We start from the raw sequence: 72,089 nt of genomic DNA on the forward strand, positions 1-72,089 counted from the left end.
AATAAAGAGAAGATGTATTTTGCACACGCTGCGCCTTGGTCCACTCTCTCTAAAGAAGACGATCGTGACAATCAGGCATTTGATAAAATGCAGGTTTCTCTGGTTTCCAGAGATAGGCACCTGTTTTGGCCATATGAGTGTGTCCAGGGCAGGCTTATATAATAGGGTAGACCTACAGAGACACAGTGTTAAAATATAGGGAGTTGTGGGGATGTTTTACAGCCTATACATTTACGTGCTGCAGACAGGACCTCTGTATTGTGATGAACTGCTTCATTCGGTATGTTTGCTGCTGCAGCTCGATCAGTGTGTCCCTCACAGGAGGGGTTCAGGTTCAAAAATAGCTTCCTGTTGTCATAATGATACCTTGATAACAACAGCTTCCTACTGAACAGTATGGCATTCTCACCAATCCAAATATGTCCAGGCATATTTGTATTCTCTCCCTCCCTCTCTCTCTCTCTCTCTCTCTCTCTCTCTCTCTCTCTCTCTCTCTTTATATCTATATATATATCTGTTTTACCGTTTAGAAATAAAAACACAATGTGTCAAGTCCCCCATTTGAAAAAGTCATAAGTATTTGTACACATTCACTTATAGTGTATGCCAAACATTTAGTATTTAGTCCTATATTCCTGGCACATTTCTACAAACTTGTTGGATGCATTTGTGGTATGTTTTGGTTGTGTTTTGGATTATGTTCTGTCCAATAGAAACTGAATGGTGAATAATTTCTTGTGCCATTTTGGAGTTACTTTTATTGTAAGAATATATGTTTCTGAACACTTCAACATTCATACGGATGCTACCATGATTATGGATAATCATTGATGAACCGTGAATAATGCCTGTTCTCAAACTAGACACTCTAATGTACTTATCCTCTTGCTCTGTTGTGCACCGGGGCCTCCCACTCCTCTTTCTATTCTGGTTAAAGCCAGTTTGCGCTGTTCTGTGAAGGGAGTAGTACACAGTGTTGTACGAGATTTTCAGTTTCTTGGCAATTTCTCGCATGGAATAGCCTTCATTTTTCAGAACAAGAATAGACTGATGAGTTTCAGAAGAAAGTTCTTTGTTTCTGGCCATTTTGAGCTTGTAATCGAACCCACAAATGCTGATGCTCCAGATACTCAACTAGTCTGAAGAAGGACAGTTTTATTGCTTCTTTAATAAGAACAACAGTTTTCAGCTGTGCTAACATAATTGCAAAAGGGTTTTCAAATGATAAATTAGCCTTTTAAAATGATCAACTTGGATTAGCTAACACAACGTGCCATTGGAACACAGGAGTGATGGTTGCTGATAATGGGCCTCTCTACGCCTATGTAGATATTCCATAAAAAATCTGCCGTTTCCAGCTACAATAGTCATTTGTAGCTGGCAGACCTCTGGCAGTCTCTATGGGGGTGCCACAGGGTTCAATTCTCGGGCCGACTCTTTTCTCTGTATACATCAATTATGTCGCTCTTGCGGCTGGTGATTCTCTGATCCACATCTACGCAGACAGCACCATTCTGTATACTTCTGGCCCTTCTTTGGACACTGTGTTAACTAACAAGCTTCAATGCCATACAACTCTCCTTCCTTGGCCTCCAACTGCTCTTAAATGCAAGTAAAACTAAATGCATGCTCTTCAACCGATCGCTCGCACCTGCCCGCCCATGTAGCATCACTACTCTGGACGGTTCTGACTTGGAATATGTGGACAACTACAAATACCTAGGTGTCTGGTTAGACTGTAAACTCTCCTTCCAGACTCACATTAAGCATCTCCAATCCAAAGTTAAATCTAGAACGGGCTTCCTATTTCGCAACAAAGCATCCTTCACTCATGCTGCCAAACATACTCTCGTAAAACTGACTATCCTACCGATCCTTGACTTCGGCGATGTCATTTACAAAATAGCCTCCAACACTCTACTCAGCAAATTGGATGCAGTTTATCACAGTGCCATCCGTTTCGTCACCAAAGCCCCATATACTACCCACCACTGCGACCTGTATGCTCTCGTTGGCTGGCCCTCGCTTCATATTCGTTACCAACCCCACTGGCTCCAGGTCATCTATAAGGTAAAGCACCGCCTTATCTCAGCTCAATGGTCATCATAGCAGCACCCACCCATAGCACTCGCTCCAGCAGGTATATTTCACTGGTCACCCCCAAAGCCAATTCCTCATTTGGCTGCCTTTCCTTCCAGTTCTCTGCTGCCAATGATTGGAACGAATTGCAAAAATCACTGAAGCTGGAGACTCATATCTCCCTCACTAACTTTAAGCATCCGCTATCAGAGCTGCTTACAGATCATTGCACCTGTACATAGCCCATCTGTAAATAGTCCATCCAACTACCTCCTCCCCATATTGTTATTTATTTAAAAAATGGGTAATTTGCACCCCAGTATCTCTACTTGCACATTCATCTTCTGCACATCTATCACTCCAGTGTTTATTTGCTGAATTAAAATTATTTTGCCACTTCCAGAAGGATAACCATCTCTGCAGCACTTCACCAATCAGGCCTTTATGGTAGAGTTGCCAGACGGAAGCCACTCCTCAGTAAAAGGGACATGGCAGCTCGATTGGAGTTTGCCAAAAGGCACATAAAGGACTCTCAGACCATGAGAGTGAAACCAAGGTCTGATGAAACCAAGATTGAACTATTTGGCCTGAATGCCAAGCTTCACATCTGGAGGAAATCAGGCACCATCCCTACAGCGAAGCATGGTGGTAGCATCATGCTGTGGGGATGTTTTTCAGCAGCAGGGACTGGGAGACTAGTCAGGATCGAGGGAATGATGAACGTAGCAAAGTATAGAGAGATCCTTGATGAAAACCTGATCCAGTGCGCTCGGGACCTCAGACTGTGGCGAAGGTTCACCTTCTAACAGGACAACGACCCCAAGCACACAGCCAAGACAACGCAGGAGTGGTGTCGGCACAAGTCTCTGAATGTCTTTGAGTGGCCCAGCCAGAGCCTGGACTTGAACCCGATCTAACATCTCTGGAGAGACCTGAAAATAGCTGTGCAGCGACGCTCCCCATCCAACCTGACAGAGCTTGAGAGAATCTGCAGAGAAGAATGGGAGAAACTCCCAAATACAGGTGTGCCAAGCTTGTAGAGTCATACCTAAGAAGACTCAAGGCTGTAATCGCTGCCAAAGGTGCTTCAACAAAGTACTGAGTAAAGGGTCTGAATACTTATGTAGATGTGATATTTCAACTTTTTATTTTTAATACATTTGCAACAAAAAAAATGTAAATCTGTTTTACTTTGTCATTATGGCGTATTATGTGTAGATTGATGAGGTGAATAAACTATTTCATCCATTTTAGAATATGGCTGTAAAGTAACAAAATGTGAAAACGTCAAGGGGTCAGAATACTTTCTGACTGCACTGTATATGATTTCGCTGATGGCTTTCAGAGTTCAATTCAGGACTGTAACGTTAGCTAGCTAACTTACCTAGCTATTCCAGCTAGTGTAATAGTGTTGCTTCCGTCCCTCATCCTTTACCCAACCTGGGCTCAAACCAGGGACCCTCTGAACACATCAACAACTGCCTCCCACGAAGCATCGTTACCTATTGCTCCACAAACGCCACGGCTAACAATGCTTTGTGGGAGGCAATTGTTGATGTTTTAAGAGGGTCCCTGGTTCAAGCCCAGGTAGGGGTGAGGAGAGGGACGGAAGCAACACTGTTACACTAGGCTAGCTTGCGTTAGTTGACTAATTGAGAATCATACGTTTTGATGTGAATAAAATAAATAATAATAATAAATCAATGGTAAAATCAGCTGTCATCAAAATGTATTCCCCATCAGTTCAGCGTGAAAATCCCTCTGATAATCTTTGGTCACCCCATCAATCTTGATAGCCTCAAGCCATTGGCAGCATTGGGGTAAATCTCTGGTAGGTAGAACAGTAAAACATAACCCATATTTTTGAGATTGCTGTGTGCTGTTCGTTCAAAGTACAAGCCATCATCCAACTTTGTGGTCACGCCCCATCTACCTTAGCGGGCAGGAGTGCATTCGCTATGAATGCCGGAATTTGTGGTTCACTTTGTGCAGAGGAATACACAAGAAGTCAAAACTTCCTGATTCTACCAGTGAAATTAAAAAGTTTCTAGCTTGTGGTTTGGATAATTGTGATGTTTTTGATAAAAACGTAACGCTGTTAATATAGTAATGACTATATACTGTGGCAGAGCCAGGGTGTAATTCCCTTTTAATCATGGCATTATCAGGATTAATTTAGAAGTGTTCAGAAATATATGATCTACTCACTTAGGAATTCAATTACTCCAGTCATCATGCCCCATTCAGTTACAATTGGGCTAAACATAACCCAAAACAAACTGCAAATATAGTCATGCAAATATAGCATAGTCACAAGCTGTAGTCATTTCTTGCAAAGAATATGGGACCAAATACTCAACTTTTGACTACAAGTGAATTTGTCCAAATAGTTATGACTTCTTTACATGGGGTGACTAGACACATAAAGTGCCCTCATAAAAAAAAGTTAAAACCCTCAAATGAAAGGTGACATTCTGTACCATCGCATCATGAATAATTTGGGGCTTGATTTAATCGTATCGTTGAAGATCCGCACTGTAGCGCGATTAAAATGTAAAGGTAATTTCCTATTGAGCCGACATATGCAGCGTTTACCGTGAACGCAGGAATATTGCCTTTACATTTCTATTGCCAGCTGCGCAGGCCTTCAGCGCCACCGATTGAATCAAGCTCTTGATCTCAAATCCAAAAGGCTGAAGTACAGTATAGAGACACATTTTTAATTGTAGCTTTACTGTCCAAATAAATATGAAGGGTAGTGTAGAAGAATAAGTAAATAGAAATACAGTATATGCCCCAGTGTGAAGGCCAATCCTAATCTCAGTACTGTGAGATTACAAAACAAGTGTGATCAACTGTGGTGCAATTACATTATTGAGAGAGCAGACTATTCGTTTTTACTTCATGGGTGCATATTGTGTTACACCGAGCTCCTCTAAACGTCAATTTGGTTTGGCAGGAGATAGACGATGACAAGGCCATACAATGGCTGGATGATGTTTGTTTAGGGGAGGCAGGTAGCCTAGTGGTTAAGCACGTTGGGCTTGTAACCGAAAGGTTGCTGGTTCAAATCCTTGAGCGGATTAGGTGAGAAATAGGTCTGTGCACTTGAGCAAGGCCCTTAACCCTAATTGCTCCTGTAAATCACTCTGGGTAAGAGTGTCTGTTAAATGACTATGATGTTGTGGTGTCCCCAAACTAGTTGACTGAAGTGGGCCATTTGGTGTTGTGCAACAGTCAAATGGACCTTTGACTAGGTTAGACTACTGCAATGCTCTACTTTCTGGCTACCCGGATAAATACGGCTGCTAGAACCAAAAAATGTTACTCCAGTGCTAGCCTCCCTACACTGGCTTCCTGTTAAGGCAAGGGCTGATTTCAAAGTTTTACTGCTAACCTACAAAGCATTACATGGGCTTGCTCCTACCTATCTTTTCGATTTGGTCCTGCCGTACATACGTACGCTACGGTCACAAGACGCAGGCCTCCTAATTGTCCCTAGAATTTCTAAGCAAACAGCTGGAGGCAGGGCTTTCTCCTATAGAGCTCCATTTTTGCCTACCCATGTGAGAGACGCAGACTCGGTCTCAACCTTTAAGTCTTTACTGAAGACTCATCTCTTCAGTGGGTCATACAGTGAGGGAAAAAAGTATTTGATCCCCTGCTGATTTTGAACGTTTGCCCACTGACAAAGAAATGATTAGTCTATAATTTTAATGGTAGGTTTTTATGAACAGTGAGAGACAGAATAACAACAAAAATATCCAGAAAAATGCATGTCAAAAATGTTATAAATGTATTTGCATTTTAATGAGAGAAATAAGTATTTGACCCCCTCTCAATCAGAAAGATTTCTGGCTCCCAGGTGTCTTTTATACAGGTAACGAGCTGAGATTAGGAGCAAACTCTTAAAGGGAGTGCTCTTAATCTCAGTTTGTTACCTGTATAAAAGACACCTGTCCACAGAAGCAATCAATCAGATTCCAAACTCTCCACCATGGCCAAGACCAAAGAGCTCTCCAAGGATGTCAGGGACAAGATTGTAGATCTACACAAGGCTGGAATGGGTTACAAGACCATTGCCAAGCAGCTTGGTGAGAAGGTGACAACAGTTGGTGCGATTATTCGCAAATGGAAGAAACACAAAAGAACTGTCAATCTCCCTCGGCCTGGGGCTCCATGCAAGATCTCACCTCATGGAGTTGCAATGATCATGAGAACGGTGAGGAATCAGCCCAGAACTACGCAGGAGGATCTTGTCAATGATCTCAAGGCAGCTGGGACCATAGTCACCAAGAAAACAATTGGTAACACACTACACCGTGAAGGACTGAAATCCTGCAGCGCCCGCAAGGTCCCCCTGCTCAAAAAAGCACATATACATGCCCGTCTGAAGTTTGCCAATGAACATCTGAATGATTCAGAGGACAACTGGGTGAAAGTGTTGTGGCAGATGAGACCAAAATGGAGCTCTTTGGCATCAACTCAACTTGCCGTGTTTGGAGGAGGAGGAATGCTGCCTATGACCCCAGGAAACCATCCCCACCGTCAAACATGGAGGTGGAAACATTGTGCTTTGGGGGTGTTTTTCTGCTAAGGGGACAGGACAACTTCACTGCATCAAAGGGACGATGGACGGGGGCCATGTACTGTCAAATCTTGGGTGAAAACCTCCTTCCCTCAGCCAGGGTATTGAAAATGGGTCGTGGATGGGTATTCCAGCATGGCAATGACCCAAAACACACGGCCAAGGCAACAAAGGAGTGGCTCAAGAAGAAGCACATTAAGGTCCTGGAGTGGCCTAGCCAGTCTCCAGACCTTAATCCCATAGAAAATCTGTGGAGGGAGCTGAAGGTTCGAGTTGCCAAACGTCAGGCTCGAAACCTTAATGACTTGGAGAAGATCTGCAAAGAGGAGTGGGACAAAATCCCTCCTGAGATGTGTGCAAACCTGGTGGCCAACTACAAGAAACGTCTGACCTCTGTGATTGCCAACAAGGGTTTTGCCACCAAGTACTAAGTCATGTTTTGCAGAGGGGTCAAATACTTATTTCCCTCATTAAAATGCAAATCAACTTATAACATTTTTGACATGCGTTTTTCTGGATTTTTTTGTTGTTCTTCTGTCTCTCACTGTTTAAATAAACCTACAATTAAAATTACAGCCGGATCGTTTCTTTGTCAGTGGGCAAACGTACAAAATCAGCAGGGGATCAAATACTTTTTTCCCTCACTGTATGATTGAGTGTAGTCTGGCCCAGGAGTGTGAAGGTGAACAGAAAGGCTCTGGAGCAACGAACCGCCCTTGCTGTCTCTGCCTGGCCGGTTCCCCTCTCTCCACTGGGATTCTCTGCCTCTAACCCTATTACAGGGGCTGAGTCACTGGCTTACTGGTGCTCTTTCATGCCGTCCCTGGGAGGGGTGTGTCACTTGAGTGGGTTGAGTCACTGACGTGATCTTCCTGTCTGAGTTGGTGCCCCCCCCCTTGGGTTGTGCCGTGGCGGAGATCTTTGTGGGCTATACTCGGCCTTGTCTCAGGATGGTAAGTTGGTGGTTGAAGTTATCCCTCTAGTGGTGTGGGGGCTGTGCTTTGGCAAAGTGGGTGGGGTTATATCCTTCCTGTTTGGCCCTGTCCGGGGGTATCGTCGGATGGGGCCACAGTGTCTCCTAACCCCTCCTGTCTCATTCTCCAGTATTTATGCTGCAGTAATTTGTGTCGGGGGGCTAGGGTCAGTTTGTTATATCTGGAGTACTTCTCCTGTCTTATCTGGTGTCCTGTGTGAATTTAAGTATGCTCTCTCTAATTCTCTCTTTCTCTCTTTCTTTCTCTCTCTCGGAGGACCTGAGCCCTAGGACCATGCCTCAGGACTACCTGGCATGATGACTCCTTGCTGTCCCCAGTCCACGTGGCCGTGCTGCTGCTCCAGTTTCAACTGTTCTGCCTGCGGCTATGGAACCCTGACCTGTTCACCGGACGTGCTACCTGTCCCAGACCTGCTGTTTTCAACTCTCTAGAGACAGCAGGAGCGGTAGAGATACTCTTAATGATCGGCTATGAAAAGCCAACTGACATTTACTCCTGAGGTGCTGACTTGCTGCACCCTCGACAACTACTGTGATTATTATTATTTGACCATGCTGGTCATTTATGAACATTTGAACATCTTGGCCATGTTCTGTTATAATCTCCACCTGGCACAGCCAGAAGAGGACTGGTCACCCCTCATAGCCTGGTTCCTCTCTAGGTTTCTTCCTAGGTTTTGGCCTTTCTAGGGAGTTTTTCCTAGCCACCGTGCTTCTACACCTGCATTGCTTGCTGTTTGGGGTTTTAGGCTGGGTTTCTGTACAGCACTTTGAGATATCAGCTGATGTAAGAAGGGCTATATAAATACATTTGATTTGATAAAACAAGTAGGATGATAATGTGAGAGGGCAGGACATTCAATGGACATATAGTGCTTGAGATGCTCCTACAGATCAGGGTGTGGTAGCTAATTATGTTTCTATTTCACTGGCGAGCATATCTGTGAGCTCAAAATTCTGGCTGGCAGGAGATGACATGACCAAAGGGGTTGCATGTTTGTTTGTGATGTTGTGATGTCCTCGTGAACCCGAACAAGGGTCAGTTGGCTATTCTGGGGCAATGAACAGCATAGTGAGCACAGCTTTGGGGATGGTCCCTTCTTTTACTAGTCATCAATCCTGTCTTGTTTTTATAGACACATACTTTTGCTTCAGAAGGGGATTTGGTATAATCAGAATCATACCATATTATACCTAATCAGATTGAGTAATCAGGAGATTGATTAAATGACAATTAACCTTTTAAAGGTCCTAGGATTATTTACAACCATGATCGACCAGTAATATAATTCCATAAAAAAATAACAACCATTTTTTTGCGTTCAAAGTGATTCATTCGTTTTTTATGCCTCTGTACACTGCAAAGCTCAAGTGGAACCTAATAATGCATCTTGTAGACACTATTTACTTCCTCATCCATGTAAAACTCTCAGCAATGGTGGAGCATGTTAAATGCTCCTTGTATAGGAGTTCTCCTTGCCTGTCAGTCTTTCACCACCCATGTACTGTACATCACTCCCAACTTTTATTTCGTAAAAACAGTCAACTTCATATTGCTGAGGTAGAAAGTGGTGAGTGGGAACAGGAATTATGCTGCTTTTGGTGTGTGTGTTTGTGTGTGTGAGTTTGAGAAAGGGGGGAGGAGTCAGATTGAGTAGACTTGGTGCATACAAGGCAGGAAGAACAGTGTTATGTTATAGCAAACGTATTGCTCTACAGACATGGATTGTGGGTAGTTGCAAAGCTACTGGTATTTTACTGGAACCTTTAGTCATTTTGGTAATTCAGATAATCTATGCAATCTATTGTAATTTTGGTAATTTCTATTTGAATAATATACATATACTATTCATTTTTTATATCTGTGTCCATCTTGTCCATGAGTTTCTAGTAGATAAACTATATGGTTCAAGAGAAAACAGCCTAATCAATGAAAAAAGCATCTAAATCAACAATGGCATTATTTTCAATGAACTCCGCAACTCTTTCAACTGTTGACTTTTTCCACAACTGCCAACAGTTTGACACAAAAACATTGACAACAAATACATACTGACATAGTCAAATAAGTGTTAAAAATGATAAAGGATATTTCATGCTGAAACCCTCATACTAAACACCAATGGTATTCACTTAGTTCATGGTTTATATTTGATTGATTTCATTATTTTTACTTGGCAAGTCCACACAGAGGGCCGGAAATAATTACAGACACCTGTGATAATCTGAAGTACCCAAAAGGGTCTTGTGATAGATTACATACAATTCTTGAAAGATACCAAAATTCTGGTGGTTTACTGGTAAACTTAGAAAGTTTCCAGTAATATACCCTCCCATTGCAAACCAAATTGTGGGTACTGATTTGATGTCTGATACTACAATCACCACCAAGGTGTTCTAAAACATGGCCATGGCACGGAGGAACTCATATTCCTGGGACTTAAGTCTATGCTTTATCACAACAACTTGTGGTTAGACTGCATCATGTGAGAACAACCCAGAGCAGTCACAACTGAAGTTGGATATAATGAAGTCAGGTTAATAAGTCTTTTTTTAGTTATTGTTCTATGATTATTGTGCATAGTATGTGGTTATTTCAAAAGTTGTACTAAATGTTGTTTAAACAATGCACCCTAACGTGTAAATGATTCATGCCACCTCTGTCTGGCTCATTTCCCTAGGTCACCCTGTAAGCACAGATGGTTCCTATTCTGGTACACTTGATTTAAGCTGCAGGGACAAAGCGTTCTGCAGCGGATCGTGAACTTTGTGTTGACAATGCTACTCCTTCTCATCACGCTCTCCCTTTCTATCATTCCCTCTTTCTATATATGACACTGGTTTACAAGCCACTCATCAAGATGCTTTAAAGGTCCAATGCAGCCATTTTTATCTGAATATGAAATCATTTCTGGGTAACAATTATGTACCTTACTGTGATTGTTTTCAATTAAAATGGTTGAAAAGAAACAAAAATAGCTTCTTAGCCAAGAGCAATTTCTCAAGCAAGAATTTTGCTAGGACTGTCTGTGAGTGGTCTGAGTGAGAGGTTTGGAACTCTTTCTTATTGTGCTGTGTACTAATTTACTGCCTGGCCATGTCAAAACTCCAACCCACCAAAACAGTCTGACATTTAAGTTAGTCTTTTGAAATCGCTCTTACACTTAAAGGGCTTCATTTTCCAAAATGTTGCAGTATTATTCCAACCTCATACCAAGGAAATATATATAAAACACAGGAAAATCAAATTTGACTGCACTGGGCCTTTAATGATGTTTCTGTGGCCTATGACCCTGGCTGTGTATCAGTCAGCTGTCAGAATACGGGACCTGACTTAGTAGCCATTTCTGAAAATTACAGCATGTTCCTCTACCCCTCTCTTAGGGTGTCAAGTCCTCTGTGCCCCTCCTCTTCAGGCAGGCCATTTTGACCTGTTACATTACGGCTTGTGGTAGTTCAAACTCCAACTCACGTTGGTCCCGTGTGGCTCAGTTGGTAGAGCATGGCGCTTGCAACGCCAGGGTTGTGGGTTCGATTCCCACGGGGGACCAGTACAAAAAAAAAATATATATGAATGTATGTACTTGTAAGTCGCTCTGGATAAGAGCGTCTGCTAAATGACTTAAATGTAAATGTAAATATGGTTGTGTGAGGCTGAAATATAGATATGGGGTATTAAGTTGGATGGAGCCACATTTGCCACATCAAACCAATTACAATATCTGTTTTGCAAAACAATAACAGCTCAGAGATTTTGCCAAATCGAATCAACCTTGGACATTTAACCTGGCCCTGCACACATTGTCGGATCGTTCAGATTCACAACATAAAATATTTACCATCAGACAACTTCATTTCTGAGTGTAAAAACCTCAAAGATAAGTTTATTACTTGGGACTTGACAGTAATTTTTACAAATAAATAGAAACACAACATAACATCATCAACAGTTAGTTACATTACACATCATAGACTTGCTCTAAAGATATACATTATAAACTGAGTGTACAAAACATTAAGAACACCTTCCTAATATTGAGTCGCACCCGCTTTCGCCCTCAGAACAGCCTCAATTCGCTGGGCATGGACTCTACAAGGTGTCGAACGTGCTCCACAGGGATGCTGGTCCATGTTGACTGCCAAGTTGGCTAGATGTCCTTTGGGTGATAGAAAGAGCAGGTGTTCTAAATGTTTTGTACATTCCGTGTAGCTCTACAGTCAGAATAGAACATGCATTATTATTAATTAATGTGACAGACTATGACATTGACTTATGATTAGTTATTTTGTAAGACAAGAAAGTGATAGATTAAATTCTATAGGCAGGTTAGTGTAGTAAAACATAAACAAAATAAATATGTTGGTAAGTTTTCAGTCTAATGAGCAGATGTGATCATTTTGAGCCAACGGGTTGAAGAGTTCTGATACAAGTCTATCAGTCTTAGAAAGGGAAGCTTTCATAGTCACAGGCTACTTCTATGATAAATGTATCAAACATCTATTATTAGCTTCCTGAAAGTTGTTGAAGGCAGGATGGTGTGAAGATACTGAATTACCCAAACAATCTGGGCTTGACTTACATGTAATGCTCTGTTTGTTTAAATGATAACGCTAATGAGTGTGCCTTTTACTTTTCAGATTTATGTTGATAATGCTTTGTTTAACCGAAGATCCTGCACAACGTTTCTGACCAAAGGATTCTCTTTACATTGGCAGTCTACCAGGCAGGCAGAAATAAGGCCACAAAGCTACTTACCGTAATAGTTAGTGAGATAAACAAACACACAACCAGACACAGTCATGGTTCCACTGCTACCATAGAAACAGGAGCTCACATTTCTTATTACTACCAAACAAGTGAAAGATTCTGCTGTGCCCATCAACAGGCAGCAAATACACATCCTGGACCTCACAAGACAATCTATATCTCATGACACGTAACATTCTTTAACCAGCAAAGCCTTAGTTTTGAATATTTATAACAGTGTAATACAAATCAAGCTAAGAAAATACACATTTTGACCTCACAAAAATACACTATATATACACAAAAGTATGTGGACACCCCTTCAAATGAATGGCCACACAAGCACACAGAACGGGACCGCCGAGTGCTGAAGTGCGTCTCTCCTCAGTTGCAACACTCACTACTGAGGTCCAAACTGCCTCTGGAAGCAACGTCAGCACAAGAACTGTTTGTCAGGAGTTTCTTGAAATGGGTTTCCATGGCCGAGCAGCCGCACACAAGCCTATGACGCCAAGCGTCAGCTGGAGTGGTGTAAAGCTCGCTGCTATTGGACTCTGAAGCAGTGGAAACACTTTCTCTGGGGTGATGAATCACGCTTCACCATCTGGCAGTCCGACAGACAAATCTGGGTTTGTCTGATGCCAGGAGAACACTACCTGCTCGAATGCATAGTGGCAACTGTAAAGTTTGTTGGAGGATAAATAATGGTCTGGGGCTGTTTTTCATGGTTCGGGCTAGGCCCCTTAGTTCGAGTGAAGGGAAATCTTAATGCTACAGCATACAATGACATTCAATACGATTCTGTACTTCCAACTTTGTGGCAACAGTTTGGGGAAGGCCCTTTCCTGTTTCAGCATGACAATGCCCCAGTGCACAAAGCAAGTTCCATACAGAAATGATTTGTCAAGATCGGTGTGGAAGAAATTGACTGGCCTGCACAGAGCCCTGACATCAACCCCATCAAACACCTTTGGGATGAATTGGAACGCCGACTGCGAACCAGGCCTCATCGCCCAACACCAGTGCCTGACCTCACTAATGCTCTTGTGGCTGAATGTAAGCAAGTCCCCGCAGCAAAGTTCCAACATCTAGCGGAAAGCCTTCCCAGAGGAGTGGAGGCTGTTGTAGCAGCAAAGGGGGGAACCAGCTCCATATTAATGCCCATGATTTTGGAATGAGTTGTTCGATGAGTAGGTGTCCACATACTTTTGGTCATGTAGTCTATATCAAATTCTATTTTTGAAGGAATGTAATTCTAAAGTACATTTGGAAAGGAATCACCTACTCTCGTCTTACTGTGAATCTCATAGCTGTAGACTGAGTCACTCTAAGCCAAAGCCCTCTGCGTTTGAGATGGCGATGGTTAACTTCTGCTTCAGTTCCTTCCTGCTTTTATAAGGTGGGAGGCAGATCTGGTTGAAGCAGGTGTGAGATATGGGTAACCTGAAACAGACAAGGATAACCTGTATAAACAATTACCGTAAGGGCCCTTCTGTTGCCATTTCACTAAACCTGGCTGCATTATAACAGATTACAATGACACCACTAAATATCTGTCCACTTATACTCTACAATACTATATGATGCTCAACATATAGCATTTGCAGTCAACCAGTTAATTAAGTCAACATATAATAGCTGGTCTATTTAGATATTGTTCTATATGGTTGGATATATGTGAGAGTAAGAGGCAATGAGTGATGAGATGACTGTACAGTACCAGTCAGTGGACACGTCGATCTTGGCGATCTTGAAGTTGAGGTCGGCCAACCCTCCCACGGGGACACGGTCACTTCCTGTGGCGAAGTGGAGCAGCTTCTTCTGCAACTCCAAGGGGAAAGCCAGCACCACGTCCCAAAAACAGCTAAACACACACACAAGAAAAACATAGCCAACGTGACTTTTCTGTAAGGAAAGGGGGGTGGGGGGTGCAGCTGGAGTAAACAGGCCTGGAAGGGAGAGGAGCAACTTACAGCTGTAAGGGGGCACTGGCTGGCTGCAGGGATCCAGAGAGTGGAGGAGGTATGAAGAGTTCAGCTCTAGGTTCCTCCAACAGAGTGAAAGGCCCTATAGCACTGCATGGGTGTGTCATAATGGTTTGTTGCTGTAGGCTTTGTGATATTGGATAATTGTACTCCACAGCAGGATCAAGGGTTGCTGGCCAGGTGAAAGACGAAAAAGGTATGCATAGTTGTATAGATTGGGTGCACTGTGTGTTTGTGTGCATGACCCTTACCGTACTGTGAGGTCAGCTTTGCTGTAGCCCTCGTACTGAGCTGCTCTCTGTAGGGCGCTCATGTCCAGCTCTGGACTCCCACACACTAGCATCTCCACCTCCTCTGGCCTCAGCAGCTGCACAACCACAACATCATCACTAAGGAGTGCCCTATAGTATAAACCACAGGAGGCTGGTGAGGGGAGGACAACTCATAATAATGTCTACAATGGAGTGAATGGAATGGAATCAAACAAATGGAAACCATATGTTTGATGTATTTGATAGCATTCCACTAATTCTGCTCCAGCCATTACCACGAGCCCGTCCTCCCTAATTTAGGTGCCACCAACCTCCTGTGATATAGACATAACAGTCTCATATTATGCCTACTGTAATTCAGTAACATCACATATTGGACTACGCATCCAGGGCTTAGTTTGAGACATAGCCTTAGATGAGGGATTTATATCACACAGCTGAGCGCAGAGCTCTGACTAGGTCCCTGACATGAGGGATTTGCTGACAATGCCAACAATACATACGATGAGATATTTTTAAGTTCAGTGCTTTATCTTGTCTATCAATATTGTGTTTGAGTCCATGCACATACATTCATTGTGGCCTACAATGTGTGCTTCACAGTGATTCGCATATATTCTACATGACCATACATCTTAGTGGTAATGTAAAGTTTGGCAAGAGCCTAAACACAAATATTTGATCTTAACTAGTTTAGGATTGGCTCAGACATACAGTAACTTGGCAGGGTGTAGACCATACCCACATTGTCTGCGTGTGTGTGTACACTTGTGGACAGACCAACATTGAACATAGTCAACCAGCCACAGATCCTGGAGTTGCACCAATATTAACAACGATCTTACTTATTAACTCAGTGTGTTACAATACAGATGAAGGATCTTAATTTAATTTGCAATGTAAAACTTGAACTGTATTTGAGGTTTAAAAAAAAGCTTCTGAAGTTTGTAATTTCCCTTACGAAACATGTGTGAACCCCTACAAAAATGAATGACAATCCACATAGTTATTCACATTTCCTCTTGCTGAGCATCATTTTCCTGCTGTAGCAAACTGGGTCAAATTAAAGATCCTACATCTGTAACTCCAAACTATTCTATAGGTCATCAAGTTCTTCAGTGTCAGCAGGTTTTCAACCAATACTGAATGCCTATTCTAGGACGCTTTAGTGTCTGACAAACAGATATGTACCACCAACATTAGTATTTTGTTTATTTAATTACCAGGCAGGTAACATACACTAAATGACCTCTCTGTCAGGAGGAAATAAATTGACAAATATATTGAGAGTTCACAATCTGAACATATAATTGATTCCATTGTATTTTAGCTAAAGTATTTCAGGAATGTACAGTATGAGTAAGCATACACAGTACCAGTCAAAAGTTTACACACCTACTCATTCCAAGGGTTTTCTTTATTTTTACAATTTTCTACATTGTAGAATAATAGTGAAGACATCAAAACGATGAAATAACACATATGGAATCATGTAGTAACCCCCAAAAATAGTTAAACAAATATATATTCCATATTTGAGATTCTTCAAAGTAGCCACTCTTTGCCAAATGACAGTCCCACTAAGCGCAAACCAGATGGGATGGTGTATTGCTGCAGCCATGCTGGTTAAGCACCATCACACCTCCTCCTCCTCCTCCATGCTTCACGGTGGGAACCACATGTGGAGATCATCTGTTCACCTACTCTGCATCTCACAAAAACACATTGGTTGGAACCAAAAATCTCACATTTGGACTCACACATTCCCACCAAAGGAAAGATTTCCACCGGTCTAATGTCCATTGCTCATGTTTCTTGGCCCAAGCAAGTCTCTTCTTATTATTGGTGTCCTTTAGTAGTGGTTTCTTTGCAGCAATTCGACCATGAAGGCCTGATTCACGCAGTTTTCTCTGAACAGTTGATGTTGAGATGTGACTGTTACTTGAACTCTGTGAAGCATTTATTTGGGCTGCAATCTGAGGTACAGTTAACTCTAATGAATGCAGCAGAGGTAACTCTGGGTCTTCCTTTCCTGTGGCGGTCCTCATGAGAGCCAGTTTCATCATAGCGCTTGATGGTTTTTGCCACTGCACTTGAAGAAACTTGAACTGTTCCGTATTGACTGACCTTCATGTCTTAAAGTAATGATGAACTGTCATTTCTCTTTGCTTATTTGAGCTGTTCTTGCCATAATATGGACTTGGTCTTTTACCAAATAGGGCTATCTTCTGTATACCACCCCTACCTTGTCACAACACAACTGATTGGCTCAAACGCATTAAGGAGGAAATAAATTCCACAAATTAACAAGGCACACCTGTTAATTGAAATGCATTCCAGGTGACTACCCCATGAAGCTGGTTGAGAGAATGCCAAGAGTGTGCAAAGCTGTCAAAGGCAAAGGGTGGCTACTTTGAAGAATCTAAAATATTTAGATTTGTTTAACACTTTTTTGGTTACTAAATTGATTCCATATGTGTTATTTCATAGTTTTGATGTCTTCACTATTATTCTACAATGTAGAAAATAGTAAAAATAAAGAAAAACCCTGGAATGAGTAGGTGTATCAACTTTTGACTGGTACTGTTGTAGAATTACAGTAATTTCGAATGGAATTCCATCTATTGCAGAATGTGGCTCTCCAGCACAGGAGGCTGGTGAGAGGAGAACGGCTCATAATAATGGCTGGAATGGAATCAAACACATGCAAACCATGTGTGTGATGTGTTTGATACCATTCCATTAATTCCGTTCCAGCCATTACTATTAGCACGTCCTCCCCAATTAAGATGCCACCAGCCGCCTGTGCTCTCCAGATAGCGCTTTCAGAAGTGTTTGATTTGCACAGCAACACATCCTGGATAGAGGAAGTCAACACTTGATTTAGATCTAACATGTTTCTGTTCTAGTACGTTTCAGTGTGTACTGTATCCAGCTTCACACAGTGAGCTGAGCAGAAGTAGAAATGAATATTGGCCCACGCTCCACAGTGCCTGTCAATCATCCTCACCCTGCTGTGTCCAGACATCTATAGCCCGAAGACACAGAGTTGTTCCAAGGCTCATGATCATGATCCACTAGGTGAAAGTAGATTTAATTTCATACATACTTAAAAAAAAAGTGTTATGGCCCTAATCATATAAATACATATAGAATCCCTATGAATTTAATAAGATCTCCATGGGCTTAATAGTAAAGATTTGTCATTTAACTTTTAAAACGTATTAACCTACCTTCTAATGTGGCATAAACACAACCAGTTATGCTGTTTTCATCTGATTGTTAAACATTATTTAAAAAGGCTCATGTAGGCTACCTGGGCATGTTACTCCGGGACGGCGGAAAGACAGTCAGTGCAGGAAAAATTGCTTTTAAGCCTCATTTAGATATTTTTCTGCTTCCAATTTCCGACATTTGGTAAAATTTTTGTTAGTCAACTTGTATATAATTATATACATGCAGCTTCTCTCCGGTCATTACTTGATGCAGCTTCTCTCCGGTCATTACTTGATGCAGCTTCTCTCCGGTCATTACTTGATGCAGCTTCTCTCCGGTCATTACTTGATGCAGCTTCTCTCCGGTCATTACTTGATGCAGCTTCTCTTCTGTCATTACTTGATGCAGCTTCTCTCCGGTCATTACTTGATGCAGCTTCTCTCCGGTCATTACTTGATGCAGCTTCTCTCCGGTCATTACTTGATGCAGCTTCTCTCCGGTCATTACTTGATGCAGCTTCTCTTCTGTCATTACTTGATGCAGCTTCTCTCCGGTCATTACTTGATGCAGCTTCTCTCCGGTCATTACTTGATGCAGCTTCTCTTCGGTCATTACTTGATGCAGCTTCTCTCCGGTCATTACTTGATGCAGCTTCTCTTCTGTCATTACTTGATGCAGCTTCTCTCCGGTCATTACTTGATGCAGCTTCTCTCCGGTCATTACTTGATGCAGCTTCTCTCCGGTCATTACTTGATGCAGCTTCTCTCCGGTCATTACTTGATGCAGCTTCTCTCCGGTCATTACTTGATGCAGCTTCTCTCCGGTCATTACTTGATGCAGCTTCTCTCCGGTCATTACTTGATGCAGCTTCTCTCCGGTCATTACTTGATGCAGCTTCTCTCCGGTCATTACTTGATGCAGCTTCTCTCCGGTCATTACTTGATGCAGCTTCTCTCCGGTCATTACTTGATGCAGCTTCTCTCCGGTCATTACTTGATGCAGCTTCTCTTCTGTCATTACTTGATGCAGCTTCTCTCCGGTCATTACTTGATGCAGCTTCTCTCCGGTCATTACTTGATGCAGCTTCTCTCCGGTCATTACTTGATGCAGCTTCTCTCCGGTCATTACTTGATGCAGCTTCTCTCCGGTCATTACTTGATGCAGCTTCTCTCCGGTCATTACTTGATGCAGCTTCTCTCCGGTCATTACTTGATGCAGCTTCTCTTCGGTCATTACTTGATGCTCGTCTAGAATATTAAATAAAGCCTTGCTCACCAGAATGATGTCATAAATCCAATGCATCATCAACAATCTAGCTGACATTGGTAAAGTTCTCTTTAATTTCTGCTTCTCTCACGAAGCGAGGACGTTTAGGGACCAGGGAAATTTCCAAATGACAACAGTTTGATTGGTTTTAAGGAAATGAAAAGCTGTGAAAATGATCCAACATGTTTCTGATAGTATTTCAGTTAGTCTTGATGCATATATTATGTGGTTGAAAATGAAATACTGTCAGGCTTTAATGTCACTGAAAGAAATGGCACTTTAGGCTACACAATCAATCAATTTCAATTTTATTTATTTTTATTTCAATTTTATTTTTTATTTTATTTTATTTTATATAGCCCTTCGTACATCAGCTAATATCTCGAAGTGCTGTACAGAAACCCAGCCTAAAACCCCAAACAGCTAGTAATGCAGGTGTAGAAGCACGGTGGCTAGGAAAAACTCCCTAGAAAGGCCAAAACCTAGGAAGAAACCTAGAGAGGAACCAGGCTGGTTAACAGGTCCCTAAACTTGCATTTGCATTCTCTCAAGATGCTGAAACAACAAATATATATTTCTCCACTTCTGTTCCCGAGAGACAATTCACATTTGGTCTATAATTTTACTGCGAGGAACACTTAATTCTTCAGGAGTTAATATTAGAATAGGCTATATGTGAGGCCTACATTCAGTGTCCATAGTTCAGTTACTATTCCAACCAATAGGCTACTCCACTCTAAAATAATTCCAGTATCCACACAGTGCCATTTGATGAATGCAAAGAGGCATCACTTACAAAACACCAAAAAGTGTTCTGAATGACATTCGGTGATTGTCATGATTCGGCCTACACAAGTCTTGTAACCTGAATTGAATGGTACACTGCTGTACGCGGGTGTCTCGGTATTGGCCACTCATCTCTGCCTTGGCAAAATGCCTCCGTTATCTTCGAGCCACACTGCATTTTGGAGTCTATTTGCAAATTTTTCATGTGACTGACGTGGTAACGATAAAGAGTTTAATAGCCTACAGTTTTCTTGGAATCTATGTTTGAATTATTGTGATAAGCTCATGTTTTACCGGTACGGCTTACCCCACTATTTATTTTGCCGGTACTCCGTACTGGACCGTTCCGGCTTACTTTCACCCCTAATGATATCCATTTATGGCCACTGTCAAAAGGCAACAGCCCATGAGAGACACAAGTGTCCCCCATAGATTCCAAAAGCCAAAGCAAGTGTCAATCCAAGATACATGCACACTTAGCTTTCCAGGTGCTAAAGTCACTGACTGAATTGAAATTTTACCAGTAGTCAAGAAGCAGATTCCCGACCTGACAACAGTTGTGTTGCACGTTGGTTCGAATGACATTATGGGAGTTTAGTCTGAGAAACTCAAACAACTTTTTGTTGCTCTTGGAAACAGCTCGAAGCCTTGCGGGAAGAATCGTTATCTCAGGACCAATCCCATCTCCTCGCCGTTGTGGGACTGAGTTTTAGTTGTATGTCTTTTAAGAGACATGGGCACGTCATTTGTTGACAATTTTGATTGTTTTTTCCCAAAAACAGAGGTACTTCGTCAATGATGGAATTCATCTGGGTGAAAATGGCGTCCGCCTGCTATCATCCAACATTAAAAAGGTACTTAAACAATCAAAATGATATAGGGCTAGTCCCAGTATTACTATTGCAAGTATTGTATCAGACTACCATTTAACCACATGTTTTCATAAATGTAGGGGTAATGTACTTAGTAATCTTGTCACTTGGTTCACACTGGCGGTTATACTTGTCTAAACACATCAAATACCCCGGTCGATATCAACAATCCACATTTTTAAAAACTGTAAGGGACTTGGGTTTTTACATTTGAATATATGTAGTATATTGTCAAATTTTGAATTTGATTAAGATTTTAGTTTCTCAGGCTAGTCCTGATTTCTTTGTTTAATCTGAAACTTGGTTATCGAGGAATTCTAATGATGCCGATATTGCACTGGACGGGTACAATGTTTTTAGAGCTGACAGGATGAGTAGAGGGGGAGGAGTGGCTATCTATGCTAAAAATTACCTCTCCATTGCACCAATTAAATCTGTCTCTCAGACTTCACTCCCATAATGTCATTCGAACCAACGTGCAACACAACTGTTGTCAGGTCGGGAATCTGCTTCTTGACTACTGGTAAAATTTCAGCTGCCTAAAAGTCAGCCAGTCAGAGCTATAATAAGTTTATCTAGCCTTAGCCCATGCTACATCTATTTTAGTAGTTAAAAAAGTAGTTAAAACATTAAAAGAACAATATGCACTCCACACTCCCAAATCAGATAGGGTTGGATACTGGACTCATTACTGATAAGAACGCCATTGCTAATGCCTTCAACAATCACTTCATTGCAGCAGGCAATCTTGTTGAGAAAATGCCAACCACAAATGAAGGAAGAAAAGATACATATGAAGGCATTATGCATGAGTATGCGGATGCTGATGGTCAGGGTTTCTCACGAAGCCTCTTCACAGAGGAGAAAGTTATTGATGCCTTGCTAGCCATAGACACTAAGAAAGCGATAGGGGCTGACAAACTTGACCCAGGGTTGCTGGCTAGAGCTGCACCACTTATCTCTGGTGCTCGTACTCCTATTTGTAACCTCACGTTGACCTCTGGGGTCATACCTAAGATTTGGAAAATTGCCTATGTGCTGCCTCTGCACAAAGGTGGGGATACTGGTGACCTTGATAATGATCGACCAATCTCTAAGCTGTCTTGTAAAAATGTTAGTCATTGGTAAATGGCTTTCGACACAGTTGATCATTCTCTTCTGCTGAAGAGTCTGACCTCATTGGGGTTGGCCTCAGATACATGTTTATGGTTTCAGAATTATCTCAGTGACAGATCTCAGGCTATTATTGCAGATGGGGTAAAATCAGATTTTGTCACTGTTCACAAAGGAGTCCCACAAGGTTTGATTTTAGGTCCTTTATTATTCACTATATACATAAATGATATCTGTATCTCAGTGAAAGAAATGCTGTTTTAATTTATATGCTGATGACACAGTACTATATGCCACAGCCCCATCACTCACTAAAGCATTTGACTTCCAATTGCTTCAAGATGCACTTGTAGATCTTAGGCTGGTGCTTAATTCAAGTAAAACTAAGTATATGGTATTTTCACAATCCAAAAGTATACAAATTGAAAATCTGAACAATGCTAACCATGATGGCTCTCTTTTGGAACATGTTCCCACCTATAAATAACTTGGAATTTGGTTAGATGATCATCTCTCTTTTACTTGTCTATAAAGCAGTCTTACAGAAATGTCCTAATTATCTTAACTCAAAAATTCAGTGGTCAAACAGTATTTATCAGACTCGGTCACAGGACATGCTAGTGCTAGAGATACCCCGGATTCACTGAGTTAGGCAAAATGCCATTTGAATATCATGCTTCACACTCATGGAATGATTTTCAGAGAGAACTCCAGTTAGATGTTTTGGTGCCTGTAAGACAGTTTAAATGCACATTACATTAACTTCTTATTATAAACTGTGATTGCTTTTGTAATGTGTGTTTTTCTTATAGAAGTTAATTTATTTTAATATTTTTAATCTCCATCCTGTACTTTTTATGTTTTAATTTTGTTTGGTTTTAAATTCTTATTAATTGTTGTGTTGTTGTTATATCACAGGACACAACTGTAAAAGAGACTTGGTCTCAGCTTGTTTCCCCTGTTAAAATACAGGTTAATAAATAAATAAATAAACAAATCAATCAATCAATCAATCAATAAATAGAGGCTACCCTGCTGGCCAAGTCTGGGCCAGGGAGGACATAAGCTGTTCTGTGTCTCTGGCTGATCGGTATTCAATGGTAGTCAGCTGTGTTAGATTTGTGCTGCAGTAACGAGATAAGTAAAAACATTCTTCCCAGGAGGCCCTAATCCCTATAGACTGTCTAAATAACTAAATCAACTCATCACCTCCATTCTTGACCCACTTAAACGGTCATGTTTCGCAATATAGGGGGGCTACAGTATCTGAGAAATGTCAGTCAGTGCAAAATATACCCCAGGAGAGGGGGTCATGGAGAACAGGAGGGGGTAGAAGTTGTGCATATTTACATTAACAGTCAAGAGAGACTCCTTCATACAATTGTGTATGTGTGAGACACATGCATGCACACCACAGGTGGCTAGTGGCACCTTAATTGGGGAGGACAGGCTCATAGTAATGGCTGGAATGGAATATATGGAATAAAATCCAGCCATTATTATGAGCCATTCTCCCCTCACCAGCCTCCAGTGAGGTACACATATTGATATTAGCTTATCTCCTCCTTTTACTATAAAACCTGTATTAGAACTTTCATCTAGAGGTTCGGACCACAGTGATGTGAATAACTTATTGTAATAACTTATTGTAACCCTCCAAGAACCTGGGAGCCGAGCCGACCTTAACCCCACCCCCACAGAAAACCCAGAGAAGGCCTGACTCACCATCAGAGCGTCTGACGCACACACACTGTGGAAGCCACGATAGAAGGCTGCAAACTGCTTGTAAATTGACTTATTAAGCAGGAAACCAGTGTACAGCTGAACATACTCTGCAGAGAAAGAAAATAATTTTATAAATCACTCAAGCACCCACAAATTGAGACACATACTCAAACAAGTTTCAGTTTTCAGTTTTCAAGTCTTATGCTTCAATGTCACGTGCACAAGTACAGTGTGATGCCTTTCTTACAAGCACCAAAACCAACAATGCAGTAATCGATATCAACGTAGCACTAAACATAAGGTAGAACTAAAACACACAAGAAGTAAAATAAGAAATAAGAACATGAGAAAGTAAGAAGCTACAGTTGAAGTCAGAAGTTTACATACACCTTAGCCAAATACATTTAAACTCAGTTTTTCACAATTCCTGACATTTAATCCAAGTAAAAATTCCCGGTCTTAGGTCAGTTAAGATCGCCACTTAATTTTAAGAATGTGAAATGTCAGAATAATAGCAGAATTATTTTTTTCAGCTTTTATTTCTTTCATCACATTCCCAGTGGGTCAGAAGTTTACATACACACAATTAGTATTTGGTAGCATTGCCTTTAAATTGTTTAACTTGGGTCAAACATTTCAGGTAGCCTTCCACAAGCTTCCCACATAAGTTGGGTGAATTTTGTCCCACTCCTCCTGACAGAGCTAGTGTTACTGAGTCAGGTTTGTAGGCATCCTTGCTCGCACACGCTTTTTCAGTTCTGCCCACACATTTTCTATGGGATTGAGGTCAGGGCTTTGTGATGGCCACTCCAATACCTTAACTTTGTTGTCCTTAAGCCATTTTGCCAGAACTTTGGAAGTATGCTTGGTATGCATTTGCATTCGTATGCATTTGCGACCAAGCTTTAACTTCATGACTGATGTCTTGAGATTTTGCTTCAATATATCCACATAATTTTCCCTCTTCGTGATGTCATCTATTTTGTGAAGTGCACCAGTCCCTCTTGCAACAAAGCACCCCCACAACATGATGCTGCCACCCCCATGCTTCACGGTTGGGATGGTGTTCTTCGGCTTGCAAGCGTTCCCCTATTTCCTCCAAACATAACGATGGTCATTATGGCCAAACAGTTCTATTTTTGTTTCATCAGACCAGAGGACATTTCTCCAAAAAGTACGATCTTTGTCCCCATGTGCAGTTGCAAACCGTAATCTGGCTTTTTTATGGCGGTTTTGGAGCAGTGGCTTCTTCCTTTCTGAGTGGCCTTTCAGGTTATGTCGATATAGAACTCGTTTTACTGTGGATATAGATACTTTTGTACCCGTTTCCTCCACCGTCATCACAAGGTCCTTTGCTGTTGTTCTGGGATTGATTTGCACTTTTCGCACCAAAGTACGTTCATCTCTAGGAGACAGAACGCGTCTCCTTCCTGAGCGGTATGACGGCTGCGTGGTCCCATGGTGTTTATACTTGCATACTATTGTTTGTACAGATGAACGTGGTACCTTCAGGTATTTGAAAATTGCTACCAAGGATGAACCAGAAGGTCTTGGCTGATTTCTGTTGAAAGGCACAGTCAACTTAGTGTATGTAAACTTCTGACCCACTGGAATTGTGATACTGTGAATTATAAGTGAAATAATCTGTCTGTAAACAATTGTTGGAAAAATTACTTGTGTCATACACAAAGGAGATGTCCTAACAGACTTGCCAAAATTAGAGTTTGTTAACAAGAAATTTGTGGAGTGGTTGAAAAATGAGTTTTAATGACTCCAACCTAAGTGTAAGTAAACTTCCGACTTCAACTGTATATACAGGGTCAGTTCCAATAACTTTTTAACAATGTGCAGGGATACTGGAGTGATAGAGGTCGATATAGTGCATTCGGAAAGTATTCAAAACCCTTGACTTATTCCACATTTTGTTACGTTACAGCATCATTCTAAAATTGATGAACTCGTTTTTTCCCCCTCATGATGACAAAGCAACAAAAAAAACAAATGTATAATATATATATATATATTTTTTTTTTAATATCACACTTACGTATTCAAAAAAAATATATATATTTTAAACATTTTAGAATAAGGCTGTAACGTAACGAAATGTGGGAAAAGTCAAGGGGTCTGAATACTTTCCAAATGCACTGTATGTATAAGGGTAAGTTGACTAGACATCAGGTAGAGGAGAATTGTGACATAACATGGGGAACAGACAAATACACAGAAAGGGGAATTAGCTTAAAGTGAACGGCACATCTCCGATTTTCTAACAGAAATGTGGTCCCGGAGGCACGACGTGTGATTTTATTGTGGTGTGGTCTAAATTGACGAACAGAACTAGTTGAATTAGCTGCGTTAGAGATGGGATGGAACAAAACAAAGCACATCCTGTGGTCCTGTACATGTATGTCTACCCTTCATATATTAATCTACAGTATAGGCCTACTCACCCTTTCTGTTCTGTTTGTTGACTGGAATCTTGTCACCTCCAGGTTTCAGGTTATAGGACCTGACCACCCCGAGCTCCTCTTGGAAAACCTAGATACAATGATACAGTCATTAACTTAAAATGATGAGAGTGGATTTCCTGGGAAAGGCCAAAGCTTATTAGTTTATGGTCAACATTCACTTACGGTAAACATGCGGGCTTAAAAATAGCCTACTGTAATCAGAAACCAGAGGTATACGGTGGGGAGAACAAGTATTTGATACACTGACGATTTTGCAGGTTTTCCTACTTACAAAGCATGTAGAGGTCTGTAAATTTTATCATAGGTACACTTCAACTGTGAGAGACGGAATCTAAAACAAAAATCACATTGTATGATTTAAGTAATTAATTTGCATTTTATTGCATGACATAAGTATTTGATACATCAGAAAAGCAGAACTTAATATTTGGTACAGAAACCTTTGTTTGCAATTACAGAGATCATACATTTCCTGTAGTTCTTGACCAGGTTTGCACACACTGCAGCAGGGATTTTGGCCCACTCCTCCATACAGACCTTCTCCAGATCCTTCAGGTTTCGGGGCTGTCGCTGGGCAATACGGACTTTCAGCTCCCTCCAAAGATTTTCTATTGGGTTCAGGTCTGGAGACTGGCTAGGCCACTCCAGGACCGTGAGATGCTTCTTACAGAGCCACTCCTTAGTTGCCCTGGCTGTGTGATTTGGGTCGTTGTCATGCTGGAAGACCCAGCCACAACCCATCTGCAATGCTCTTACTGAGGGAAGGAGGTTGTTGGCCAAGATCTCGCGATACATGGCCCCATCCATCCTCCCCTCAATACGGTGCAGTCGTCCTTTCCCCTTTGCAGAAAAGCATCCCCAAAGAATGATGTTTCCACCTCCATGCTTCACGGTTGGGATGGTGTTCTTGGGGTTGTACTCATCCTTCTTCTTCCTCCAAACACGGCGAGTGGAGTTTAGACCAAAAAGCTCTATTTTTGTCTCATCAGACCACATGACCTTCTCCCATTCCTCCTCTGGATCATCCAGATGGTCATTGGCAAACTTCAGACGGGCCTGGACATGCGCTGGCTTGAGCAGGGGGACCTTGAGTGCGCTGCAGGATTTTAATCCATGACGGCGTAGTGTGTTACTAATGGTTTTCTTTTGAGACTGTGGTCCCAGTTCTCTTCAGGTCATTGACCAGGTCCTGCCGTGTAGTTCTGGGCTGATCCCTCACCTTCCTCATGATCATTGATGCCCCACGAGGTGAGATCTTGCATGGAGCCCCAGACCGAGGGTGATTGACCGTCATCTTGAACTTCTTGCATTTTCTAATAATTGCGCCAACAGTTGTTGCCTTCTCACCAAGCTGCTTGCCTATTGTCCTGTAGCCCATCCCAGCCTTGTGCAGGTCTACAATTTTATCCCTGATGTCCTTACACAGCTCTCTGGTCTTGGCCATTGTGGAGAGGTTGGAGTCTGTTTGATTGAGTGTGTGGACAGGTGTCTTTTATACAGGTAACGAGTTCAAACAGGTGCAGTTAATGCAGGTAATGAGTGGAGAACAGGAGGGCTTCTTAAAGAAAAACTAACAGGTCTGTGAGAGCCGGAATTCTTACTGGTTGGTAGGTGATCAAATACTTATGTCATGCAATAAAATGCAAATTAATTACTTAAAAATCATACAATGTGATTTTTTGGATTTTAGATTCCGTCTCTCACAGTTGAAGTGTACCTATGATACAAAGTACAGACCTCTACATGCTTTGTAAGTAGGAAAACCTGCAAAATCGGCAGTGTTTCAAATACTTGTTCTCCCCACTGTAGATAATGTATTTGCTCTGGTGTTGAACTCAGCTGGTGAATAAAGGATATAGAACATATGATACAGTGCCTTCAGAAAGTATTCATACCCCTTGACTTATTCCACATTTTGTTGTGTTACAGCCTGAATTCAAAATTGATTATATCAATTTTTTCCCTCACCCACCTATACAAAATACCCCATAATGACAAAATTAATTTTTTGTGTGCAATTTTTGCAAATATATTGAAAACAAAACACAGAAATCTCATTCACATACTGTAAGTATTCACACCGCTTTGCTAGAACACTCCAAATTTAGCGTAGGTGCATCCAATTTCCTTTGAATATCCTTGAGATGTCACTACAACAACTTGATTGGAGTCCACCTGTGGGCAATTCAATTGTTTGGACATGATTTAGAAAGAAACACCGGTCTATATAAGATCCCACAGTAGACAGTGCATGTCAGAGCATAAAACTATACCATGATGTCCAAGAAACTGTCCGAGATATAACAATTCTAAAGGCATACAGGACCAATCAAAAGTTTGGACACACCTACTCATTCAAGGGTTTTTCTTTATTTTTACTATTTTCTACATTGTAGAATAATAGTGAAAACATCAAAACTATGAAATAACACATATGGAATCATGTAGTAACCAAAAAAAGTGTTAAACAAATATTTGAGATTCTTCAAAGTAGCCATCCTTTTCTTCAAAGTAGCCACACTTTGCCTTGATGACAGCTTTGCACACTCTTGGCATTCTCTCAACCAGCTTCATGAGGTAGTCACCTGGAATGCATTTCAATTATAAGTTGTGCCTTATTAAAATAATTTATTTCCTTCTTAATGCGTTTGAGCCAATCAGTTGTGACAAGGTAGGGGTGGTATACAGAAGATAGACCTATTTGGTAAAATACCAAGTCCATATTATGGCAAGAACAGCTCAAATAAGCAAAGAGAAATGACAGTCCATCATTACTTTAAGACATGAAGGTCAGTCAATGCAAAAAATGTCAAGAACTTTGAAAGTTTCCTCAAGCGCAGTCACAAAAACTATCAAGCGCTATGATGAAACTGGCTCTCATGAGGACTGCCACAGGAAAGGAAGACCCAGAGTTAACTTCTTGCCACTATAGGGGGTGCTGTTTCGCATTAGCATAATTTGCTCTACAGATTAAACTGCCTAGTACTCAATTCTTGCTCGTACAATATGCATATTATTGTTATTATTGGATAGAAAACACTCTCTAGTTTCTATAGCCGTTTGAATTATGTCTCTGAGTGAAACAGAACTCATTCTACAGCACTTTTCCTCCCAGTGTGTGAGATTTCAGAAATCTTGGCCTCTGGTTCCAGATCAGTTTTAAAGTCCCTGTAAATCCTATGAGGATACAAACACTGCCCACGCCTTCCTCTAGATGTCAGTAAGTGGTGACAATTTGAATGGAGTCGATTGCGCAATCAGTGCCTCTATAAATCACCAAATACCGGAAGTAGCGTTCTTTTGGACCCTGCGCTCAACGCAAGAAGGACGTCGGACTGGCCTTTTTCCAAGCCTTGGTTTAGCCAGTAATATAGCGCCGGTCATGTTTTTACTCGTTATAGGTGTTAAAAACATCATAAGGTAGTTAATTTAAACCGTTTTATAGCAATTTATATCCGTTTAGTGCGATTTTGAGGCATTTCTATGTGATGCTCTTTGAAGCTTTGGGCACGTTTCGGGGTCCCGGTCGAACGTTAGTGGGCATTTCGACGGACAGAGGACATCTTTCGACCAAAAGAAGATTAGACCCAAGAAAGGATACATTGCCCAAGATTCTGATGGAAGATCACCTCATAGTAAGAAATATTTAAGATGATAAATCGTTGTTGTCGAAAAATTTTAAACGCATATTCCGCCATTTTGTTTGGTATAGCGTCGCTTGGCGAACCCTGTATTGCACAGTAAGGATAATTTTAGAAATGTAATTCAGCGATTGCATTAAGAACTAATTTGTCTTTCGATAGCTGTCCAACTTATATTTTTTTAGTCAAGTTTATGAATAGTTATCCATGAGACAAGATCACTGTGAAAGATGGCGTCCGACATTTTCAGGCTAGTTTTGCTAGTATTGTCATTGTATAACCACGGTTGTTTGTGGCTAAATATGCACATTTTCGAACAAACTCTATATGTATGTTGTAATATGATGTTACAGGAGTGTCATCGGAAGAATTCTGAGAAGGTTAGTGAAAAAATTAATATATTTTGGCGATGATAACGATATCGCTCTCTTTGGCTTGAATCAATGGTCGGGTAACGTTTGCATATGTGGTATGCTAATATAACGATTTATTGTGTTTTCGCTGTAAAACACTTAGAACATCTGAAATATTGTCTGAATTCACAAGATCTGTGTCTTTCCATTGCTGTGAGTTGTGTATTTTTAAGAAATGTTTTATGATTAGTAATTAGGTAATACACGTTGCTCTGTGTATTTATTCTAGTCGAGTTGTGATGGTGGGTGCAATTGTAAACTATGATTTATACCTGAAATATGCAAATTTTTCTAACAAAACCTATCCTATACAATAAATATGTTATCAGACTGTCATCTGATGAGGTTTTTTCTTGGTTAGTGGCTATCAATATCTTTATTTGGCCGAATTGGTGATAGCACCTGATGGAGTAAGAAACTGATGGAGTTAGGAAAGGGGTGTCTTTTGCTAACGTGGTTAGCTAATAGATTTACATATTTTGTCTTCCCTGTAAAACATTTTAAAAATCTGAAATGGTGGCTTTATTCACAAGATCTGTATCTTTCATTTGGTGTCTTGGACTTGTGATTTAATGATATTTAGATGCTACTATTTAATTGTGACGCTATGCTAGCGATGCTAATCAGTGTGGGGGGGGTGGGGGGTGATCCCGGATCCGGGGTTGAGGTTCGGTAAAGGTTAATTACGCTGCAGAGGATAAGTTCATTAGAGTTAAAAGCCTCAGAAATTAAAGCCCACAGAGTTCAAGTAACAGACACATCTCAACATCAACTGTTCAGGAGGAGACTGCGTGAATCAGGTCTTCATGGTCGAATTGCTGCAAAGAAACGACACCAATAATAATAAGAGACTTGCTTGGGCCAAGAAACACGAGCAATGGAAATTTGTCCTTTGGTCTGATGAGTCTAAATTTTTGATTTTTGGTTCCAACCGCCATGTCTTTGTGAGAAGCAGAGTAGGTGAACAGATGATCTCCGCATGTGTGGTTCCCACCGTGAAGCATGGAGAAGGTGGTGTGATGGTGCTTTGCTGGTGACACTGTCTGTGATATATTTAAAATTCAAGGCACACTTAACCAGCATGGCTACCACAGCATTCTGCAGCGATACGCCATCTCATCTGGTTTGCGCTTGGTGGGACAATCATTTGTTTTTCAACAGGACAATGACCCAACACACCTCCAGACTGTGTGAGGTCTATTTGATCAAGGAGAGTGATGGACTGCTGCATCAGACCTGTCCTCCACAATCACCTGACCTCAACCCAATTGAGATGGTTTGGGATGAGTTGGACCGCAGAGTGAAGGAAAAGCAGCCAACAAGTGCTCAGCATATGTGGAAACTTCTTCACGACTGTTGGAAAAGCCTTCCAGGTGAAGCTGTTTGAGAGAATGCCATAATTTTGATGTCTTCACTATTATTCTACAATGTAGAAAATAGTACAAATAAATAACCCTTGAATGAGTAGGTGTTTCCAAACTTGGCTGGTACTGTATGTAAATAAGGTATTTCTGTTTTTTAATAAATGTGCAAAAAAATTGAAAAACCTGTTTTCGCTTTGTCATTATGGGGTATTGTGTGTATATTGATGAGGAAAAACATCTACTTAATCCATTTTAGAATAAGTCTAATATAACAAAATGTGGAAAGTCATGGGGTATGAATAATTTTCAAACGCATTGTATATGATATGTATATGATATACTCAGTTGTCAGTTTATTAGGTACAGCCATCTAGTACCAGGTCGGACCCCTCTTTGCCTCCAGAATAGCCTGAATTCTTCAGGGCATGGAATCGTTGCTTAATTTGTATCAAGGAACCTAATGTGTTCCAGGAAAACCTTCCCCACACCACTACACCCCCGATACCAGCCTGTACCATTGACACCAGGCAGGATGGAGCCATGGACTCATGCTGCTTACAAACAACTCCTGACTCTGCCATCACTATGACGCAACAGAAATGGGGATTCGTCGGACCTGGCAATGTTTTTCCACTCCTTAATTGTTCAGTGTTAGTTATCAAGTGCCAACTGGAGACGCTTCTTCTTGTTTTTAGCTGATAGGAGTGGAAACCGGTGTGGTCGTCTGCTGCAATAGCCCATCCATGACAAGGACCGATGAGTTATGCATTCCAAGATGCCGTTCTGCACACCACTGTCATACCTGCACTGTTGTTTGCCTGTTTGTGGCCCGCCGGTTAGCTTGCACGATTTTTGCCACTCTCCCTCGACCTCTCATCAACCAGCTGTTTTCACCCACAGTACTGCCGCTGACTGGATGTTTTTGTCGCACCATTCTCGGTAAACCCTAGACCAGGGGTATTCAACTCTTACTCTACGAGGTCCGGAGCCTGCTGTTTTTCTGTTCTACCTGACAATTATTTGCACCCACCTATTTTCCCAGGTCGAAAATCTATCCCTGATTAGAAGGCAACAATGAAAAAGCGCAGTGGAACTGGCTTCGAGGTGAGGAGTTGAGTTTGAGGGCCCTAGACACTGTCGTGCGTGAAAAGCCCATGAGGCCGGCCGTTTCTGAGATACTGGAACATTGTTACCGACGATCGTCCCACGCTCAGCGGCTTAGGTCACTCGTTTTGCCCATTCTAACGAATAGTAACTGAATGCCTCAATGCCCGTTTTATATAGCAAGCCACGGCCACTGTTTGTAGGAGCGAACCATTTTATTGAAAGGGGTGTACCTAATAAACTGGCCACTGAGTGTATGTCTATATGATGTGATATATGTCTATAGATATAGCATAGAGGGGTAATGGATGGTGGTGGTCGGGAACTGAATACAGGTCAGTGAGTATATCTCTGCCTCAGTAAAAGGGTGAAAGACCCTGAAACCTTGGGCCTCGACTCAGAGGCCAAAATGCACATTTCCAAAATCATTATCTCACAATTTTGTAATAGTTCAGAGGTGTGACCACCTAACTCATGATTAGTGATGATGGATTGATTTTGACCTCTGACGTTCTTCTATCTCTACCGCAGATTCAGTCTAAGTTTCATGATCACTAATGATGAAAATCAAAGCCTTACCCAGATCCCACTCCTTCCAATGGCAATTCGGACACAGTGATAGTCACTGCTTTTCACACTGGAGTGTTAGTCTTGAGGAGGGCGTGAGAGAATGCATCTCCACAGCATTCAGACCCTCCATACCCACACACTATGACACGTAGCCCTATTACCAGTGACACACCACCTATTAACTTCTTATGGCTGCAGGGGAAGTATTGAGTAGCTTGGATGAAAGGTGCACAGAGGTGCCCATATTAAACGGCCTGCTCCTTAGTCCCAGTTGCTAATATATGCATATTATTATTCATATTGGATAGAAAACACTCTGAAACACTTCTAAAACTGTTTGAATTATGTCTGTGAGTATAACACAACTCATATGGCAGGCAAAAACCTGAGAAGTTCCACTTCCTGTTTGAATTGTTTCTGAGGTGTCAGATTTTCAACCAAGCTCTCAATTGAAATTGCAGCGAGATATAGATGAGTTTTCACTTCCTACGGCTTCCACTAGATGTCAACAGTCAATAGAACTTTGTCTGATGACTCTAATGTGAAGGGGGGCCGAAGGAGACAGGAATGAGTAATCACTTCCACGAGCTGATCACGCATTCACCATGCACCTTCACATGAGCAGGACGTCCGTTCCATCGCTCTTCTGAAGTCAATGTAATTCTCCGGTTGGAACGTTATTCAAGATATATGTTAACAACATTCTAAAGAATGATTCAGTATATCGTTTGACATGTTTCTACTGACTGTTACGGAACTTTTGGACATTTCGTCACGTTATAGTGGAGGCGCTTTCTGACTTTGGAATTGTTTACCGAAGGCGCGAACCAAAGTAGCTAATTGGACATAAATAACGGACATTATCGAACAAATCAAGCATTTATTGTGGACCTGGGATTTCTAGGACTGCATTCTGATGAAGTTCATCAAAGGTAAGGAAACATTTATCATGTATTTTCTGGTTTCTGTTGACCCCAACATGGCGGCTAATTTGGCTATTGTTCTGAGCTCCGTCTCAGATTATTGCATGATTTGCTTTTTCCGTCAAGTTTTTTTGAAATCTGACACAGCGGTTGCATTAAGGAGGGGTATATCTATATTTCCATGTGTATAACTTGTATTATCATCTACATTTATGATGTGTATTTCTGTTGAAACGATGTGGCTATGCACTATCACTGGATGTTTTTGGAACAAGTGAATGTAACGCGCCAATGTAAACTCAGATTTTTTGTTATAAATATGAACTTTATCAAACAAAACATGCATGTATTGTGTAACATGAAGTCCTATGACTGTCATCTGATGAAGATAATCAAAGGTTAGTGATTAATTTTATCTCTATTTCTGCTTTTTCTGACTGCTATCTTTCGCTGGAAAAATGGCTGTGCTTATTGTGGTTTGATGGTGACCTAACATAATCGTTTGTAGTGCTTTCACTGAAAAGCATATTTGAAATCGGACACTTGGTGGGATTAACAACAAGAAAACCTTTAAAATGATATAAGACACATGTATGTTTGAGGAATTTTAATTATGAGATTTCTGTTTTTTGAATTTGGCGCCCTGCACTTTATCTGGCTGCTCTCATATCGATCCCGGTAGCGGGATGCAGCCATAAGAAGTTTTAACAACCATACTGTAATACTGAATTGATGAAGTCATGTAACTGAATCATTAAACAGCTCCCGGTCATCTTGATGGAGTCTGTAATTAAAACCTTGTGAGGCCAAAACCTTCTGAAGGTTTGGGGAACACTTTAGCCAAACTAATTGGCCTAAGATCCTTTTATTTTTTTGATCTATGTACATTTGAACTTTATAATTACATATTTCTCACTGGGGCAATTTGGTGAACTTGTGCTGCTCAATGTGTCCTGTTCAATAGTGCACTGTTGGCCTTGCACTGTTAAAACTTCTTATGGCTGCAGCCCGACACCGGTACACTTATGACAACAGCCAGCTCAAAGTGCAGGGCGCGAAATTCAAAATATATATTTTTTAAATATTTAACTTTCACACATTAACAAGTCCAATACAGCATATGAAAGGTACACATCTTGTGAATCCAGCCAACATGTCCGATTTTTAAAATATTTTACAGGGAAGACACAATATGTAAATCTATTAGCTAACCACGTTAGCAAAAGACACCACTTTTTTTACTCCACCAGTTTTTTACTCCATCAGTAGCTATCACAAATTCGTCCAAATAAAGATATAAATAGCCACTAACCAAGAAACAACTTCATCAGATGACAGTCTGATAACATATTTATTGTATAGCATATGTTTTGTTAGAAAAATGTGCATATTTCAGGTATAAATCATAGTTTACATTGCAGCTACAATCAGAAATTGCACCGAAAGCAGACAGAATAATTACAGACACCAACGCCAAATAACTAAATACTCATCATAAAACATTTCTGAAAAATACATAGTGTACAGCAATTGAAAGACAGGCATCTTGTGATTCCAGACAATATTTCCGATTTATCAAGTGTTTTACAGCGAAAACACAATAGAGCGTTATATTAGCTTACCACAATAGCCAAAAACACAAGCAATTTCCCAGTAGCAAAAGTTAGCGATCGTAACAAACAAGCAAAAGATATATAATTTTTGACTAACCTTGATTTTCTTCATCAGATGACAGTCCTATAACATCAGGTTATACATACACTTATGTTTTGTTCGAAAATGTGCATATTTAGAGCTGAAATCAGTGGTTACACATTGTGCTAACGTAGCATCTTTTTCCCACAACGTCTAAACAGCAACGATATTTTTCTGACACGTTTTCTGACACACATATTCTGACCAAATAGCTATTCATAAACATAAGTAAAAAATACATGTTGTATAGGAAATGATAGATCCATTAGTTCTTAATGAAATCGCAGTGTTAGAATTCTAAAAAATAACTTCATTACGACATCCAGCTTCGGTATAGCTGAGTACCCCAAAGTTGGGCGCCCACGACTAATTCACATGCACGACAGATATATGAATTAGCATCATAAAATGTTTCTTACTTTTGGTGATCTTCCATCAGAATGTTGTAGAAGGTGTCCTTTGTCAAGAACAGTCGTTGTTTGGATTTAGAACGTTCATTTTCCCTCTCGATTTAGCACGCGCACTTGCCAAGTGGCACAAAGCTCTCCAAGTCAACAAACGGAAGAGAACGGAACACGGCAAAACTCCCGAAAAATGTTCAATAATCTGATGAAACTATATTGAAAAAACATACTTTACGATGATATGGTCACATGTATCAAATAAAATCATAGCCGGAGATATTAGTCGTCCATAACGACAGCTAAACAGAAGGCAAATCCATGTCCCCTTTCGCGCGCTCCAGAAAACAGAAAATGGACGGTCACGTCATACAAAGAGCTTTTATTCCACCTCAGACCAAGATAAACACGAAATTTCTTCTCTCACCGCCTCTTGACATCCAGGGGAAGGTGTATGAAGTGCACGTAGACTCTTACGTATCATGCCCATGTATAGGCAGGAAGTAGAACAGAGCATCGATTTCAGACTTTCCACTTCCTGGTCAGGAAATGTGCTGCAGAATGAGTTCTGTTTCACTCAGAGAAATAATTCAAACGGTTTTAGAAACTAGATAGTGTTTTCTATCCAATAGTAATAATAATATGCATATTGTACGAGCAAGAATTGAGTACGAGGCCGTTTGAAATGGGCACCTTTTATCTGGCTACTCAATACTCCCCCTGCAGCCCAAACAGGTTAATAAATAGGAGAGGTCCATACCTGGAAGGTCAGATAGAAGTCTTCTTCCACATTGCCCTCATAGCAGAGCAGCTCTCCAAGCCCATGAGCTAGATCCTGAAATAGCAAATACTTTGTCACTTTTATTATTTCCTTTCAAATGGACTGTATGTTGCACACAGCGTGACACGGGTCATGTATTACTATGTGTGCTGCATGAATAAGCATGTTATGTTAGCAAGCTTCTGTTCTAAAGCTAATCAGCTGTTGTATTCAGCAAACCATTCAACACACGTGAAACACATGTAAGCCAGTGAGGGCAGTGGGAAAAACTAAGTTTAACAACAACAAAAAACAAACGTATTGGTTAAATAATTGAACAGTGCACCAGGGGTACTGTGATTCCTGAAATGCAGAGTCTGTTGGAGTATTTTTTAAATCTGAAATTATACTTTTGTTACATTGTTTGCTAGCTTCTCATTGACTACCCAACTTTGCTAACACTAGCTAGCTAGCCAGTTTTCTAAAAATGTATGTTAGCTAGCGAAGTCAGCCATGTTATTAATACAACTCTCATCTGCTGTCGACATCAGGATATGATTTGAGAGCTCTAGTTAGCTCAAAAAATGGTTAGTAGCTTTGGCTACACGCGGACAGTGAATTCAGAGACATTCAGTGGCTAGACACACTACAATTTTACCAGGTTCCCATTTAGCGATTGTAATGACAGTCCACCACAACATACCCGAGAGTTTGCTAATTAGCATGGGGTAATCTGTGTTTAATTTTATTATGTACTAAAAACACAGTTTGAGATTTCGCCAGTGGTTCATACGGGGAAATAGGCTTCCCATAAAAATGTTGTCAGAGATTGCAATAGTAATCAAGGGGGGCGGGGCTTAGCAAAAGGTCAATTGCCTTTGCAGATGGGACTGTACAGCAAAGCGACTTTTAACCGTCTTCTTGAATCAGCCCAGCTGCAAAGCAGTTACATAAGATGAAGGGACAGTCTCTGATCAGTGATATAGTGGCATGGCTGTGCCTGCCTTTCATGCCCAAAAGGGAGCCAGGGCAGCATTACTGTGGCACTGGGAGTATGCCAGGCCAGCCACCCTGCTTCATCAAAGCCACAGTGTTATTAAAACAAAGGTTTTTTAGGACAGACAGGGCAGAGAACAACGCCCCACTCTTATGAAACTATGAACAAAGCCCCAAGAAACTAGGAGGCAAACATCTGGCACAGTTTAACAATTAAAAGCAAATTCTTACACAGAGAAACACTATCTCAGCAATGGGTGTGTACATTTTAGAATAAGAGACCGTAGAGTTATTTCACATTGGACAAAATGAATGAAAAGTGTAAAATACTGATACATTTTTATGAATTCAGATGAGTTTCAGAGATTGGATCCAGCCCAAAGGAAAACATTTGGGAGTAAAGAAAGAAAAGCTAAACTGTGGTTCCCCCAGCTGGTTAAACAGGGTATTGTGATCCTCACTGGTCTGACTGACCTACTGTTGAGGATGCCTATCCTTAATGAGTACATTTCTAACTCTAAATGCTGTGCTTCAGATGAACCAATCAGAGAAGACATACCGGCATGACCTGCTGCAGGTCGCCCAGGGTGGCGGTTGTCATGCCGATGGGAGTATTCTGGTCACATGGCACAATGGGTGGAGTCAAGAGCTTCTTGTAACAGTAAGGAGGGAAGTGGATGTCCAGAGCAATGCTGTTGTACACAGCGAGACCCATGAGCTGGCACAGAGTCAAGGACCAGACATTGATTCACAGAAAGATCAGGCCATTTTAGGTGATCAGTGTTCACCAAAGCAGGATCAGTGTCTTATATCAAAACGCTATTATCCTGAGCCTTCTAACAATACACAGATTCAGTAACATTAATGAATGTATTAGTGCAACACAATAACACAGGAAACTTGGACATAACGTACAGTACCATACGACTGTGAATGTTTGGGCTGATGCCCAGTAAGCACACAGTAAGCACACAGAGACCAGACTGCACAAAGAATGTTTCTAAATTACACCAGGACAGAGTAAATGACTACATTGTGTTACTGTGTGTGTTCAGACTACGTCAGCCACCGCCCCTTCCCCACAAAACCCAGCAGGTGGACAGGACATTTATCCCATTAATTCTCCATCACCTACGCACGCACGCACGCACCTAACTGCCTAGTCTCCATATTGCCTCCAAATGAGGGAGCCACTCGATGTATTTCAGAGTTAAAGCCCACACAAAGATCACTTTATAATGTGTTAACTGCAGGTACAGTGGGTGCCTGGATTCAAGAGTACACACACAAACACACATGTATGCAAACTGCACAGACACGCACAACACTAAGACATGCACACATACACACTTTTGTGCACACACTTTCAAACTCACAGAACCATGAGAAATTCAACGGGGTTGCCGTAGTGAAGGAAATACACCGCCACCTACTCTGAAACTCTAATGTCATTGGCTTTCCAAGTACTTCAACGGTTGGAAATCTCACCGTACAATATTAGGCAACACTGAGGGAAGGAGCTTCACACAACGTTATTTTGGGGAATTTGAGGGCAAAGACCTAATACACTAAACAAAAATATAAAACGCAATGTAAAGTGTTGGTCCCATGTTTCATGAGCTGAAATAAAAGATCCCAGAAATCTTCTATACGCACAAAAAGCTAATTTCTCTCAAATTCTGTGCACAGATTTGCTTACATCCCTGTTAGTGAGCATTTCTTCTTTGCCAAGATAATCCATCCACATGACAGGTGTGGCATGTCAAGAAGCTGATTAAACAGCATGCTCATTACACAGGTGAACCTTGTGCTTGGGACAAAATGCCACTAAAATGTGCAGTTGTCACACAACACAATGCCACAGATGTCTCAAGTTGAGGGAGCATGCAATTGGCATTCTGACTGCAGGAATGTCCACCAGAACTGTTGCCAGAGAATTGAATGTTAATTTCTCTACTAAACAAGTATCGGGTGGCCAGTACGTCCAACTGGCCTTACAACCGTAGACCACGTGTAACCATGCCAGCCCAGGACCTCCACATCCAGTTTCTTCACCTGTGGGATCATCTGAGACCAGCCACCTGGACAGCTGATTAAACTGTGGGTTTGCACAACCGAAGAATTTCCGCACAAACTGTCAGAAACAGTCTCAGGGAAGCTCATCTGCATTCTCGTCGTCCTCTCCAGGGTCTTGACCTGACTGGAGTTTAGCATCGTAACTGACTTCGGTGGGCAAATGTTCACCTTCGATGGCCACTGGCACGCTGGAGAAGTGTGCTCTTCATGGATGAATCCTGGTTTCAACTGTACCGGGCAGATGGCAGACAGTGTGTATGGCAAGCGGGCGAGCGTTTTGCAATTGTCATCGCTGTGAACAGAGTGCCACATGGTGGCGCTGGGTTTATGGTATGGGCAGGCATAAGCTACGCACAACAAACACAATTGCATTTTATTGATGGAAACTTGAATGCACAGAGATACTGAAGCCCATTGTCGTGACATTCATCCACAGCCATCACCTCATGTTACAGCATGATAATTCACAGTCTCATGTCGCAAGGACCTGTACACAATTCCTGGAAGATAAAAATGTCCCAGTTCTTCCATGGCCTCCATACACACCAGACATGTCACCCATTGAGCATGTTTGGGATGCTCTGGATCGACGTGTACGACAGCGTGTTCCAGTTCCCGCCAATATCCAGCAACTTCTCACAGCCATTGAACAGGAGTGGGACAACATTCCACACACAACAATCAACAGCCTGATCAACTCTATGCGAAGGAGATGTCACACTGCATGAGGCAAATAGTCACACCAGATACTGACTGGTTTTCTGATCCATGCCGCTACCTTTGCTTTTAAGGTATCTGTGACTAACAGATGAATATCTGTATTCCCAGTCATGCAATCCATAGATTAGAGCCTAATTAATTAATTTCAATTGACTGATTTCCTTATATGAACTGTAATTCAGTAGAATCTTAGAAATTGTTGCATGTTGCGTTCATATTTTTGTTCAGTGTAGTAGGCTAAAGGGCTCATACTGAGCTGTATATACTATGTGCTTTGAGAGACAGTAGCCTGGAAGGCTATATCAATACAAGAGCTGGTTGTAGATCCGCTAACAGACAGACTACTTGACATTGTGTCTGTGACAGGGGGGGGGGGTAATCAGAGAGGTAATGCCAAGAAAACTGTGTGGCTCAGAGAGGTAATGCCAGTGGTCCCGTGTGGCTCAGTTGGTAGAGCATGGCGTTTGCAACAAGGGACCAGTTTGAAAAAAGTATATAAATGTATGCCCTCACTATTGTCAGTTGCTCTGATAAAGAGCGTCTGCTAAATGACTAAAATGTAACATGTAAACCGGCGACCTTCAAATGTCTGTCTCTACAATCTCTCTATGTCAAAATCTCCCTCCGTCTGAATTTCTCTTCCTTTGAACCTGTCCCTGTAGTCTCGTTTTGCAACACGTGTCTTAACCCATCCCATTGCAAGTTAAAGCAATATGCAGGCTCAATTCCAGCAAAGTGTAAAAACTCCAAACAACATGCACAAAGTAGGAACAGCATGCAGTGTGCACCATCTCTGCACCGTGCAAAGCACAACTCTAACATCATGGAAACACACTTTCAGTGTAAACAAATCTCAGAGGTAAGTGGCTGTGATCCACCATCCGTATCAAAGTCTGTGAGCTATAAGAGGGTCCTTCCTCATCCATCTGGCTTTTATTTGACAGGCTGCCTTTTACTGCCTTGAGCTCTCGAGTAGGAGAGGGATTCAGAGGCCTCAGATGTAGTCTCAGATCTATAACTCTTGGCCTGTTCTGCACGCAGAGACATACAAATGGTATCCATGAGTTCATCTGACTCTTGACAAGTGGGAAAAGGGCTTAATTGCCAAAATCTCACACTATCCCTTTAAATCTCCACCCGGAACAGCCAGAAGAGGCTGGACACCCCTTGGAGCCTGACGGCCTGCATAGGGAATAGGGTACCGTTTCACATGCAGACATTGTCTAGACTCTAACCTGACATTAAGCTTCTAAGTTTCTTCCTATACTCTTTCCATGACCGCCTGACAGACTGCCAAGACTACAGGAACAGGTTGGCTAATTTAGCACTTAGCTAGCACACAGCCCCGCTAGGCCACAGACTAATGTTATGTAAAGCACCGGCTCACCTGTAGGTAGGAATAGACTGAATATGATCTACTTCGCAATGTGGTAATACATCACTCCCTTGAAACATACATAGGGGAAAACGTATTCCGTCTATTTCTTTAAAACTTTTTATTGCCGTCTCTTGAAAACGCACTAATGCAATTTACTTCAATGAATTGACACCCTACGGCAGTTAATGAAAACAGAGATGGTGCATTACAGTAAGCAGTAACAATTGGACTAGATGTTGACAAAGATATTCAACAAGATCGTCCTCGAGCTCAGAAAATCTAAAGCCGACTTCTTCATTAACGTCAAAAATGAGGCGAAAGGTGATTGTAAACAAATTTAGAAAAACATAGTTTAAGAGGCATGGGACATTTAAGGGAGATATAAAACTGAAAGTTGATGGAAGATTGGTCGAGGATAGCTACTTCCACTACGGTACTTTTAACAATTTCTTTGTTCAGTCTGTACAACATCTGGGGCAAAAGTTTACAGTGAGAGACTCACTCAAAATGTTTGATATGATTCCAACTACTGAGGTGAAAGTTAAAATATTAAATGGATAGTGAGATTTTTCCACTTATCCATGGGTTCATCTGACTCGGTACCATTTGTATGTCTCTGCATCCAGTTTGAAGGAAGTTGCTAACTAGCTTTGGCACAATTGCTAACTAGTGTTAGCGCAATGACTGGAAGTTGCGCTAACACTAGTTAGCAATTGCACCAACGCTACTTAGCAACTTCCTTCAAACTGGATGCAGAGACATACAAATGGTATCCATGAGAAAAAGTGCTTAATTTCCTAAAATCTCACACTATCCCTTTAAATCTCCACCTGGTAAAGCCACCCCTTGGAGCATGGTTCCTCTCTAGTTCTTTCTAGGTTCCTGCCTTTTAGGGAGTTTTTTTCTAACCAATGTGCTTCTGCATCTGCATTGCTTATTCTTTGGGTTTTTAGGCTGGGTATCTGTAAAGCATTTTGTGACAACTGCTGATAATAAAAGGGCTTTATAAAATTGATTTGATTGCTTAATTGTGACATCCCACTAGGAGGCAGACGCACAATAGGCCGGCCAATCACAGCACAGTGGTTTCTGTGTTGGTTTCTGTGTTGGCGCTGCAGTCACTCGTGATCAGTCCTAACAGCACTAACACCACCACACCCATGGTTTCCATTTCTGTATCGACAGTGTCTTCTTCAGGCACTGCAACCCAGTAGATCAAGTCAAGAGAGGACAATCCTAGGTCAAAGTTTGCAAGTCATGAGTACTCCATGAGGGCTTTACAGACAAAGGAAGACTATCTACAGATAAAGGATATTGCCCACTCCAGGCTGTTTACAATATAAGTATATGTAATAAATATGTTAACTAAAACACAACAGGTTTAACATTCATAGATAAATAGCAATGTACAGTGGGTTAAATGAGGACAAGTTGTCAGATTACGTTGGCTTACACTGACATGACATTTGAATGTAACGGCATTACTAGGTCAATATGATGATTAGGTGGCCGCTGGCATCCTAATATATAGACAGAGCAGCTGTCCAGATCAGCTTTATCTCAGGAGTGTTAGGAATGTTATGTTCAGTGGTTTGAAATTGTACTTTTTCGTATCTCTTACTTATTGAATACAGGAAACAACCTCATGCTTATGAATCATGAAGATTCTGTTATTGTTCATGTCTCGCAAAAGTGGTTTACATAATACAGTGAAAATTTCATCTAAGTCCTATTAAATATAGATAATAAGCATATATTGCAATGGTTAGACTGATTTATAGCATCGCAAATACATTAAGTATCAGTTTCGCCAGTGTGGTTTTCCAGCACTGCCTCATCTGTGTGTGTGGTGCAGATTGCTGCATATCTGAAACCGTTGACACAGTAATTCCTGGGTTAGGAATGAAAGGATACAGTCCCGACCAATTGAAACTCTGAGTAGTTGTCACATTTCCAGCTGCTGAACCAATGACAACCGGAATCCTTCAAGTAGGTGAACATGCCTGAAAAAACAAACAAGTTTGATATATAATCCAGTGAAAGGAGCATAAATGGGACTGGGAAAACCCCTCCACAGGCCTAATGTAACACAAACGTCTGTTCAATGTCTAGTCTAATAATATTATATATAGTAGTATTCTAAAAGTTGACCGAAAACATTCCCAGGTGCATTCAACAGTTTCCTTAACCAGATGAAAACTCTTGACCTTCAAACATGAAACATTATTGTGCCCTTTACAGCTGGGCTATGAAAAGCTGACAAACAAAAAGCTAACATTAACTTTCTGACAAGAAAAAAAAACTTGAGTGTAGATGGGTTGGTTCGCGTTTTTAATGAGCGGGCACAGTTTTCATATAGTCTAGGCAAGCAGCCCGCATCTCTGAAAATGTATCTATGGAAAGAATAACTGGGCTTGGAGGACTGAGAGAGAAGGAGAGAGAGAGACTCAATGACTCCAAAAGCAACAAGCTCACGCCAGTGTTTCACAGTTATTAGGTTTTTATTGGCAGTGTGAGAATGGCTTTATGGCTAATATTTTAATTCTGCTGAGATTTCAATAAAAGCTGATTTGCTTTCCATTTCTTCCAGTATCTCAAATGAGAGGGAGAAACATTTGATGAATCTTGCATGGGTTTTAAGCAATATATGGATTCTATGTGAAAGTTGCTAAATGAGGCCAATATATTCTGTCCTACATTCCATGTCTCACCATAGTCAGTGTGGAAAATCTGTCGAACCAGCAGCAGGAACCACTCCTTGGTGAGGCCGCCCATGTCGAGCCCCGCCTCTCCTACGAAAGTGACCTTGAGCTTTTTCTTCAGGTCTGCTCTCTTCCTGCTCAGCTGGACAAGGTGAGGGAGGGGTGGAGGGGGAGGGGAGACACAAACCCTGCGTTTTACGGCCAGGACGGTTTTCCAAATCAAGCCGTGGTGACAGAACTTCCAGAGCAAAATACCAGATGGGCTTTAGAGGGGGAAGCAATGGGTCCACTAACGGCTCTGTGCTGTAGCGTTATGTGATTTCTATCACCATTAGAACCAGACAACTTCATAAAGAGGACATTTCTTATATATATATATACACACACACACACACACACACAGTTGAAGTCGGAAGTTTACATACACCTTAGCCAAATACATTTAAACTCAGTTTTTCACAATTCCTGACATTTAATCCTAGTAAAAATTCTGTCTTAGGTCAGTTAGGATCACCACTTTTTTTTAAGAATGTGAAATGTCAGAATAACAGTAGAGAATAATTTATTTCAGCTTTTATTTCTTTCATCACATTCCCATCACATTGTTTAACTTGTGTCAAACGTTTCAGGTAGCTTTCCACAAGCTTCCCACAACAAGTTGGGTGAATTTTGGAATATTCCTCCTGACTGAGATGGTGTAACCAAGTCAGGTTTGTAGGCCTCTTTGCTCGCACACTCTTTTTCAGTTCTGCCCACAAATTCTCTATAAGACTGAGGTCAGGGCTTTGTGATGGCCACTCCAATACCTTGACTTTTTTGTCCTTAAGCCATTTTGCCACAACTTTGGAAGTATGTTTGGGGTCATTGTCCATTTGGAAGACCCATTTGCACCAAAGCTTTAACTTCCTGACTGATGTCTTGAGATGTTGCTTTAATATATCCATATAATTTTCCTTCCTCATGATGCCATCTATTTTGTGAAGTGCACCAGTCCCTCCTGCAGCATAGCATCCCCACAACATGATGCTGCCACCCCCGTGCTTCACGGTTGGGATGGTGTTCTTTGGCTTGCAATCCTCCCCATTTTTCCTCCAAACATAACGACGATAATTATGGCCAAACAGTTCTATTTTTGTTTCAACAGACCAGAGGACATTTCTCCAAAAGGTACGATCTTTGTCCCCATGTGCAGTTGCAAACCGTAGTCTGGCTTTTTTATGGCGGTTTTGGAGCAGTGGCTTCTTCCTTGCCGAGCGGCCTTTCAGGTTATGTCAATATAGGACTCGTTTTACTGTGGATATAGATACTTTTGTACCCGTTTCCTCCAGCATCTTCACAAGGTAATTTGCTGTTCTGGGATTGATTTGCACTTTTCGCACCAAAGTACGTTCATCTCTAGGGGACAGAACGCGTCTCCTTCCTGAGCGGTATGACGGCTGTGTGGTCCCATGGTGTTTATACTTGCGTACTATTGTTTGTACAGATGAATGTGGTACCTTCAGGTATTTGGAAATTGCTTCCAAGGGTGAACCAGACTTGTGGAAGTCTACAATTTTTTTCCTGAGGTCCTGGGTGATTTCCCCATGATGTCAAGCAAAGAGGCACTGAGTTCAAAGGTAGGCCTTGAAATACATCCACAGGTACACCTCCAATTGACTCAAATGATGTCAATTAGCCTATCAGAAGCTTCTAAAGCCATGACATCATTTTCTGGAATTTTCCAAGCTGTTTAAAGGCACAGTTTAGTGTATGTAGTAGTGTAATGTAATTTAGTGTATTTAAACTTCTGACTCACTGGAATTGTGATACAGTGAATTATAAGTATTATTATAAGTTAAATAATCATAACGACGATAATTATGGTGAAATAATCTGTCTGTAAACAATTGTTGGAAAAATGACTTGTCATGCACAAAGTAGATGTCCTAACCTACTTGCCAAAACTATAGTTTGTTAACAAGACATTTGTGGAGTGGTTGAAAAAATTGTTTTAATGACTCCAACCTAAGTGTATGCAAACTTCCGACTTCAACTGATATATATATATTTTTTTTTTTACAGAGGACAGTGTTTCAACAACATCTCGACCACACCCAACGCTTGGTGTGTTAGGAGGTCTTACCTCATCCAATGAGTCGCTGAGTAGCTGGGCCCGTCGTACCTTGATGTTGAGGAACAACAGGTTCATGTCCACTCTCTGCCTGCGAGAGACCTTGTTCACCAGGCTTTGCTGGAGATAGAGAAAAAACACATAACGAAAAGGTTTTAATATGAATGCAGGTCACTGTACATCATATGCATCTCAGTTCATGCACAGCTCAGGGCCAACTGTGTTGATAGAAGAAGGTTGACAGAAGATAATAGTCGCTGATAATAGTCTCACTCTGGCCATGCTTATCATCTGCTGTTCTGAGTCTCTCTGGATGATGGCTTTCTTCACCACCGTTGACAGGATAAATGGGAACTGGCAGAAAGAGAACCTGAGGAGGAGAAGATAGGAAGAAAAAAATGCACTTGGGAAGAAGATGATAAAATATGGAGAGTGTAGCCCACAGTCTCTGGACTGCTCCACAATCAGTTCCATCTTTAGAAAGAGGAATCATTGTGCAATATCCTTCTCTCTCCATAATATGTGTCCCTTGACGGTCACACCATATGGAGGCGTGATGTGCTCTGTTTTGAGTTTCGGCTCTGACTCACAGAGCTGTTCCACTGAGGGTTGCCACAGCGAGAGGAGAGCTGGGGAAGGCTAACCTTCAGTAGCGCTGCATTAGCACTTTCAGCTGTTCATATGATGTATGGCACACAAGAGGGAGCTGTATCATCAAAAACTTGGAACGGACACACAGGGAGAGAGGAAAAACATGTGCAGCTTATGAGAAGTATATCTAATGTGCCGTGTGTTCTGCTCTCAGTACCATGTGCTGTCAATCACTGGCTGATATGGGAAATGGGAAAACGACATGCTCTGGTTTACAATCTTCCCAGCAGGACTTCCTAACTATGTTCAGAATTGGAAGACGTTTAACCAATAAGTTTTGGCCTATAAGAAGGGCTCAGAAAATGTCCTGGTCAGGAAAAACACTGGACCCTGAATATGGGATCCGAGTGTTGATCCTGTAAACTAGGGACTCACTTGTTGGAGTTGCCGTGGCTCTGCCAGGTGCGGTACTGCTCCATGATGTCGATGTGGTCCAAGGTGATGTTGTAGAAGTCCGTGAAGGACATGATAGGAGGCGTGGATATGCTGTTAGCTGCATCTGGTGGGGACAGGGTATACAAGGGCATTAGAGTTTATCTACACATGTCTAAATGACTTTACACCCGAGATAGAATCTCTACCTAGATTCTATATGCATGAAAAACCACGTCACCCCTCCGGCCCTCCTGACACCTCTCTCTGGATGATGGCTCTAGAAAACTCCCTTGAACAATGACACTTTCACTTTGTCTCTGGTATGTGTATCAGGTTTTACAGCACATGCTGGATAACACAGGGCTCATATTGTAGCACTGTGGGGTTACCCAGAATCCACTGAACAGCTCCAGGGGTACACCGGGTAAAATACCCTGTTCCTGATGTTGTGGACATGACTTACTGAAGAGGGCGAGGACCTTGGTGGCAGCAGGGATCCACCAGGAGCACCTGGTCAGAGGGGGCAGTTCATCAGGAGGAGCAGGTAACAGACGAGTGGAGATGAAGTGAAGAAAACGCTCCACCAGCTGCCTGAAACGCCTTGGAGACAGTCTGGGGAGGGGCGAGGAACAGGAAGCGTTACACACACACACACTACGTTTAGGTTACCACAGGCCATACTGAACTTTAGGTAGTGTTTGGGTGTGACAGTGTGCAGGGAGAGACTGTAACGCCTACTCAACTGGATACAGGCTGGGTGTTAGTCACCTCTATGAAAATCAAATACTTCACTACTCAACCCCTATTCATAACTGTGGGCTGTGTTAGTGTGAAACAAACACATGGTTTATGATAATAAATGTTTTATAATCCATGCAGGGGTGAGGCTTTAAGACACACTTTGCAGACTGCACTTACTTTTTAAACCAGTGCACTAGGAAATGGTGGTCAGCCTCGGACAGGGCAGCTATCTGTCTCAGTAGGTGGGCATAGATCACATAGGTACTGGTGCTGGAATACTGAGGGTTCTAGAAAACAAATCAACACATGTCATCTGTACTAAAAATCCAGAATGTACTGCAAAATTGCCTTGCACCAATACAGAGAAAAGAGAGGCAAGAGAAAGCTTTAAAAGCTGACTATGGTCCAGTCTATTTAATCGGTTACTATGCACTGAACTTCAGCGAAAACCATAAAACATTCAGCCTCTCCAAAAGAACAGCATCACACAGGAAACCGACATTCCAGCAATCCAGGATGACCTCACCCAGTCTCCATGGAGAACAAGGAACATGACATCAGGGATCTGGCTGATCAGACGTATGCTGTGTATCTCCCAGTTGAACAACCACCCACATTCTTTACACGAACGTGTAACAAGAGAATAGGCCTACACTTATATACAGGAAATTGAAACAGAATTGCTATAGCCTATCTTGTTTACAATTGTCCTACACTGTTAGTTACAGCAAGTACAGACTTACTCAGAGTATTTCAGTTAATGACATCATTAACATTTTCCCTAGACGGACTAGGGTTACTAGATTTTATGTGAAGTGAAACAGGTGAAGTGAAATCAACGACTCTAGTCACACAGCTAGCTCGGGGCACAGAGAGTAGTTGTTGAAGTACTGCTGTGGACTGACAGCCTGACATACGCCTGGAGTCAATGGGGTGTATGGAGAGGGAGGAGGCCTAAGGATTCCAGCCGGTCTTGCTTAACCTGGCCACTGTACTGTACAGCTAGGCATTAGACCAACAGACAGAACTACTGCAGCAGTAAAAAGTGCCCAGGTGTAAAAAGAACAGAGACACAGTGTACTGTTGGAATAGAAGAACATCCACTGCCACAGTACACTGAAACAAGACATACTGAACCAGAAAAACACACTACCATCTGATATAAGCATCTAGACATCAGACCAAAACCAATAACTACTGTCTCGCTATGAAAAACACAGACACTTAGACCACCAAAACAAACAGAGACTCACTGCACTATAGCCAAAACTATCTTCAAAACTGACGTGAGAGCAGAAAGAAGTCCTGCCACTGAATCCAATGAGCCAGAACGGCTGCCTCTGTATCACTTCACATGCGACTGCAGTGGGATATAATACTACAGGGACTAGAGTACAAAAGGGGCTAGAATACAAAAGGGGCTAGAATACAAAAGGGGCTAGAGTACTACAGAGGCTAGAATACTGCAGGGGATGTGGGACCCTAACAGTCCCTTTAAGCCTGTGGCAGTGGTGGTTTGGAAAGCACAAAATAACCCACTTTCCACAGGAAATGACAGGGATTAATGGAAACCAAAAATCTGATGACGGGAGCATTATAAGCCATTTATTTCTGTCCTGAAATTAACTGTTTAACAACATGGGGATTAACTGAGCATTTACACCAATCCAAGCTTTTTCACAAGGGAATTGAACACAAAAGACAAAGCATAAAACATTATTTATACCTTATAAAATGAAACTTTTACAAACAAAACATACTGCTGCATGTACTTAGTAAGATGTTAGCTTAAGGAGTAAATGTTACCTGAACTAAGATGAAGTATGCCCTCAGGTCATCTTTCGTTCTGGGACTGTAAACACAACACATCGTTTTCAGCAAAAGGATGAAATCAAAATGTATACAGTCAGCCTAATGAGACCTATTTCATTATTTAAACTACCCCAAACTAGCACAATGTGGCAACAAATTTGAAAATAAATGTTGTGTTTAATTAGATGCCCAACTGTATGAATGTCATTTAGTTCTCATAAGCAATGCTCTATTTATGGTAAATGGTTGCTGCAGTGTAACAAAAGGTAGCATAGTAACAGTAAATGGTAGTAGAGGTATAAATTGAAAGCAGCACTCACCCTTTCCATTCTCTTAATAGGCTGTTAATGATTCCCTTCAACACTGATTTCTGGATGTCTTGGGGCTAAAACAACACAAACAAACATGAGTTAACCTCTAAATCGGATGAATATGACCCAAATTCTGCTAGTTTCAGGAAGCACTTTCATGGTAAAAAATCTGAATAGGACTTCATTTGTTTTGTCATACGATAATCTTTTCCATAGAAAGGTCATGTTGGCAGTACTTACTGTGCAGAGTAAAGCATCATAAACAGCATTCAAAAATGTTGAGTTGACTCCAGAATCCTCGATTGTGTTAAATGGGGCATTAGCTTCTCTCTAAGAAAGGAGGAAAAGGAGGGGAAAATGTTACGTTTCTCATTGTTAAAATGTTTTTATTTCAGGCCTTTTTAACGACAGCTCAAACAACAGGCACTTGCTACAGCCAAACCCTGGGCTTGTCTGCAGTGAGGACATATAGTGTATGTGTGTGTGTGTGTGTGTGTGTGTGTGTGTGTGTGTGTGTGTGTGTGTGTTGAACCATTCTTGCTCGATGCCAACAAAACAAGGTTCGGACCTTATAAGTGCATTTGGAAAGTATTCAGACCCTTCCCTTTTTCCACATTTTGTTACATTATAGCCTTATTCTAAAATGGATTAAAAATTATTTATTTTTTTCACATCAATCTACACACAATACCTAATGGGTAATGGGTATTTGTCCTAATGGGACAAAGCAAAAACAGGAATGTAGACATTTCTGCCAATATATTAAAAATTAAAAACACCCTTTGCTATGAGACTCGAAATTGAGGTCAGGTGCATCCTGTTTCCATTGATAATCCTTGAGACGTTTCTACAACTTGATTGGAGTCCATCTGTGGTAAATCCAACTGATTGGAGATGATTTGGAAAGGCACACACCTGCCTATATAAAGGCCCCACAGTTGACAGTGCATGTCAGAGCAAAAACCAAGCAATGAGGTCAAAGGAATTGTCTGTAGAGCTCCGAGAAAAGATTGTGTCCAGGCACATATCTAGGGAAGGGTACCAAAACATTTCTGCAGCATTGGAGGTCTCCAAGAACAGAGTGGCCTCCATCATTCTTAAATGGAAGAAGTTTGGAACCACCAAGAAAGACTCTTCCTAGAGCTGGCCACTCGGCCAAAGTGAACAATTGGGGGTTGAAGGGCCTTGGTCAGGGAGGTGACCAAGAACCCGATAGTGACTCTGATAGAGCTCCAGAGTTCCTCTGTGGACATGGGAGAACCTTCCAGAAGGACAACCATCTCTCCAGCACTCCACCAATCAGTCCTTTATGGTAGAGTGGCTAGACGGAACCCACTCCTCAGTAAAAGGCACATGACAGCCTGCTTGGAATTTGCCCTTAAGGCACCTAAAGGACTCTCAGACATGAGAAACAAGATTCTCTGGTCTGATGAAACCAAGACTGAACTATTTGGCCTGAATGCCAAGCATCACATCTGGAGGAAACCTGGCACCATCCCTACGGTGAAGCATGGTGGTGGCAGCATCATGCTGTGGGGACGTTTTTCAGTGGCAGGGACTGTGAGACTAGTCAGGCTCGAAGGAAAGATAAACAGAGCAAAGTACAGAGAGATCCTTGATGAAAACCTGCTCCAGAGCGCTCAGGACGTCAGACAGGGGTGAAGGTTCACCTTCCAACAGGACAACGACCCTAAGCACACAGCCAAGACAGCGCAGGAGTGGCTTCGGGACAAGTCACTGAATGTCCTTGAGTGACCCAGCCAGACCCCGGACTTGAACCCGATCTAACATCTCTGGAGAGACCTGAAAATAGCTGTGCAGCGACACTCCACATCCAACCTGACAGAGCTTGAGAGGATTTGCAGAGAAGAATGGGAGAAACTCCCAAAATACAGGTGTGCCAAGCTTTTAGCGTCATACCTAAGACGACCCGAGGCTGTAATCGCTGCCAAAGGTGCTTTAACAAAGTACTGAGTAAACAGTCTGACTTCTTATGTAAATATGATATTTCTGGATTTTCTTTGTTATAAATTTGCAAAAAAGCAGTTTTTGTTTTGTCATTATGGGGTATTGTGTGTAGATTGATGAGTTAAAAAATAAAAATAAAATTAGAATAAGCCTGTAACGTAATAAAGTTTGGAAGAAGTCGAGGTCAGAACTTTCCGAATGCAGCTTTTCTCTAACATTATGCACCGCTGGTTTCCTCATGAATAACACTTTCCAGAACACATGCTCTGCATGCTTTCCTTAAGAGAATTCACAATGGAGAAAGAGGTGCTGCAAATATCAATCATTTAATACGATGAACTAAACCAAAGGGTTTGGAATATTCTAAAATTGATAAGGTATGTTTGGGGAAAGCATAACTCACAACATAATAACAAAATGCCTGCATCAGCCATTTCAAGAGCCATTACCTTGAAGGCAGCATTGATCTCTAGAAAGGAGTCAAAGGTGGTAAGGTAGAAATCCCTCACATCCCTCCAGTCCCCTGAGGTTGTGGCTCGCTCCATGTCTTCCCTGCAACACAGTGGAAGGAATCCATCAATAAATCATTGTCATAGCGAATCATAGCCCAGTGAGCAAAAACTGGTTGAATCAACGTTGTTTCCACGTCAATTGAACAAAAAAAAAAGTAATGTGTTGATGTTGAATCAACGTGGAAAACTGATTGGATTTGCAAACAGTCATCAATGTAAGGGACATGTTTAAAAGATTTTCACCCAACTTTTAACCTAAATCCAATGACATGATGTTATTTCATGTTGAATTTACGTTAGTTGACAACTCTACCAAATTTAAATCAAAACAAGACGTTGAAATGACGTCTGTGCCCAGTGGGAAGTTGTGACGATCATAAGGTATGCTACTCACTGTTACAAGGTCAAATGGAGGTCATGGGGAGAGGTGGTGTTACTCACTGGAACTCTTTGATGGTCTTAGTGCGGAGGGGGATGACAGGTTCAGAGGGGAACGGGGCCTTCACCTCGGGGGGAAGTGTGTCGATGGAGATCCTCTGTTTCTGCCTCACATCACTGCAAATAGGAGGTAGCTCCCTCCCTGGGAAATTACAAGACCCACATAGTTAGTTCCCTTTACACAGAGTATCATACACATGACTATTGTGTACTGTGGCAGATATGTAAATATATTTTTACTGCTTGCAAAGACGACATACATAGCTTCCACAATGGACATGATTCACAAGGCTTTGATTGCGAGATCCTTAGATTGCGACTTGCTCAGACTGGCTTCACTAACAACACTAATTAAACTCGACCCAATCAGTCTGTAATCACATAGTACATTCACTGCATGACCTTTGTTAACCAATGCTGACTTTCCGTTAAGTATGGACACATTATTGTCTCTACCAATCTTTTTCAGGACCTAACAGGCCAGGACAACAGTGTATTCAGACTAATGACAGCATTCTCACAAGAAGACACAATGAAGTTGTTAAACTATTTCTGCTGGCTGTTGCCAGGTCATAACAATTGATGACGTCCATCATTACCTCAGATAGCTGACCCATCTCATCTCATCCTATTCATGTTGCCCATACTTTTGTTTTCCTATCAAAACCCTTTTATGCATAGAAATCTCATTTGAAGATCAGAGGAAGAAAATGTTAAAGAGTTTAAATTTCAGTGAGGTTACACAAATATCAAGTGATGGAACATATTGATTGCATAAATGGCAGAGCAATCATATAGTTTGTGCATAACAATAAATCAGGCAAGGAATCTAAACAACTACATTTGAAATGACAAATGCTTGGAAATGTTTTCCTGCTGCATGGTTCCTCTCCACCAACATGAATACGCCATGTAAATAAGCCTTCATATGGCTTTCATTTGACAGAGATGTTCGCATAATTATATTGGCATCAGTAGCAGCGGTGACTAAATAGATTTAGTGTGCACTGCAGGCCTGACAACTGTTCTTTGATATCCTGTCATTTTTTCATTTAACTAAATAAACAATGTCTCCATTGCTGTACAGTGGTGAGTGACATATCATTGTATCCAGTGGAGAGACCAGCTTCTGTGTGAGTATAGGGAAGCACATCAGGAATCTGGTTGGAAAGAGGAGAGATTCTTGTAGGATACGCGAGGGCTACGTTTCTCCAGTGTCTTTGTAGACCACCACAGTGTGTGAATCTGCCCTGTGTTGTTAACTCACCATGTCGTCCACCTGGTAGACACTGGTTTGTGGCCATGCTGAACCGTCCTCCCGTCTCCCTCCGCTGGTTAAGGGAGGAGATGAACGTGCTGAGGGAGGGAAAGGGCTGTTTCGCACCACGCCCCAAATCCTGTAGAAGATTACATCATTATGGGAGGAAAACTGAAAACAATGTCTTATGTATGTATGCCTGTGTGTTCTTGTAGTGGGCTCAGAGTTCAAAGGGCCTTTGAGTCTTACACTTTAACAGCTATGAAGTCATGGAACTCCTGCTACAGTTTGTGCTGTTGGGAAACATTTCATATAGGAGTTAGAGATTAACTTTGCTCCAGAATGACTTTGTGATGGTGACAGGCGTGCTCAAGTTCAAGCTGCTCTCCCTTGTGTGCTCTTGACTTAAATACCCAATGCAGCCATTTTTATTTTAATATGAAATAATTTCTGGGTAACTAGGTACCTTACTGTAATATTGTTCCATTAAAATGGTCAAAAAGAAACCAAAATAGCTTTTTAGCAAAAAACACTTTCTCAAGCAATCATTTTTCTAGGACTGTTTGGGAGTAGTCTGAGTGAGGGGCCTAAGGGAGTGAAAACTATCTGTTATTGGTAGAGAGGTTTAGAACTCTTTGTTATTGGTCTATTAACTTATACCGCCTGGTGATGTCCACCCATGCAAAACCTGCTGATTAGAAGATCCAGTGTAAATTATATTTTAAACCAGCAAATATCAGGAAATAACACTGATAAAAACGTCACACTTTTACAGTGTTAGTGTCATCAGCTGTTGTACAATATGATACAAAACACAGGAAAAATAATTTTGACTGCACTGATTTGCACCCATTTTCTTGATAATTGAATGTCTGAATCATGAGCTCTGTTGCTATTAAACTTCCCTCTTGTCATTAGCCTATGTTTGTTAATCAAGTGAAGTTATTTTCCTTCAGTTTGTGCATTTATTTAGGTTGATTACTGTGTGTGTTCTTGTTTGTTGCTGCTTCTCAGAGCTCCAATTGGACACGCGGACGTGTGAATGTACACACACCTATGAATGTGATGCCATGATAGACTAGTTAGTCTGCTTTTAGAGTTTTCTATAGCCACTGTGTTGGCTAAATGATTGATTTCAACCAGTTGTGCACCACTGCTCATTATGGCTATGTTTTAGCCCAGGAAGTGGCACAAAGTATTTCTACCTGGCTCTGCCAGTGTTCTGTAAACTCTGTTGGGGAGAATGTCCCCATGTGGTTAGGCTGTACCCCTTGCCTCCTCAGCCCAAATCCTGATTTTGGATTGAGTTAAATTTCTTGTTAGAAGTTTATTTATTTATAATTTGTTTGTTTTTGTAAGTCCATTTTTGCCAACATTATTTATCCTAAACACTGCTACTACCGCTACCGTTTTTTTGTGAATAGAAAAGGAATAATTGCACTTTATCCTTTGCCAGAGGAAACCCTATTAGGCCCACACATTAGACTCATGAATCATAGGGATAGAATACCATATCATATAATTGGCATTTTTGTCATTCAGTTAAGTGGCCCACGTGATTTTTCCACCCAAGGTGAATCCGACAACCAGTTTAGAAAATATATATGATGTCAATTTCCTATTTCTTGCTGCTGCTCTCACCAATGCCTACAGCCAACTGTTCTGGTAGCCCAGACAGCAAGGTGAGGTCTCCTAGCAGCAGAGAGCAGACAGGGTGGGAGGTAGGAACTGAGTGCAGTGGACAGATTGAGAGAGAGGAGGGCCAACTAACAGCATATGCACAGCAGCAGGTCCTGACACCTTAAAACTCTCCACCGAACGAAGAGGAGGGGGAGAAAACACATGTCTTACAGATGACATGGAGAGAGGGAGAGAGGGAGGGGGACTTCTCAAGTCCAGACAATCCTAATGAGATCACTGAGATTAGAATTACATCCATAAAAATCTTCCCTGATTATGCCATTAGCACTCCACATGGAGTTACTCTGATACAGACAGTAATATTGTCTCCAATGTCTCATATTGTAAAAACTATTGTTTAGCACAATTTCAAAAACATTTCAGTTTGTGCTAATCAAACTGACATCTATATAAAAAAAACTGCACCTCAGTAGAATATGGTAGATGCTAAATTTCAGAGGGATAAAAGACATCTCCTCCCCCTTATCCCGTTGTCTAATTCGATCCAATGGATTCTATTCAACTAATTCAGTATTCGTGTGTACAAAAGGGCAGATCAAACAAACTCTTCATCTGAGACACAGACAGGAACAATATCTCCAAACAGCACACTCCATTAACATACAAAAAGAGGCTGCCACACAGAGATACACCTAGTGTGTATTATCTCTCCATCTCTCCTATTAAAACGCTCTTAAAGAAGTATGCATTTACATTTGTACATTCTAGTCATTTAGCAGACACTCTTATCCAGAGCAACTTACAGTACTTAGTGTTAAGACTTTATTTTTTTGTACTGGTCCCCCATGTGAATCAAACCCACAACCCTGGCGCTGTAAGTGTCATGCTCTACCAACTGAGCTACACGGGACACGCTCTTAAAGGAAAAAAGAACAGTACACGCATGCACACCACACATACATTAGACACACACAAACCTTTCAGTTGATTCTAGAGTTGTAGTTTACCCATTGTTCATAATAAGGTCACATTTTTCTCCTAACAACCTTAATAACCAGAAATGCCTATAACTTCTGGGTTATACTTTCCATGCGTTCCAATAACTGCTTAGTTTGTTTAAACTTTATTAGTGTTGCTTTTAGTGTGCATTTGTTTTTGTTTTTTTAAACTGTTAAACATTTCCTTTCCCAAGCGGACTCAGAGGATCCAATAACGTTTTTGTTTACGGAGGAAAAACAGGAATAATGTGTTATTTATAGTGAGGCGAGACACACAAGGCAGTTGCTGTGTTCAGCATTATGTGTAATGACACACAGGGCCAGGCTGGACTGAACTTAGTGTGTGTGTGTGTGAGAGAGACATAACAGCATTACGACATTTCCAGATATTAGGCCTACATTAGTCTGAAAATGATGATGTGACACAATAACACATACTGTATCACGGCTAAGTGATTCTTGGTGTGGCTCCTCTCCTCTGAATTACAGAATTGTCCTTTATATTACAACCCTAAAATCTGGATAAAAACATCACTCTCCTCCTTCCTCTTCTCCCCCCCCCCCCCCCCCCCCCCCGACCACTCCTGTCCTATTCTGTTATTCATGGCTGTGCCAAAATGCAGCACTTTATGAGAGAATAACCGTCTGTGTCTGTGGAAAAGTCTGCCTCACTCCTAAATCTCTTCCCATGTTGCTCTTCCAGGACGTTTACTATCTAGATCACCACAATGATGCTACCGTGTGATGAGTGTGTTGGTGGGAATGTGTGTGTGTGTGGGTGAGAGAGAGAGAGGGAGAAAGAAAGAGAGAGCGAGAAGCAGCATTATGACATTTCCAGACATTATGCCTACATTAGTATGAAAAATGATGGGTTCCGTATTGGATAGTTAAAGGGGAAATCCGCAGTAAAAACAATAACAAAGTGGTCCCACCCGCCTCTGTACGGTAAAAAGTTGAGGGATTGGCCTGGAGAAAACTAACCACTCTTAAATTCATAGACAAAGCTTTTGATGCAAGGACTGACCATCCAAGATACAAAAATTATAGTTAAGCATTTGTTTGTTTACATGTACAATGTTTACAAACATTGGATTCAAAAAAGCTTATATTTTGGGTTCTGATGGGGTATGACAGTTGAGCTAAACTCATGAGGAATTTACAAGTTATATTCTTCAAGAATCAATGAATTTATAAGTCCAAAAACGGATGTAGCAACTGCGGATTGCCCCTTTAAAAAAACTCTTCCAATGTTCCTCTTTTGAGGGGGACTGTTGGGGAACAAATGTCAATGCTTTTTCCAATGACAAATATCCTGGTTCACCAAACTGTGTGGATTATTGGTATAGGTCCTATTCTGATACTTTAAGTCCTTGAGTCCACTTACTTTGTGAATTAATTCACTAAGCATCTTGTTCCACAGGAGAATTAAGCAATAATGCCTGAGGAGGTGTAGTATATGGCCCATATACCACGGCTAAGGGCTGTTCTTTTTCACGACGCAACGCGGAGTGCCTGGACACAGCCCTTAGCCGTGGTATATTGGCCATATATCACAACCCCCAAGATGCCTTATTACAATTATAAACTGGTTACCACCATAATTAGAGCAGTAAAAATACATGTTTTGTCATACCCCTGGTATACGGTGTCAGCCAATCAGCATTCAGGGCTCGAACCACCCAGTTTATAATGCCAGTTTATAATGCCATTTATAGTAGGGATGCTGACAATAACAAATTATAATAGTAGCCCATACTGAAAAATAAATACTGCACATTGTTTGACTGGGCCAGTTCAGTAATGTCTTTAGGATGAAGTTGAATAAAGGAAATATTGTGTAAGAAAAAACATTACAGAAAAGAGCTCAAATTATCAACTATATTTTACAGCAACAAGTTGTAAGCATTTTCTGATTGAATGTAAACAATTTTGCACTTACCATAGTTGGTGACGTATGGCATATTGGAGGGAGCTTTTCCCTTTCCACCTCCGATTGCGCATAATTCTCGTCATTCATTATAGTGAGCTTTTTTTTTTTAAGAGAAAGTTGTTTATTGCACTACAATGAGTCTACGGAGACGTTTAGGCGTTACCTCGCTGTCGAAGAATAGGCATAATATTGCAGGTCTCTATCAAAGGATATCGTCCACTATATTGTCAGGTTCAGGAGATTCATATTGATCCACCGTCGTCACAGTTTCTCCGGCAGGTGGGCTCATGCGCAACCTGTCACTAACAAACTGTTGCTGCACGCAAATTCCAGAATTTTACATGAAAAGAGCACAAGTATTATTTATAATTACTACGGTACCGTTATACTTTTTGTAGTTAACGGTTACATTCAATAATCATATTTTCCTCTTACGGCGCGGTTTTTGGCATCTCTTTGGAAGGCAGCACCGCTGTAAACTGGCGCCATGTTGTTAGAAGGCGGTGCATGGAAACGAGCTTGGAAACGGAGGCAGTCTCCAAGATGAGACATCCTGCGTCATCGGGGCAATTTAACTAACATCCATAATTAGAGAAATAACCTAGATATTTGCTCCCTAAAAATCATACCCTATTAATGGGATATTTAATTCGTGGCTCTCTGGGAAGTCCTGAATATGCCAGTTTCGCAGCAGTTTGCAGAACTCCCCTACCCAGCTAACAACAAACGTTTCCACAACTTTAGTAAACTGTTCCCTTATTAAGAGTCTCATTAGGTCATTAACTAACGTTTTCATAGGAATGTTCCTGTGACGTGAAAGGATTGTTTCCAAGAGACCATTCCCTTAAAATAGAACTTACCCAGAACGTGGTTACAAAGTTCTCAGATATTAAGATATTGTTGAAGACACGTTTCATGGGAACGTGGCAAGAACATTCATGTTTCCAGTTTTCTGTGGGTTAGGAGTACATTCCATCAACAGCCCACCAAACATTCACAGAACATGGTTGCCATGTTCTCAGAATATAATATATCAATGTTCTAGGCAAGTTTCATGGTAACGTTGCAAGAAAATTTGTGTTTCCAGTTTTCTGTGGTTTAGGAGAACATACCATCAACATCACACTAATCTTTGTTACCCAGAAGTAAAATTCTCTTGAAAGTTGTCACTTCCTGTTTACACTGGAATCTGTCCACAAGAGATTAACATCACACTCAACATACACAGAACATGGTTGCCATGTTCTTAAAATATAAGATATTGATGTTCTAGGCATTTTCATGGGAATGTTGCAGGAACATTTCTGTGTATCAGTTGTCAGGACTTCGCCTGATGGTCGCAAAGAAACGTTCTCCCCCACACCTGGGATTTGAACCGACAACCTCTGTTCACGGTTAGGGTTGCAAAGCTACCAATAATTTACCAAAGTTACTGGAATCGTCAGTAATTAACAGAAAATCTTTGGCAATCTATCATAACTTTGGTAATTTATACTTGAATAACTTTTAAAAATTGTATTCATATATAGTATTCATGTTTTTATATCTGTGTTCATATTGTCCATGAGTTTCTAATAGACAGGCCATATGGTTCAAGAGAAAACAGCCTAATTAATGAAAACAGCATCTAATTAACAAGTATTGTTTTCAGTTACCTCTGTAATTCGTCCAACTATTTACTTGTTTCGCAACTGCCACCAGTTTGACAACAAAATATTGACAACAAATAGATATTGACATGGTAAAATAAATGTGTGACATGTCTGGTGAGTATGCAGGCCATGGAAGAACTGGGACATTTTCAGATTCAAAGAACTGTACAGATCTTTGCGACATGGGGCCGTGCATTATCATGCTGAAACATCAAATCAAATAAAAATGTATTGGTCACATTCACATGATGTTATTGCCAGTGTAGCGATATGCTTGTATGAGGTGATGGTGGCTGATGAAGGGCACGACAATGGGCTTCAGGATCTCGTCACAGTATCTGTGCATTCAAATTGCCATAGATAAAATGCAATTGTATTCGTTGTGCGTAGCTTATGACTGCCCATACCATAACCCCACTACCACCATGGGGCACTCTGTTCACAACATTGACATCAGCAAACCGCTCACCCACACAACATCATTCTGCCATCTGCCCGGTACATTTGAAATCGGGATTAATCCATGAAGAGCACACTTCTCCAGTGTGCCAGTGGTTTATCGAAAGTGAACATTTACCCACTGAAGTCGGTTACGACACCGAACTGCAGTCAGGCCAATACTCTGGCGAGGACAACGAGCGCACAGATGAGCTTCCCTTAGACGGTTTCTGACAGCTTGTGCATACATTCTTCAGTTATGCAAACCCAGAGTTTCATCAGCTGTCCAGGTGGCTGGTCTCAGACGATCCGGATCCTGCAGGTGAAGAAGCCGGATGGGATCCGGATCCTGCAGGTGAAGAAGCCGGATGGGGAGGTCTTGGGCTAGCGTGGTTACACGTGGTCTGCAGTTGTGAGGCCGCTTGGACGTTCCACACCAAATTCTCTAAAATAATGTTGAAGGCAGCTTATGGTAGAGAAATTAACATTTAATTATTTAGCAACAGCTCTGGTGGACACTCCTGCTGTCAGCATGCCAATTGCACCCTCCCTCAAAACTTGAGACATCTGTGACATTGTGTTGTGACAAAACTGTACATTTTAGAGTGGCCTTTTATAGTCCCCACTACAAGGTGCACCTGTGTAATGATCATGCTATTTAATCCGCTTCTTGATATGCCACACCTGTCAGGTGGATGGATTATCTTGGCAAAGGAGAAATGCTCACTAACAGGGATGTAAACAAATTTGAGATAAATAAGCTTTTTGTGCGCATGGAACATTTCTGGGATCTTTTATTTCAGCTCATGAAATGTGGGATCAACACTTTACATGTTGCGTTTATATTTTGTTCAGTGTATGTTAATGTCATTATTTGGCAACAGTTACCACACACCATTATAACAGCAAAATCCTTATCCTGTAATTAAACAAACCTATATTGATTAGGCTACTGTCATATTCTACAGCAGAGGTGTCAAACTCATTTTTCCCCGGGGTCACATTTGGTCTTAGCCCATTGGCGCCCTGCAAATTTGTTATAATGGTATATGTTTGACACCCCTGTTCCAGAGAAAGATCTAGCTATCATCTATCTACACTATACAGTATATACAAAAGCAAATTAGTAGATTTGTTTATTTCAGCCACAGCACGTTGCCATGCAAACTCCATAGACAAACATTGGCAGTAGAATGGCCTTACTGAAGAGCTCATTGACTTTCAATGTGGCACCATCATAGGATGCCACCTTTCCAACAAGCCAGTTCGTCAAATTTTCTGCCCTGCTAGAGCTGCCCTGATCAACTGTAAGTGCTGTTATTGTGAGGTGGAAACATCTAGGAGCAACAACAGCTCAAGCGCCAAGTGGTAGGCCACACAAGCTCACAGAAAGGGACTGCCGAGTGCTGAAGCTTGTAAACATCATCTGTTCTCGGTTGCAACACTCACTACTGTGACGTCCCTCCACCTATGTCTGCTGTGATCTCCTGTCTGGTAGTCCACTTGTTGCAGGAGCCCAGTGGGCAGAGCAGGGAGGATCGTCAGTTGATTTGGCACACCTGGGCAGGCTTGGTCTGCAGGCTATAAAGGGTGACCACATCATCCAACATTCTCTCTTTTCCCTGACTGGCAGGCTGAGTTTTTCTCCCCACTGTACAACACCTGCGCCACATACTACTGGTCCTACAGATGTCCACAGCTTATGTTACATTTTTATATTTAGTTTAATAAATATATAACTTTTTACATTTAAATCATGCGCAATCTCCCTTTATTATGAACTATGAGTCATGTCGTAACACAGTGGGGGCTCGACCAATTGGAGATTTTGCTTATATGGCAGTTTTGGTAGTATGTTATTTGTAAAATTGGCTATTTTGTTTTGTTTGGCATTTGGTTAGGACTCCCTGTTTTGTGCATGGTTAGCTTGGAGCACCGTGTAGGGGTAGTAATTGGTGCTAGATTGGGTTCAGCTGTGTTGCTACAGTTCTTCAAGTGTAATGTGGTGCTATTTGTTTGGCAGTCTTCGTTAAAGCCAAAGTTTGGGAGTATCAAAGCTGAAGTTTGGGAGCGTTTATTTTTTCAGTGTTTTTCCTTAACGGTGTAGGCTTTAGGGGTTTTGTTTTGGTGGATTCTGGAAGGGAAGCAGCTTTTGTTCCCTGGGTGTTGGCCTACAAAGCCATTTGTTTGTACCTATTTCCTAATCACTGGGGTTTTAGGTGCTGTTACATTGATTTGGTAAGGATAGCCACTTCAGTTGGTAGGACCACATATCCCCTTGTAGGTTTCAGTGACCATTTTTGTTTTCTCTCTAGTATCGTGGAGACCGCAGGTAGAACCAATTTGTGATAAATTGCCTCTGGAGCACTTCCTTGGATTCAGATCAGTCACTGGTTTCCGGTTGTCTTTCTGTTTTTGATGGAACCAGTGCATAAATATCCCCTGCCAGTATCTGCACGAAGACTAGGGTTGAGGTTAGATAGGCGTATTACTTAGAATGGGGCCGGGGAGGTTCCATTTTGAGTTGGTTGTCCTTCACATTAGTGTAAACTATGTACCAGCCCTAGTTGTGTAGGCTTGTCTCAATCGAAATTGGTCATTTAATTTCATCATTGCTAGTAATCTAGACAAGTTTATTTAGTGCCCATTTGAAGCACTTTTGGAGCAGTGCACCAAAGAGCAGATGGCACAGATTACTGAACACTACAATATTGGATTGAACGATATTATGAACGCCAGTCTAAAAGCCAAACTAGTTGAGGAAGGAATCCTAACTGTTCGAGAGCCACAGTTTGTTACTCCATTTGCATCACTAGGTGTCGCTGGTTTACATTTTGAGCGACGAGATAATGCTACAACTAGAAATAGAGCAGATTAATACAAACTGAGTTGGTAAAATGACAGATGGAACAGTATAAGCTAGCTATAAAAAAGTACGGAGTACTTCTCCCCTCGCCAAAAGTTTTCAACGTTGGGAGCAGATCAATGTTTTCCTAAGGTTGATCGTGGCATATGAGGTAGAAATGATCTAATTAGAGTTTGTAACTATTGTCAAGGTAAGGGACACTGGAAAAATGAATGTCCTGAAAGCTAAAAATTCTGGTGGCAACTCAAAAGTACAGTTACAGGCCTAGTACTTTATCTCAGCTTGAGAAGCCTGCAGAACGTTTTGAAAAAGCCACTGCTTATGACTGTGCTGCGTACATTTCTGAAGGTTATTTCTCCCTGGTAGGACGTGATGAGAAAGTGGCAATCAAAATATTGTGAGACACGGGCTCTGTGGAATTATTTTAGCATGCCAGCAAAGCCACAACACTAAACAATATGTTAATTGCACTATAACGGTGACAAACGGTGCCCACAAACTGATAGGGCCTACATAAAGCTGTCCCAACAGCAGAGTCCCAAAGCCTTACCACTGTTACACCTGGCTTTCAGCTGAGCTTTGTCTGGCAGCGAAACAGTTCATTCAGCCTCATTTACTGCCTTTAAAAAAAACATAGCTGATATGACTTGCTTTTGATTAAGACAATGAGCAAGCGACGACGGACGTAGTCAATATAACTATTTGGTCAGCACTTTTGAACAGCAACAGAATTCAGAACATGGGCCATTCTTACAGTGTACTCCCTGTAGAAGTCAGAACCGTATGATAAGTAAAGGGGGCATATAAACAGACAATGAAGGCTCTTACAATATTCGATGATTACATTTCTCTAAAACAGGTTATAGGCTAAATGTGCACCACCAAGTTAGAACAGTAGGTGAAATTAAGAGGTGAAAATAGACCAAATTATTAGGGTGAGGCACATTGAACGCCGTTTGGGTCTTTGCGTGTCAAAAAAGATACCGTAATATAACAGTATTTGACGCGTTAAATAAGCTTTTAATTTGACACCTCGAATAACACAATTCTATTATAGAATGTTGTGTGTGCTGAATTTGCATGTGCAAGCTAAGCACCACCACTACTATCAGTAGCACTGTCAAAGCTGTAGAAAACAGTAGCCAAACAAGCAGACACCGGGCCACGAACAATGTGTTTACAATACCACGTTGGTGAAAACAGACCAAATTATTAGGGTGAGGTACATGGGCTACTAACAGCTTACTACAAAACATACACTTAGTATTACTTTCTTAGCTACAGTATACATTTCTCTTCTATTACATCATTTATGCAGCAGCATGCAATACAATACATACAACTCAACTTGTGAAGGTGGCAAATTTTGTCATCAAACTTTGTCAACAAAGTCTGGCTTTCTCTGGATTCATGGTGGGAACTCTGGAATAAAACACAGCCACTCCATTGAATAGCAGGCTAACGTTAGTGGTTTCTTTGCAACGCTTGCAGTTAGCCACTGACTCCTTCTAAACGACTCATTGTTGAATTTGCGATTTCCAACTTGTTGTGTAATCTTAATGTCCAATGGCCAATGAGCACCGATACATTTTATCTACAATTTCTCTTCGTTATTTCTCTTCATATAACAAGGATTAAAAAGGATTTGCCAGTAGATTGTCTAATCGATTTATAATGACTGCTAGCTAAGATTTTGAAAGTAAATCCAATCAGTCCAATCAAAGTTACTGTAGATATGTGATTTGAAATCATTTTATCTGTGGCCAACGACCTTGAGCCTTCTTGGAAGGGCACTTCTAATCTAAGTCTATGGCAGGACCCAAAGGGCTCACATTCTTGATGTCTACCCTTACTAAAGGTGGATGACATGTGTCCTCATGAGTGACAGAACACTGAGCCAATGCTCCTATTTTCTGCTGACCAGCCCCACCACCACAGAACGCACTGAGCTAGGCTGAAACACCTGCATTTTGGAGATGCCTTACTCAAGAAAACAAAAAGAGACCATGTTTGTGTGGCTTTATTAACTCAATGATATATATATATATATATTTTTTTACATTGTTTGCAAACTGATGTGTGACAAGTATTAATGCCAAAATAACATACATAACAGGCAAGCCCCCCCCCAGAACCCCCCCCAAGAAATATATACACATATTTATTTCCATTTTATTTTTTGCAAAAAATGTAGGTTCACCACTGGATACAGGTGATTCTACACTAATTCGTGGGATAGGTTTGTTTGTTTTTCCTGTTCCTGTGCATACAGTGCAACTTGACTCAGATCTTGTGAAAGGTGTGTTTTGTGGTGCGTCCTCATCTACCAGTGGAGGGTATTGATCTCATTGTACAGGGCTTGGGTGCCACCACCTTATGTGGCTACACAGCAAACCCCTGTTCTCCCTGCTCCTCAGGAGTCAAACCCCTGCTCCCGAGGAGTCAAACCCCTGATCCTGAGGTGGCAAACCCCTGCTCCTGAGGATTCAAACACCTGTTCTCCCTCCATCTGAGGAGTCCGAGAACTCTTCAGATAGTACAGTTATAATGTGCCATGTGCTGGGAGGTGTCAGTAACTGAACAAAATTCTGTCTGTTACAGAAGCGTTTTACTCACCTTTGCCTGAGCATCTCTTGTCTGTTTCTCATGATGACTTGGTGAAGGAACAGCAGGACGACCCCTCTTTGAAGGAGCTGTTTGACAGTGTTGCCAGCTGATGGGATAGAAAGCTCTGCACAAGGTTACTGCCTTCAAAACAGTATGCTTGTTCGCAGGTGCGTGCCTCATGGGGAAAACTTTGAAGGTGATTTTATCATGCAGATTGTAGTTTCGCCAGACAGTGCTTAAAATCTCCCATGATAATGTTGCTGGACATTTGGGAGTTAGGAAAACGTATGACCATATTTTGCGTTACTTTTTCTGGCCAAGGTTGAAATGTGACATCTCTGCTTACATAAAAATATGTCACACATGCCAGTTGACTGGTAAGCCAAATCAGTCAATTAAACCTGCTCTTCTGTATCCTATTCCTGCCATTGGTCAGCCTTTTGAATATTTGATCATTGACTGTGTTGGTACTTTGCCCCATTCTGTCTGGCATTAGCTATTTGCTTACAGTGATATGCCACGCAACCAGGTACCCTGCTGCTTATCCGCTACGCACAATAACTAAGTCTGTTGTGAAGGCTTTATCTCAGTTCATCTCTGTATTTGGCATTCCTAAGGTCATTTAGAGTGACCAAGGCTCGAATTTTACCTTTCATGTTTGCACAAGTGCTACAGCAGCTTTGTGTCTAGCAGAACCAGTCATGTACAGTCCCAGGATGAGTTAGAGCATTTTCATCAAACCCTAAAGTCTCTCCTGCCTGCATACTGTATAGAGCTAGATTGTGATTGGGAAGAAGGTTTGCCATGGTTACTGTTGGCAGCTTGAGAAGTTGTCCAGGAGTGTAGGATTTAGCCCAAATGATCTGTTCTTTGGACATGCAGTGCGTGGACCTCTGGCTGTGTTGCATGACAGCTGAGGAACAGTAGAGCCACCACTAAATTTACTTGGTTATGTTAATGGTTTTCGTAATAGTGTTCTTAGCTGGTGAAATGGAAAAAGAGAAACTGGAAAGTACACAAGTAAAGATTAAGCATATTTATGACCGTCGGACTGAACGTAGACAATTTAGCCCTGGTGCTAGGTTTTAGCTCTGTTACCAATTGTAGGTTATGCTTTTTAGGCTAAGTTCACTGGGCCTTTCACAGTGGTGTGCAAAGTGTCTGAACAGAACTATCTGGTTGCAACTACTAAGCGCAGGAAGGCCTCCCAACTTTTTCATGTGAACTTGTTGAAACCTCACTACCATCAGTCATCGGCATCGACTCCTGTTAAGTCAGGTGATAGGTAACTTAGTTCTGCCCTTTCTGCATTCTCAGTTGCCCTAGACTCCTTTTCGCCTCATACTTTGTATGAGGAAGAGTTCAGCTTCTGAGGGTAGTTTGAAAAATTCAGAAGCGTTGGGGATTCCTTTCCTCTTCCTCATATGGAGGATTGTGTTGATTGTGTTGAAGTGGGTTCTGCAAAGTTTCGGAGCAAGTTCAATCTCCTTAAAGGGTACTGGCAGGTCCTCTTGTCTACTAGAGCAAGGGAGAGTTGTGCTTTCATCACAAATTCTGGACTGTATTCTTATACAGTTATGCCTTTTAGTTTGCGTAATGCACCTGCAACATTTGAACTGTGTTGTCTTTGGTCTGGACGGATGTACGGTGTACTTGGATAAAGTGGACATTTATAGTGACACCTGCTCTCAGTATGTCCAACGTATACAAGCACTGTTTGATAGGTTGGCTTGGGTACGTTTGACAATTAATCTTAGTTTAATAAAAGTATTCCTTTTACATTTGTATCATGCGCAGTCTCCTTTTGTTGTTACGAACTATGAGCCAGGGTTCCAAACTGCCTCTGGAAGCAACATCGTTGGGAGCTTCATGAAATGGATTTCCATGGCTGAGCAGCCACACACAATCCTAAGGTCGCAATGCCAAGCATTGGCTGGAGTGGTCTAAAGCTCTCCGCCATTGGACTCTGGAGCAGTGGAAACGCTTTCTCTGGAGAGATGAATCACGCTTCACCATCTGGTAGTTTGACGGATTAATCTGGGTTTGGCTGATGCCAGGAGAACGCTACGTGCCCCAATGCATAGTGGCAACTGTAAAGTTTGGTGGAGGAATAATGGTCTGGGGCTGTTTCATGGTTTGGGATAGGCCCCTTAGTTCCAATGAAGAGAAATCTTAACACTACAGCATTCAATGACATTCTAGACGATTCTGTACTTCCAACTTTTTGGCAACAGTTTAGGGAAGGCCCTTTTCTGTTTTAGCATGACAATGCCCCCGTGCAGAAAGCGAGGTCCATACATAAATGGTTTGTCGAGATCGGTGTGAAAGAAATTGACTGGTCTGCACAGAGCACTGACCACAATTCAATTGAACACCTTTGGGATGAATTGGAACGCCGACTGCGAGCCAGGCCTAATCGCCCAACATCAGTGCCCGACCTTACTAATGCTCTTGTGGCTGAAGTGAAGCAAGTCCCCGCAGCAAGTTCCAACATCTAGTGGAAAGCCTTCCCAGAGGAGTGGAGGTTGTCATAGCAGCAAAGGCAGGACCAACTCCATATTAATGCCCAGGATTTTGGAATGAGTTGTTCGATGAGTAGGTGTCCACATACTTTTGATCATGTAGTGTATCTATCTCCCTTTCACTCTCTCACTCACTCTCACTCTGTTCAATTTCACTTTTCAGGACACACTTTTGATTCAGGCCTCTCTCTGAAATGTGGACTGTCCATATGGACCTCTCGTCTCCCTTTATGCCTTGTGTTGCATAACTGCAGATGTGCCCGGTCGTGAGTCGTGCCTGTTGACTCTGCTGTGCGGGTGTGGAGAGAAGGGAAGGGCCGCCGGAAGGAGATCCCAAAACCACTGTGTCCAAACGGATGAGTCTGTGGCAGGGTTTCTACTCCATCCTTCCTCCCTCGTTCCATCCCTCCCTTCCCTCCCAAAACCACTGGCTCCTGACTGGGCCACTGTTTGCGGACCAGGTGTGAAAACAGTGCAGGCATAGAACCAATCAACAGCAGCAGCAGCAGCAGCCCCGGCCATACCTACAAATATATCACAGTTTGAGCATTTTCTCTCATACTTTTTTAAAAACTTCTCGTTCATATACTGCTGAATAAGAGAGATTATATGGAGGGAGAATTAATCATTTAAGTACAGTGTATGTTTGTCTAGTACATTTTAGGGTTGATTTATTTGACATAAACTAAGTTAATCACCAATTGCCCCCCACCAAAAAAAAGGTTATGTCACAATGTGTTTTTTTGCAACTCTCATACATGGAAGTCAAGTACATATAAACATTAACTGGATAAGTGGTTTGAAAATAGACTAACTTCTGTGGAAATACTATAGTTATACCAAATGTGAGTCGTACAATAGTTACATTGGGGAGGAATCAATGGACATCCACCCACTGCAGATGGAAGAGGTCCTCTACCTAGTTTAAATTGATCGTAAATGCTATACTTTCACCTCTACTCCTATTGCTTGAGCACAAACTACAAAAATATAGAAATATTATTTTTTTCTCTTGAATACTTTCACTGACATCAAGCTGATTTGTAGCTTACATCATTAGACATGGTCCAAGCATGACAGTGGTACAGATAAAAAGCAAGGCACAGGAATGTAATAGGTTTAGTTTTGTGGAGGAGAGTATTAGCTCTGAAGTTAAATCTATCATACTGTTGTGAGAGTTATACCCTAGTCTCTGCAGTCTTTTATTGATGGTTAGGAGGTGCACTCCACTCCTGGGTGGGTGGGTGGGTTGGTTGTTAGGAGTAATATTTAGTTTGATTCATAGCAACCCAAAAAGCGTGGGAGCTTAGTCTGTTCACAGAGCCTCCTGTGACTTTTTCTTACAGCACACTTTGTTCATTGTGTAAGGCAGAGGTGCACACAGAAGCACAAGGTTACTCCAGTTCATAGCCTGGTTGTGCCTGTTTGAGTAATTAAGCCGGCATATTATGTAATGGTTATTGCTACCATAGTACAAGAAAATGTGATGCATTACGTCCACCATCATGAAGAAAACTGAGAACAGTTGCTTTTAATATTGCACAAATATAGAACCAGACTGAACTATTCTAACGAACCTCAACAATTTTTGTGACATTTCTTGGGGAAATACTAAAAAAGCCTCACATCTACTTGGACAACTATAGATCCTGAACCCGACTCATTCCAATCCCATTCTGCTATGCATTGTCCTCAGTAAATCATTTTTTAAAGAAACAGCTACACCTGCTGAATTATTGCTGGCATTACCGATATAATGTAGGCTTTTGCTGACTCAAGTCTCAAAAAGGCACATAACAAAATGTTGAATAAAATCATAAAGAGTGTGTGATGTCACAGGGTAGGCTAAATCCATTGGAATTCAATCACTTTTTGACAGCATCCATTTTGATATAAACCAAACTTTCCATACATTTTTGCCAATGGAGGAAATTGTCAGGAAGTGACTTTTTGGATCTGAAACATTCAGGAGATAAATATGCTCAAAATTGACACATTTCGCATACCCCACCATACCATGAGATATCCATGTCATTTAAGAAGTGTCGGTGGCTTGCGGGCTGGTTGAATAAAGACAAAACAATACCTTAAACGCATAAATGTATCATTCTTGTGCAATTTATATTTATGGGCTACATTGAGGGGTTTTTTCTCATTATTTTAGGGTATTATTAATTTTTTTTTGTTACTGCATTTTATCCCCTGGTCCTTAAACATCTTTGCTCTGCGAAAGAAGCAGAGATGACAGAAAACTTGACCGATGTCAACTAGATAGAAGCATTCATTCTATAGATTTATAACATCATCTTGAACAAGGGGTTACGTTTATTTCATCTTCTAGGGCAATATATAATGACAGAAGAGAAGCTGCATGTATCTAATTATAGACAAGTTGACTT

General features: G+C 41.4%; 1 protein-coding gene across 1 annotated transcript; it reads right to left on the minus strand.

Moving 5' to 3' along the window:
* Window positions 1-13,576: 13,576 nt before the first annotated feature.
* Window positions 13,577-60,066, minus strand: LOC120017952 (probable E3 ubiquitin-protein ligase HECTD2). The gene is made up of 21 exons (XM_038960910.1): window positions 59,615-60,066; window positions 55,046-55,175; window positions 53,782-53,920; window positions 53,278-53,380; window positions 51,101-51,190; window positions 50,870-50,934; window positions 50,544-50,589; window positions 48,915-49,024; window positions 48,460-48,608; window positions 47,997-48,120; window positions 47,244-47,340; window positions 46,983-47,090; window positions 44,870-45,002; window positions 44,073-44,161; window positions 38,544-38,702; window positions 36,989-37,063; window positions 26,097-26,184; window positions 23,644-23,750; window positions 14,645-14,760; window positions 14,129-14,272; window positions 13,577-13,851 (listed from the first exon to the last, which is right to left on the minus strand). Exons 1-21 carry the CDS (start codon window positions 59,690-59,692, stop codon window positions 13,731-13,733), a joined length of 2,271 nt encoding a protein of 756 aa, XP_038816838.1. The 5' UTR covers window positions 59,693-60,066; the 3' UTR covers window positions 13,577-13,730.
* Window positions 60,067-72,089: the final 12,023 nt, after the last annotated feature.

Source organism: Salvelinus namaycush, chromosome 22 (genome assembly GCF_016432855.1).
Source record: "Salvelinus namaycush isolate Seneca chromosome 22, SaNama_1.0, whole genome shotgun sequence".
NCBI lineage: Eukaryota > Metazoa > Chordata > Actinopteri > Salmoniformes > Salmonidae > Salvelinus > Salvelinus namaycush.

Bases quoted from the DNA above. Each gene is read 5' to 3' on its own strand.
- LOC120017952 (XM_038960910.1), bottom strand. From the start codon at position 59,692: ATGAATGACGAGAATTATGCGCAATCGGAGGTGGAAAGGGAAAAGCTC. The intron at 53,921-55,045 runs GTGAGTTAACAA...GTAATTTCCCAG, and splicing joins TCTACCAGGTGGACGACATG to GGAGGGAGCTACCTCCTATT. The intron at 13,852-14,128 runs GTACTGTACAGT...TGTCTGTTTCAG, and splicing joins ATCGACGTGTCCACTGACTG to GTTACCCATATCTCACACCT.